Consider the following 72,089-nt stretch of genomic DNA (forward strand, 5'->3'; position numbering starts at 1 on the left):
TTAGTTTATAACAAAAAGAATACTGAGGGCTTTTGTTCAGTCAGACAGCCAAAAATTATTTGCTCTTTCTGTTTTCCCATGGATTTAAGTGGTCAATGCAAAAGCATTACAATTATATATATTATTTGTCAGTTTTAGACGATACACAATTCTTTAAATGCTTTTTCCATAGTGAACCTTATTTAGCAAATCCAAACTTTTTCAGAATCTCCAAGGTACAATGGATAAGTTTAATTCAAAAAGAGCATAAACATTTGTATTTTTCCTCTGGAATGGCAAGCTTATAATTATATCCTACTGTCCCTCCAAGCCTCTTTTTTGATATTTATGAGTGCATACATTTATTATGAAATTGTAAATCTGTAGGAGAGAAACCAGATTATTTTTAAATATATATCTCCTTATCTCCTGTTATAAGCAAGTAAGCTACAGCACTCTGAAATATTTAAAAGGATAATACTTATATTTTCTAAATTTAGTAGTCAGAGGTAGAAAAGCAAAAATAAAAATAAAAAAATCTTTGCATATTATAGCATGCACTTTCATGGCTTTTATTCATATTTTCAAATGTAATTTATTAAGAAAGATAGCTAGCTCTACTACCTCCAGAGCCTTTTGACATGATTAAAAAAATAATAATAAACTGCAGTTGACCAGTGCAAACTGCTCTGCATGTATCTCAAGTCATACATAGTCCTATTACTACAATTCTGAAAACTATATCATACATTGTGTATGGTCTGGTGTTCTTAAGCCTAGGACAAGAAATATTCAGTGTTTCTTCTGATGTAAGGACCATGGATTTGAGAAATACTATTCATAGAATTCTTGCATCTCTAGAATATCAGGTAAACATCAGGTAAGCAGTTATTCATCATTAAAAATAAAAAAATAATAAAAAAATACAGACAAACTGCCAAACCCAGAAAAGCTGTTATTTATCTTACAATGGAGTTCAGGTGCCTAGGACTGTGTTTTTGATAAAAGTTGCACAGTTTGAATAACAATTCATCTCCTCAGACAAATCTTTTCCACTGATTGCAACAGAATTTTACAGACTATTTCTGGAATAATTTACTTTGCTTGCTTTATTTACCTGTTTAAAGATGCTGAGTCTATAAAACTAAAAGTTGATTATATTTTCTTGTCAAGTTTGTGTTCTGCCACACTTTCTTAATTAGATTTGTTGATTTATTGCTAACAAAGATAAAATGTCTTGCTCCAGACACAGTTACTGGTTTTTGCAATCATTTGAAACTGGCACACAAGTAATTTCACATAAGCTTCAAAACTGTCTAGCTCTTATTCTCATCAGAAAAGTGAGTAGGCAAATTATTTGCATCCAAGTTGGCAAGAAAAATATTCAGATCTATTTTTCTTTATGCAAAATTCTAATGACTAATTCTATGGAAGGACTACAATAGTAGTGGTAAAGTTTTGATTACAAATTTCCCAAATGGATTTGAGCAACTTCTTTCACTTTGGAATTCAATAAAATTAGTTGTTTACCTGTGGACATATTACTAATGTTTATTTGTATTCAGGAGGAGAAGAAAATAAAAAAGAAAGAAAGATTTCATATATAAATATATATATAAATTCAGCTACCACTGAAGTCACCCTAAAACATTCCAGATTAATTCCAGTATTAATGCAGAAGGGGACCAGGGAAAATAGACTATTTCTTGTCTAACAGTACTACAATAAGAAACAAAAGAATCATCTTGCAACATATTTTATGTAAATCCCTTGCAGGTCACAATTATGATGCTTTTCTTACACCTAGCAGCATTAAAAACAAGATATGGTTAATAGGCGAACTACTCAAATATTTTTATACTCAATATTTTTTGACAAACTCTTGCAGTACTTTCTGAATAAATTACCTAACAAATCTGATTTTTTTCACCATTTTTCCAGATCTACTTAAGAATAAGGGCCCTCAGCCAACTTCAATATGTGAGTAGCATTTAATTTCAACAATAATTGAGATGAAAATGAGCATTCAAGACCACAGAGTCTGACTGAAAGTCTCATAATTAGGTACTGTAAGGTGGGTCCAACAGTCTGTCCCTCACTTTTCGCTCTTTCTTTTGTGCTTCTGGCCACCAACAGGGACTGGATGTGCAAACAAAATGCAACTCTAATAGCAACATCTGGGAAAATCACATTTTGTCTCACAGTCACAGTGGGAAAAACATTTCCATTTTTCACATTTCTCTCAACAAAAAGATTTGGCTATTTGAGCCAAACGTTATATGCATTCAACCCAAACTTTTCTGAAATAAAACTAAAACCAAGTTTGGCCTGTTCCAGAAGAGAACAAACCTCATGAGCTCTTAGGCTTTGCTCTTACATTAAACACTCCAAAGGTAGACCTTGCCCCTTTCTAAGGACTATGCCTGCACAACCTTCAGTTCCTTCATTTGCATTATACTATAAGTACCCATGAAACTTTAAAATGCATATGCCTGTAATATAATGTTTTCACTGAGATCTGTATATTTGATCATTTAAAGAGGAGTTGTAAGAGAAACATGTAGTGATGATCAATAACAGATTATTGGCATAGCAATCATAAAGGAATATTTATACAACTACCCTAAACAAATTAACTAAAACAAAACAGATTTCCATTCCAAATAGTTGTGAAATAAACAAACTGAAAAAACAAATATGAAATAGAATAAGCATTCAAAAAAATTGGGGATAAAGACATGTTTGTATGAATATTATTGATAATGTACATCTATATATATATTGTTGAAATATTATTTTGAATTCAAATTCAAAATATTATTGATCTATGATTAAACCAAATATAAAAAAAAAAAAAGAGAAAATTTTGACTTTCCAAAAGTGAGTAAATAGCAATGTTTGAAAAGTCATTCCTAAATTAGATAAAGTTAATGACTTAAGCAATTTCAGCAAACTTTCTCTGCAGAATCATGCAATAGCAGTGTGGATTATCTGACAAATTATCAGTTCCGCTTTAGAATAAGCATGACAGGCAGACTAAGACTCAGAGATAAAAACATTCAGTTATAAATACTACAGATATGAAAAGGAAAATGATCTGTTCATTGTTATTAGCAGGAAACATTTCAAAACTCAAAGAGATTGAACTGCAGTATGCAAGGAAGAAGAAATGAAGTCCAAAGTTCCATTATCTAGCAAAATGAAATTAAAAGATGAAATAAAAATCACACAAATTGTAATAGCTTAAGTGGATGAGTCAATCAGTACCCAATTGCTTTCTTTCCTGTACTACATTTCAACATTATGATTTGTACTCTGTTTTTTGTTAATAGCATAGTGGCTAATATTGCTGTTGGTTGTGTCGAACTTCATTGCAAATGTGTGTGTGGAGACCAGAAGTCTAACCAGCTCCTCTTCGCTCAGTATTGAAGAGAAGGAATTAATCATTTTATGGTGTAATTGGTAGATGGCAAAATAGGTTTATCCTCTTTCTTTCTATGCTCCCCAACAGCAAAGCCCATAGCACGCTTTACAAAGTATTTGTAGAGCATGTAGGAGTAGGTGTTTCACTAGAAACTGCTTTTTGAAGACCTGTGGGAAAAAGGGCAATGAAAGAAGCTAAGGCAAAACAACAGGAAAATTCTAGGTACAAATACAAAAAATAAATAAATAAATTTGCCGGTATGGATCATGAGAAAAAGCTTAAAGAATGTATGGAGAAGCATTGGGAAAACAAACAAACAACTATAAATAAAAGAACTTCAACATTACCCTTTGGGCTTTTGACACAAATGCAGCTCTTCAGTTCAATTTTGGATTTCACTTTGTGTAAGTTTTGAAATCCATCTGCACAGATGTTACCTTTTCTGCTTAAAATTGTGTAGAATTCCTTCAGTATAACTTGTGTTATAAAAATAATTAAACAATCTTCTCTTTGGAAAAGGCTGCTTATTTCTGAATATTATTGTATTTTAAATTTTTAGAATTTCTATTAAAATGTCAATTTATTAACATTCTTATTTGTAGGAAAATTATCTTTCTCAATTGAAAATACATTCTTCATCTCATTAAAATGTCCTGTATTAAAATACTATTTTCAGGCCTTTTCTGGTGAGCTTTTTTGGAATGATAATGACAGGGCAATCAGAGGCTTTGAGCATTTGAATGGGGAGTTTGGTCCACTTTGTACTGTCTTTCAGTAATGTTTATATAAGCATATGTAGCCTGTACTTTCTGCATTCTGCTTCCCTCTCTTTGCCAACTCCAAAGAGAATATAAGACTCTGAAAGCGATCCCTGTCTGTTTATTTAGCTAAGATTGATTCGTTAACCTGCACTTGGACTTACTAAAGACCTTGGGAATTTTGCCATATATGTCACAAGATTTTATCTGCAGCGTTTTACTTTCAGATATTTAGCTCTGGCAGCCCAAATTCAGGACTCCAGATGGATGAATTAATAAATCTATCCAAAATGTTAATATTACTGAGGAACTATTGGTTTCTTTAGATCAACAGAGAGAAAAGAGAAGGAAATTATTTCAATAGGCTAGTCTCTGAGCCATCTTTTTGTTTTTATTATTTGAGACTATTTGTTATCCAGACTCATTATCTATTGTTTTTGATACTAGCCTATCATTTCAGTTTGTCAGGTTTCTTAATGCTTAACAACCTGTTTCTTTGTTTTTAAGTCTGCTCTAGCAGACCTAAATAAATTTCTACCTGCTGTTCCTTTGTCAGGCTTCTGACCGTCATAAAATGTATGATTATTGTAATGAGTCATCAGTGTTAAGCAATTTTTAATTAGGAGAAGATGCTCCATGCTAAAGTAAACTTGTCAACCCTTAGAAAAAAATTGTAATGAAGTGCTGAACCATGAACATGCAGTGACTACATTTACTGTAAGTGTATTGTGATGGTTAGGACCTATAACCTCTGTCTACATAATCAATGCAAGAAACTGTGCTTATGATAGACTGAGAAAATGGAAAGGATTAGTTGAGGACAGACTTCATCACTAAATTTAGCAAAGATTGCTCACCCTTAGAAGCATCCTACAGGGTTTTTACTTTTAATTAAGTTTTAACTGCTGTTTATGCAAATTCTCTTCTAAATCAGTATCAAACATGTCCTAAAGCCATTCATACATACAGCTAATTCATTCTGTGCCTGACTATCCTTCTGCTGAAGCAATGTCAGCAAAATAGCTGATTATACTAGATTTGGTTGAGGTTCATTTGCAATTTCTGATTAAACTGCTTTTATTGTACTGGATTGTAATGCTAATCAGAATTAGCTAGGTGCTGAAACATGACCAAAACTGATCACAGAATGAGTTTTAAGAAGATCAGACAGAAAAGTATAAATGGGACTAACCTGCAGTGTGTTTATTAAGATTAGCAGTAGAGCAAAACAAACTACTGTTCACAGAAATTGTAATTTTGATATTTCATTTAATATTACTCAGAGGTAGATAGAACTCACAACAGAGGTTCAAAGGCATGACTTTGTGTTTTAATTAAAATTATACAAGGCTCCAAGGTAAACATTTGTACTTTATGCTTAAACAAAAAGACTTCATTCTGTGTTCAAATATAAAGCAGGATCAGTACCCTGCACTTTTCTTTTCTCCTGTACCAAAGCAATTGCATATGAAGGTGTAAACATTAGCAAACTCACCACTCAGTTCAAACTCTGGGTGGTGGATAATGTTAAGCAAACCAGCTGAACATGCTTTAGGCAACTTTTTGTTATGAGAAATAACACAATACTCTTAGCCATTTTACAAATCAGGATATAAAATAGCCAGCTACTGTCAGGAACAGCACTGTTTAAGTAGATCATTACCTTATTCCTTTTCCAGTACTGACAAGAAAGATGGTTGCAAAGATTTGGAAACAAAGCTTAAGGCTTAGCATCAAACCTTCACGCTTAATATGGGGTAATTTACATGTAAACATCTAAATGTGCATTTGTGTTCCTGGTGCAGAACATGGGAGTTTGCACAACAACCCCGGGCCCCGGGGCTCTGACCAGGCACAGACCCACAAGCAGGAGAGCTGCTTCCCTTTGCTGCTGCCTGAGCATGTCGAGGCATCAGCTCCTCTCATCTCAGGGTTCAGTTTCTCCCCATGTCCCAAGGAGAAGGGGGACATTGAGCTTTTTACCAGCATTACTTCAGCCTCACAGGGTTCTCAGCTCCACAGAGGTGAACAAGTCATCCAAAATTCTTTGAAGTTAGATGGAAATGTGTTATCTCACTGGTTAGGTTCCTTATCCTAGGAGCCTGAAGCAGTTCCTCCCTTCATGAGGGGTTGGAGGGGGGAGGACATCTTTGTAAAGGAAAAAACTTTTCAGAAATCTCTGGTTCTTCTCTCAGGCTGCAATGTAATGCACCACTGGAACCTGAGTAATTGAAAGGCAAAAACCAGTGCATTTTCCTCCCTCTATTTTCTTATAACTTTCCAGTGTTTTTACTCGTAACCTTAGGATGATGAAAGAAAAAGGAATCATCTTTGACTTGGCAACAGTACACACACAGTAAAAATCTGTGCAAGCCCAATACTAATCTTTGACAGAACCCTAATGCTAATTAGGCTATTTAATTAGACTGTCTGTAATTAGAGGTAATCTCTCTGTAAACAAGAATGAAGATGTCAAATGTGTCAAATTATAACGGTTCATTGATTACACATTAAAAGTTATGAAACTGTTTCACTCAGTATGTTCATATAAGTCTGAAATGAAAAATTTTGCAAAAATATATTTTTCAAAGCTATTGCTATTTTGATTTCAGCTGTTGCAATAATTTCATGGAGTTCCCTACAATTCTTTTCTATATATAATTCCTGTAAAACACTGAATCAAGAGATTACGATTCATCAAAAAACAATTGTTTTCCCCTGGTAGGTTCAGGGAAATTCTCAAAGAAATAGTTTTTCTTATTTAGTCCAAAAATATATATATATAAAACCTGAGCCTAAATAAGGTGACCTCCAGAACACCCATCATTTAGAAAGACATCTGTTGCAACTACCTTGATATTCTCTGACAACTCTTTTTGAAGTCCTGACTCAAATATACTCCAAGAGTTAATTTTCAGCGCAAGGACAAACTTTGATAATCTTCTAGTGGTGAAGTAGCACATTATTTATCAGTCAAATATAGGGTTTGACATTCTTTTCCATTAGCTTCTGATTAACTTGAAGTATTACAGTGAAAAATCAGTAGCGAACTTCTGAAAATGCTTCATCTCTTGAGTAAAAGAGATTAATAAAATTTACTTGAACCACCTCATTGTGGCTTTCACTTCAAGTGCCACAGTAAAGTAATCACAACCTCCTAGCCATTGCAAGGTATACCTCAGAAAAAAAAAAAAAAGAAAAAAAAAAAAGAAAAAAAAGGAAAAAAAAAGAGACATTGCCTTTTAGTGCTATGCCAAGTAAGCAATGTGCACCCTGCTTGCTGCACCATGTGGCTGTATATATACTGCCATCACTCCTTACTGCCTTGTCTCCATTTCAGAAATTTGGTTCCCCCCCAGTGCTTTCAAATGTAAAATGTAAGTATACAACAAACTATCTTACCAATATTAGACACAGACAGAAAGATTTGCCAGTAACTTGTGATCACAAAAAGTTAAGGACCCAATAGGCTCCCAAGACTGAAATCCACATTGCAAGGAGAAAACCTGTACTGTGTGTTAATGGAAACAACTGTTCTGAATTTTTTTTCTGCTCATAACTTCTGTCTTAACATGTAGTAGGATGTCATGAAATGTCATCATAGGATGATGAAAATAGGATGTCTAATCTTAAAGGCTCAACATGGTTACGAGATTTCTTTTATTTGGCAAGTATTTCAAACTTTCTTATTCCTACAAAAGTGAGGATTTGCAGCATTCTGTGCATGATGCCCCGGAGGCCCCTCAAACCATTGTAAGTGGCCTTGGAGCAGAAGCAATTGGTCTGACACATCAGAAGCTTTCTGAAGAAAGGTTGAATTAAATGGATAAGAACACTAAGGAAAAAGATGTAATTTTCTAACACAAATAGCAAGCTCATCAACAGCTATGCCTCACAATCAGTGGATTGAAAAGAGGTAGCAGATATAGTGAATTTCCAAAGCTAATGCTGTTTTTAGTAATAATATAGCCATGCCTAATATAGATTAACAGAGGAGAAATACACCTCAAGATTATGCAAAGGCCATTTTTGAACTGATGCATCAATTTAATGGCCCACAGCATTATTTTCAGGATAGTTATAACAAACAGTTCAACTCATAATAGAAGTAGATAATGGAAACTTTAGCAGTCTTCACTTCAAGCAAGACATGGGTAGATAGAGGGCTGTCTCTTGGAGTTGCTGGGTTGACATGAGAAAAAGAAAAAAAAATAATGGAAGTCAAAGAGCAAAAATGTGTACAAGTGCCTGTAGAACAAGTACTGGCTAGAGAATATTTGGAAGGGAAGTTAGTGGAACTATCTTTTCTGTTTGTTCCTCTGGGGAATTTTTTGGGTAAAATTAACATTAGAAATGTATCAAAGATAGAAGCACCAATTTCTATTCCAGCCCCTAAAGAATTCAGTGTGCCCAAATCTCTGACAGCCAGCTCATTCTATAGAAGTACGAGTTCCTGAACACACCTTTTTCATTTTTTCTTTGTCTGAAGGGGAAAAAAAAACATTTGGGAAAAACACAGTATTGTTTCTGTTCACATATCATATGTTCCTCATACTAGCTGAAGTCAGCCATTCAATTAATTATTTCCCTCCTACCTTTTCACTTTTCTCTTTATTTATTTATTTTTTCAGAAAGTAAGAATTGCTCCTGTAGGACAGACAGTACACTTCCCTGGCTATATCTGAAAATATTGCTAGGGGTAGAATAAAATTTACATTCAAAGTATGAAGTTATGAGAAACAATATACAGTTGTTTGTTGTTGTTGTTTGTTTGTTTCTAAAGGCCTGGATGAACAGAGAGTCATGGCTCGAGCTTAGGAGAAAAAAGAGGGTTTATAATCTTTGGAAAAGAGGGCGGGCCACTCAGGAGGACCATAAGGATGTTGCGAGGCTGTGCAGGGACAAAATTAGAAAGGCCAAAGCTCATCTGGAGCTCAATCTGGCTACCATTGTTAAAGATAACAAAAAGTGTTTTTACAAATACATCAACACAAAAAGGAGGACTAAGGAGAATCTCCATCCTTTACTGGATGCGGGGGGAAAATTAGTTACAAAAGATGAGGAAAAGGCTGAGGTGCTTAATGACTTCTTTGCCTCAGTCTTTAGCGGCAAAACCAGTTCTCTGGATACCCAGTACCCTGAACTGGTGGAAGGGGATGGGGAGCAGGATGGCCCTCACCATCCACAAGGAAATGGTTGGAGACCTGCTACACCACTTGGATGTACGCAAGTCGATGGGGCCAGATGGGATCCACCCGAGGGTACTGAGACAACTCGCGGAGGAGCTGGCCAAGCCGCTTTCCATCATTTATCGGCAGTCCTGGCTATCAGGGGAGGTCCCAGTCGACTGGCGGATAGCAAACATGACGCCCATCTACGAGAAGGGATGGAGGGTAGACCCAGGGAACTATAGGCCTGTTAGTTTGACCTCGGTGCCAGGGAAGCTCATGGAGCAGATTGTCTTGAGGGTCATCACGCGGCACTTACAGGTAACCAGGCGATCAGGCCCAGTCAGCATGGGTTTATGAAAGGCAGGTCCTGCTTGACGAACCTGATCTCCTTCTATGACAAAGTGACGCGCTTAGTGGGTGAGGGAAAGGCTGTGGATGCGGTCTACCTTGACTTCAGTAAGGCTTTTGACACCATTTCCCACAACATTCTCCTCAAGAAACTGGCTGCTCGTGGCTTGGACTGGCATACGCTTCGTTGGGTTAGAAACTGGCTGGATAGCCGGGCCCAAAGAGTTGTGGTGAATGGAGTTAAATCCAGTTGGAGGCCGGTCACTAGTGGAGTCCCCCAGGGCTCAGTACTAGGGCCAGTCCTCTTTAATATCTTTATTGATGATCTGGATGAGGGGATTGAGGGCACCCTCAGTAAGTTCGCAGATGACACCAAGTTAGGTGCGTGTGTCGATCTGCTCGAGGGTAGGAAGGCTCTGCAGGAGGATCTGGATAGGCCGGACCGATGGGCTGAGGTCAACTGCATGAAGTTCAACAAGGCCAAGTGCCGGGTCCTGCACCTGGGGTGCAACAACCCCAAGCAGCGCTACAGGCTGGGAGATGAGTGCTTGGAAAGCTGCCTGGCAGAGAAGGACCTGGGAGTACTGGTTGATAGTTGGCTGAATATGAGCCAGCAGTGTGCTCAGATGGCCAAGAAGGCCAACAGCATCCTGGCCTGTATAAGAAGCAGCGTGGCCAGCAGGTCTAGGGAAGTGATTGTCCCCCTGTACTCGGCTCTGGTGAGGCCACACCTCGAGTACCGTGTTCAGTTTTGGGCCCCTCGCTACAAGGACGTCGAGGTGCTTGAGAGAGTCCAGAGAAGGGCGACGAAGCTGGTGAGGAGTCTGGAGAACAAGTCTTACGAGGAGCAGCTGAGGGAGCTGGGATTGTTCAGCCTGGAGAAGAGGAAGCTCAGGGGCGACCTTATCGCTCTCTACAGTTACCTTAAAGGAGGCTGTAGCGATGTGGGGGTTGGTCTATTCTCCCACGTGCCTGGTGACAGGACAAGGGGGAATGGGCTAAAGTTGTGCCAGGGGAGGTTTAGGTTGTATGTTAGGAAGAACTTCTTTACTGAAAGGGTTGTTAGGCATTGGAATGGACTGCCCAGGGAAGTGGTTGAGTCACCATCCCTGGAGGTCTTTAAGAGGCGTTTAGATGTTGAGCTTAGTGATATGGTTTAGTGGAGGACTTGTTAGTGTTAGGTCAGAGGTTGGACTAGGCGATCTTGGAGGTCTCTTCCAACCTAGACGGTTCTGTGATTCTGTAAAGCCCACAGTCTGTTTCCACACAAGATAGTGCTTTTGCACATAGACAAGCATGTGGGATCTGCCAGTATCAAAACACATATTTGTACTGTCCTCACTGAAAGAACAACACAAGCCAATTAATATCTTTAATAACATTATTCTTACCCTGCATTTCAGCTCTTTTAGCTAATCTTTGGAGGAGGCTATCATTATGTCAGACCCTCTGCTAAGGATATATCAACATATCAACAATTTTTCCACTTTTCTATCTCACATACTTCTCCCTCACAATTCAAGCAATGCCTATAATGTCTGTCTCTTGTTTAGCACCATGAGTACATTGCATTCTGTTCATCTGAATTTGAAACATCTTGTGACTAAACATGTAATTTGAATTATACAGCATCTAGTCTGTATAAGATTATTATTGCATACCAAATACCCTTTGGACAAAATGTCTTTCCATTGTCCTTTTTGATAAACTGATTTACACAATCTAAAAAGGACATAGATAATCTGATACAGAAATAACATCACATGGAATAGAAGTTCAGGCATTGAACAGAATTCAACTCAACTGTTTACACACTTCACTGCAGAAAAATTAGTTGTCTGAAGCATCAGGCTGCACAGAAGTGTCAGACTGCAGATGGCAAAAGAAGTATCCTTTAATTTACTGTAGGAGTTTTTGTCTTACCTAGGATGCAAAATATCATTGTAATTCCTCCCCCATTTAAATGAAATTTCAGAATTTGTGAGTCATTTGCAATAGCAAAGCAGTAAACTGAAGAAAGGCTGATTTTTCCAGAGGGACTGAAAACGATGACTAATTTGAAATTTAGTAGCAGGAGTGTTGGTTGGTTTGTCTGTTATAGGAAAAAAAAAAATTTAGATAGAAAAAAAAAATCAGCTATCAAAATCTTACACCACCCTGCATGCACCCTCAACATACCTTGTGTTTAGGAACAATATTGCTCACACAGTGCCAAACCAGCTGGTCCTAAAGGGAGACTGGAATCTGAAAGTATGCAAGGAAATGTGATGGTGTTCCTTGTGACAGGTGGTTTTTTTTCCATCATTGTGTATTCTTTGTATGATATTTCTTCCCCTTCATCTTTCTGGACTCTTACTGAGCATGTTCCCGTGCCCTGTCATTGTCACTTACAGTAACCTGAAAATGGGCAGCGCAAGGGATTGGCGGGCAACAATGCAATGTGGTCTCTCGATGTATTTAGTAAAGTTCCAGCTTATCCTAATTTCCCTGATTATTGCAACAGGGTATAGATTCCACAAATACATTCACACACATTACACTGCCAAATCTCAAGCTGACGTGGTACTTACTTTAGAAGCAGGTTACAGTCCATGCCAGAGGCCTGTTTTCCATTCTTGGAGACTTGTGTAAATTAGCTTAGATACTTCAGTTGCTTTGAGTCCTGGAGAATGAATGAATAAATAAATAAATACATACATACATAAATATGGTTAAAAACCACCTTTCTCCTTTCCCATGCCAGCTCAGTTGTACAGATTTCTGGTAAAACAGGAGTTTTTTTCTCATTATAAGTATTTTGTGTTCTTTCTCATGCAGTTGGTTGTTGCAGATCTAGGTGAATATTAGTATCTGATCATTACAATGCTTACAAAAATATCATGCTTCTAGACTGATCGAGACATAAGCATAAAATTAAGAAATACTCAAATTAACTACAGTAAATATGCATTGGAGGATGAAGCACAAGTGCTTATTCCTTTAAAGCTATCTCTGTGGGAACAGTCTTTATGTTATAAGCCAAGACACTCTCAGTGCCACATTCACAAATGCGATGTTCTGCAAGGCAGAGGCACAAAGCCAGGATTTGCCTGAGCTTCCCCAATATTTCAGGGATGTTCTTAATGTTCTAAAACGTGCACAGGACCATCAGGATCATTAAGGAGCTTTCTTAGTTCTCCTGCACTTAAATGAGGGCACTGTTTGGCTGGGAACACTTTCAATGATATTAATATAGAAGAGCTTCTATTAATATAGAAGAGTACTCTGAACATTATAGGAAAAATATTGGCATGCAATTTTTTGGTCAGAAAGTAACAAGTGAAGCTATTCTGGATTTAGATCACACAGCCAAGAGCAGAAATTAGCTGCAAAATCAAATCAAATCATCAAATGATTAATATACTCAGTTCTAATATGTTGAACAAAACCTCTAGAAACATGTACAATAATAAAAATTACGGAACACACAACCCATTTAAAAATAAACCTGGTACAATGCAATTTGATGCAACAGTGACATGATAATCAAGAGAATAGTGTAAAGTATTATAATGTCTGCTTTATAGGCACTTCAATAGCTCTTTTACAAGACAACATATTACAATGAATGCAGAAAAAGCTACTGTAACTATCCCAACTTTGCAAAATCTTTGTGGTAAAAGTGGAAAATAATAAAGTAGAATAAAGCTAAATTTCATACAGGTCAGAACCAAATTTTGGGCAGTTCAAAAATTACCTTATATTTTGTGCATATATATGTTCTTCCAAATTACACAAAGTAGACAAATGTGGAGATTACATAAAGTAACTCTTTCACAGATTAATTCTATTATTTGTGGTTTTTTTCTGTTTGTTGTTTTTCACTTAAATCATGATATATGAAATCCAGTTCAAGACATAGGCAAAACTGGCCTGCCTTCTGGCCTGCAATAGTCTCAAGAATAATAATAAGTAGCTTTGGTTCTCCGGTAGGATTTCAACTAGTTTGTTTTTCAAGCATGCTCCAGAAATATAAAAATTTCGACAGAAAATATTGCTGGCTCTCTGCTTCACGGTAGTGAAGGGGCTTATTCCCACCAACAGTCATATAGCTCTGGATACAGTGATATAATAGTTTTCCACTTTAATTTTTCCAGGTTCAAGGTTATGTTGCTTAAAAACAAAAGCAATTTCAGTAACTATTTCACAAAAACAACAGTAATTGCAGTAGCTATTCCACTGCAAAAGTCAAGCAGAGGAGTAATTTTTCTGCCATTGCCAGCTGAATCATGAGAAATAGGAATCTGGAAATTGCCTAGAACTTGTCTGAAAATAAACTATTCACATAGCTGTGGTCACAGCTGCCAGTTCTTGTTTCCCACACTACAATCAGAATTGTTAATATCTGTGGTCTCTTCTATCAGCCTCTATTTTTGTAGCTTATAGAAGGGACTTTGTTTCCATAATTATCTTAAGACCATTTCATACCCCAAAATATTAAAGGAATAGCAATATGCTGTGTTTCTGCCCATGATGCTTTTTTCCTTCCAGCTGGTAAATCCTCAGCTGGACTCCGCTGTGCACATTAACTCATCTTTTCTCCCCAGTGATTGATTTGTTTTTGAGATCAGCCACTGACTGCTTTCAGAGGCTCACTGCATGACTTCGGTAATCATTTTTAACTTGGTCCTGCTCCCATTGAAGCGGAAGTCAAAGCACCCATTGATTTTAATAGTTCAGTATTAGATACTTTATGTGTAAGGGATTTGTGAAACAGGGGGAGTACTGTATCTGAGGGGGCCATATGAAGGAATGGAAGGATGATTTTGCATGGCATCTTCAACAGTAACCTATATCCACCTCTTATGTTTCTCTTTCCCTGTTGGAGTAGGACAGCAGGACCTGGTGTTTCATTTTTGTGTTCCTTAACATCTCCCAGTTTGAGTTGAAAACATGTACCATTACAGAGTTTTGTGCCTTTGTCCTTGGACCTTGACCACAGGTGTCACTAGAGCAAAAAATTCACCTCATCTGTCCCAGCTTGGTAAAATGTATTAGAAGATAGCATGATTTATTTTAGCTAAAAATTTTAACTAATTCATCCTGAAGAGCTTTTGACTTAGTTTGGAAGGCTGTTATGAGAAGTTGCAGTTTTGCATAATTCTTAACTGTCATGAGTGCCTTCACTGTACCCTACTTGATGAAATTTGTTAAACAAGTCTCAGAAAACAGGATTTCCAGGCAAGAAAAATATGTCATTTCTTGGGATTCTAAGATCAATTTTGTTAAACAGTTTTCTGAGTATATCTAATTTTACACTGCATTTTCCAAGTGTCTCGAAACAACTGGATGAAAGAGTATAATGTCAGATGACTCACTATGTTTTCCATTTGGTTTTTGTGTAAGAATACATGAAATGTTAAGTGATTAATTTCTTAAATACAATAATAGCATTGGCCAATGATGTTGATACAGTTCATTTATATCTTTAGGTTTGTTTTTCACATAGCATTGCCACTTTAATAGGACATACTAAGAATCACAACATGATCAGAAATTTGTTTTTTAATCTACTGCTCACCAACTTTATCTTTTTGTCTGTGAGATGATTTTCTGTATACATTACTGTGGCAAAAAACAGTTTGCTCTCACATGTTTTACCATCACTTTGCAATAAAATCAGTTTTGTTCACCATCTGAGAATGAGATCTAAAATAAGTTGTACATTTGCATTATAAAAACTTGGTATGTTTTCATATTATTTTGTATTCAGTACATGACAGGAGTTACAGAAGTTCTCAAAATCCATTTATAAACTTCTAAAGAGTTCTTTGAGTACTTTAAGAAGTATTTTTAAATACATTTGCTTTTGAAAATTATTCATATTCTAAAGAATAACATATTAGCTTTGATTAGTTATTCAAATCAGTTTACACAGATTTACAATTGATGTTGGCATAACAGCTAAAATTACCAACAAAATAATAAGTTCTTCATATTCCTACTATTTATCTCATTCTGGATAAGACATTCTATATATTCACAACCGTATTTGCAATTCATAACCTGGTGACAAATCTCAGTAGTAACATCAAGTGAAACCTGTGTAGTCAGATAGTATGAACTGAACCAAAATCCAGGTAATCTATGAGCCTTAAAAGAGCTGATTTTTTGCCAACTTTCAGTATTGCATTGCTTTGTTATTCAAGTGCCCCAAGCCTATTCACTTATGATTTCTAATATGCTTTCACATCAGGATGATTTTCCATTACTTCATTTCTGTAATAATACATGTTCATAGCTCTGGGTTAGTATTAAAGAAAGAAATTGACCTGAGGACATTTAAGTATTCTGCCCAGTAGCCTTATAGAAATCACGAACAAGGGATAGTTTCATGTCCTGAATAAAGTCATTTCTTTCTAATGGATTTTATACTGAATGATTTTCTCACTAGATGCAAAAGTTTATATAATCACTATATGACCTACATCTTTATAACTGAAAGATTAAGAATGAAGCCATCGTTCAGACAATAGAACCTGTTTTAGGCTGATATCAAGAAACTATTTCTTAAATTAAAAAAAATAATTTCTTAAAATAGGAGCAATAATTAATTGTCAGACATAGAGATTTTATTAATCTATAGCCAAATTTCACTGATACTATGTTTGAATGAAGGAGAATGTTTGCCTGACATTTTCCACTTTTTTTTCCTGTTTGTGTAGTTCACTGCATTTATTCAGTTTTTAAAGAGAATATATAAAACTCTTAACCAGTATTTTAATATATATTGTGATATCTTTAAAATTCCTGAATTTTTGAAAGAGAATCAATATTTAAATCTCTGACTAAGTGCTGAAAATGTATAGGGAACAAAGGAGCTGAAAAAACACTCTATCATTGAAATTCCTTCTGGGAAAATTTGAAGCATGTAGGGAGAAAAATATGTCACTACATGCTTTTATTTTATTGTGCACAGTTCAGGCTTATCTACTGAACATGACAGTTCCTAACATCTGAACACTCATTAATTGCACTTATTTTTCCTGTAATTTTTTTAAATAAGAGGCTGTTAAATGCTTTTTCACCTTATTCCTTTTCATTTGAATCATGTACTTTACTTTGAAATAACTTATAGGCTTTGAAATAATTTATTTCTACTGTTCTAAGTTAAATGCACAAAAGGTTTGCAGGTACTTGACTGTATCACATCTTCTTTCAATTCAACTGTACCAAAGCCTTCTGTACCTGTATTAACTTATTTATATGATGCATTTTCATTATCACTTTAACTATACAGTACCTACTAGTAAACTCTCACATTCCAGTAGGTGGTAGTTGCAGTTTTAAAATGGACAGTGAGAGTGAACATACCTCAACACTTCATCATAAACCAAACCAGATGGTTTTAGATGTAAATAATCATGGCAAACAAGCAGCTGTCATCTGCACACATGAAATACTACTTCAACCTGGAAATACAATATTTTTTCTATTGTCCAGATGTTTTTCCAGCCACCGGCTCACAACAATTACTATTCTTCTATTGATTTAAAATCCTTAGAAAGTCTGTATTCCTTCTGTGCCTTGAGTTCCTGGTTACCAGCTAACTCATTTCCTGCCCTTGGGATGTTTGTGTATTAACAAGATTTGCTCATATGGTCTGTGCACCACATCTAGTACCACCAAGTAAAGGTTTTGGGAGGAACTGCTGGCATGCTCCAGAGTTATCTTTGCATGTTAGTGCAGAGCTAATAACACATCTTTCATTCTGGTTAAATATAATGATACCCTTCACCCTGATAATTTTTCTCTAATGAATAAATAAAGTTGAGTCAGTATTCAGGAAGTGTTTTTTCCTCATTCAAAGGCTGAGGCAAGCAAAACTATATAAGCAGCATTATTTAGTCTATATTTTAAGGTAAAAAAACAAACAAACAAAAAAAAAACATGATCAACAAGAAGAACAAACATAAAAGGAGACAGAATATAGTGAAAAGAAATTAGAGAAGGTTGCTGGGTGTTCATTCGTAAATAATAAGAAATTTTAACTTGCATTTAAGATGCATTGGAATCCAAGGTAAATCTCTGTTTCTAGTAAGAGAGGAGTGCTATAGAGTTTTAGTTTTGTTTTTTAAAACTTCTGAGTTTTAGAGAAAATTTTTGAGTTTTCACATATTCTACACTTTGGATTTTACACTTCAAAATACAAAAAAAACAAAAACAAACAAAAACCACCATGGAAATAATTAAAATAAACTAAAGATAAAGAACAGGAAAGTATATCAAAAGAAGGAGTAGCCAATAAGATAAAACATCTATTGCAAAATGTTTTTTAAAATGTTTATTAGGTAATAAAAAGAATGCAATTTTTCCTTGTAGTGGATTGCATTTTCTGAGCAAAGAGCATTTAATGCATTTAATGATCCATGATACTACAGTACAAATGGTCTGAAAAATATCAGGAGGAAATACCTAAAAACAGAATCTGAAACTACTGAGTATTTGAACAGTGAGAAGGTGAATAATAAACCAGAAGAATAATGCATTGTGAAAAAGAGCAGATGATACAAAGGAAAGAACTTACTTTTTAAATGAGACTGAAATGTTCCTTGTGATAAATGCTGTTCTTGACAGCAATCTTGCTTTACAGTGATGTCATGCCAAGCTTTAGGCTGAAATATGTTTTATATTGATTATAACAGTAATACAAAGAAATTCATTAAGAGCAATTATTTGCTCCTGCCATCTGCTTTCAGTGTTTAGAAACCAATTTTATAAATTACTCAGCAGCACATAGTTCATGTAAAAGTGTGACAGAGCTAAACTCAAATTGTTCAAAAAAAAACCAAACAAACACTAAACTTACATAGAAATATATATATATATATATACATAAAGTAAATGGTAAATAGTAAAGTTAGGAACAATAATGTGTACCAAATTATACTTATGTCAAACAGTGTGAACTATTCTTAACTTTATGAATATTTTGTCTTCAAGGCTGACTTTTTTCTTATAAAAATGTACTTATATTTGGTTTATTCCATTTTTTTTCTTAAGTTGACGAGTCTCTGGATTTTGAACAAGGAAAATATGATTGTTTTTAAATATCAAAGATTGTTTTCTTTATCACCATTAAAGTCAATTCAGATGAGACTTAAAAAAAAATAAAGAAAAATAAAGAATCTAAAATATGATACAAAATGTAAAAACTCTTACAAATTCATGACAGTCTTTTTAAAAAGTGGACATCTGATCTTTGGTGTTTGCTGTAAACAAGTAAGACAGTCAACAAAAAATAAAATAAAATAAATAAAATAAAATATAAAATAAAGTAAAATAAAATAAAAACATTTTTTCTATAGTCCTTTGCTTTTTTGGACAGGATGTAAATAAAAGATCTGTTAAACATCTGTTGTTACACATATACTATAATATTGTTTTAAAATGAATGTTTTCTTGGCAAAATGTTAAGTCATCAATTCCTATAGAAATAAGTTTCTGTGCATGGCTCTTCTGACATTTAGAGCACTACTTTAGAGGTCAGTACATGAAACTCAAGAAAGTGCAAGTGCTAGTTATTTTGCATTAGTGAATGAGCTCTTGCTTTATTTTACACTTTTAGAAAGTAACTTACCACAGGCTACAGCCCTTTCTTGTGAAGTTCTTTACAGTCTACAGAGAAGCAACCTCCTGGAAGGCTCAATGCTAAGCCCTGGGAAAGGTAAAGACATTCCCTTAAGTCAGTACACTTAGGATCAATAATATAATTTTGTAATAATAATAGTATCTACTTGTCTCCTTGTAGTAGTTTCGTACCTGTGGTTTTCTTTTAAACAAATCAAGTCTTTTTTTCTGCAGGAAGAAATTTCAGTAATTATAATAGAATGATAATCATCTCTTCCCTGAAGAAAAAAAAAAAAAAAAAGAAACAATTCATAGGAACAACTTCCACTTTAACTTACCAAATAAGCTTTGCCTGAAATAGTAACTCAATAGACTATAATACAAAGGAGGAAAATATACCTAAGAAGCCACTGAGCGTGCCCAGACTACCACTGAAAAAGTCATTGACAAGATAAATAACTGAATGGATTTTAAAAAGCACAAGAGGGAGAGGGACATTTAGAAGCTACAGCTGAAAGATGATAGATTACAACAGCAGAGTTTATATTTGCAGGAATTCAGGAACAGTTCTGAATTTGACAATGAAGTTACAAAAAGAAAAAAAAAAAATACACGTTGTTCCATTTCAGAAAATTACAGTGGTATAACGTATGATCTACCAGATGTCTGAAATTTGAAATTCAATTTTGCTTACAAAAAAAAAATAAAAAAAACTTTTTTCTCTCCCTCTTTGTATCCACGCAGAAATGTGCTTAATAAATGTCATTAGTAACTTCTGCTTTGATAACAGTACAGCTAACTACAGGATGGCAGACTGTAGTACAAAAAAAAAAGTATTTTACACATATTTTTTCTTAGTTAATTAGATTAAAAAAAAAAAAACCTTTTGCATCCTTTTGTGAGATGTAAAGAAAACGGAAACAAATATCAGAATATCAGTAATCAGAATATCAGTAAACTGTTGTGTTCCTACAGAAGACCTATTCCTAAAAAGAAATACATTGTCTTCTACTACATTGTCTTCTCCTAAACTCATAAAAGTCAATAAAAGTCAGTTACGAACAAATTAGTTAAACCTTAGAATAAAAACTAAATTCAGAACCTCTCTTCTCCTTTGCTGTAAAATGAAATTCACATTCTACCAGACTGTAGCTAGGAAAGAAAGACAATTTCAACTAAAATGAAATACAGCTTACTGGTTTTGTTTGTTTTTTTTTTTTTTTAACAGAAATCACTTCTATTACAACTAAGAAAATAGTCTTTATTGGAAAAAAAAAAAAAAAAAAGAAGAAGAAGAAAAATAAGCATAAAAGGTTAAATGTCCTCAATCAATTTGCTGCAGTTTTTGTCAGCTGTTAATTTCTTTTTCCCTCTCTCCTATTTTTCAAAGTGGCCTGAATTATATAAAGGGCTCTGTATCCCCAGAAGTATTCAGTAATATCACATTACCTAGCAGCCAGGTTTAACACGCTAATTTTATTTTTTTTTCCTTAAGATTTCCTTTGGAGTGCTGAGTGATCCCTGTTCTAACTTCTGCAATGGTTATTAATTTAGAGCATTTGAAAGGATCACAAACTGTGCCTGAAAAGCAATTAGAAATTGGGTGGGTCAGGGAGTTTCAAACTCTAACTCTGTCTCCTTTCTTTCTCCTCCACCCCAACTGCCATTTTATTTTTAGCCCTGTATGAAGCCTCATCATCACTTTGCAAAACCATTGAGATAATTAAGATTACTTTATTTCATTAAAAATATCCATCGTCTGAAGCTTCTTTCATAGATTTTTTCCTGAAATAATGTTTGTGGAAAGTTCTCCTTCTAAAGAATCAAGCAAAGAAATCCCAGTGGGAAGATTTTAATCCATCAATGTTGTTCTGCAACTTGCATATTTTTCAGGTGAATAAAGCAACTGGAAGATTACAGAAGTTGTGCTACTAATAGTAAGTGCTGATGACCAGACACACCAAAGAAGATTGAATCAGGCTACAGTGCTTTCCTTTGCTATCAGTTGTAAGAACTGCTTTACATCCTAGTGTTTTGATTCCCTTTCCAGTTCACTTTTCCAGAGTTCATCTCATTACTAGAAACAGAAAAGATCATTTATTTTTTTTATTTTCTCTTTCTAAGAATTCCAAACAGCTTTAACTGTTCGCACACATGCGGCGACATTAGCAGGAAAAGAAGCAGAAAATGGAGGTAGCAGATTATAGCATGAGTTCCTTGCAGATAAACTTTTATGTGTATACTGGAAGCCATCATAAAACCCAGCATAGAGAATACTGGTAGGAGGGATATATTTAAAAAATAATAATAATTTGCCCAAAATTGGCATGTACATGAGCCAGTTCTGCCATGAAATCAACAGGCTTATCACTGTATCACTAGTGCAATTCAATAAATAGTTTGTCTTCAGCACTAGCTTGATGAGTCTTCAACTGCAGTTGTTAAAAGCCAAAGTTTGTTGAAGTTTCTTGAAATTTGAAATGTCATCAGAAAGGCCATTCTGAACTCAGTTTTGGATAATCAGTAACCCTAGCCATGTTTTACACTGCAGCAGATACTGAAAAGGGCATTGCCAGACAGTAGATGAAGTGCAAACAGAGTAAATTTGAAAGAGAGAATGGCACTGGAAATAAATTTTTCTTTTAGAAACTGAATACACCTGCCTTGCAGCTCTAGCAAGGCAGAACATAAAGAATAAAGATACATTATAATAGACTGCACTTAATTTACACATCCTAATCAAGAAGGGTAAATCCACTTCCTTATGGTGTTCTGTTCTGTCAGCTGGATGCTGAGAAGGATCTGACTGAGAAGGATCTCCTACGTACAGGATGAATGTGCATCAACATTTGCATAACAAACCTTGATTACAAAAATACGGTATTTGTCCTGGGGTGCCTCAGGCACAGCATTGCCAGCCAGTCGAGGGCAAGGATTTTCCTGCTTTACTTTGCGCTCATGTGGCCTCACCTTGAGTGCTGCATGCAGTTTGGGGCAACACAATATAAGGATATAAACTATTACAGAGTGTCCAAAGGAGGGCTACAAAGATGGGTCTAGAAGGGAAGACATATGAGGAGCAGCTGAGGTCCCTCGGTTTGTTCAGCCCAGAGCAGAGCAGGCTGAGGGGAAGCCTCATGGCGGCCTGCAGTTCCCTCACGAGGGGAGCGGAGGGGCAAGCGCTGAGCTCTGCTTTCTGGGGACAGCGACAGGACCCAAAGGAACAGCACGGAGCTGGGACAGGGGAGGGTCAGGCTGGTTGTTAGGGAAAGGTTCTGCACCCAGGGGGTGGTCGGGCACTGGGACAGGCTCCCTAGGGAAGTGGTCATGGCACCGAGCCAGCCAGAGTTCAAGAAGTGTTTGGACACTACTGACAGACACAAGGCCTGATTTTTAGGTGGTCCTGTGGGAAGCCAGGAGTTGGACTCAATGATCCCTGCAGGTCCCTTTCAAATCAGGATATTCTGTGATTCCGTGTTTTCAAAGAGAGTCCTTATGAATCCTATTCATTCACTTATTGTTGATAGGAAAATAAAGATACAAACATGGCAGAGGTGTTCTTGTTTCCTAAGAAAATACACACATTTAAGCATAGTTGCTGATATATTACACAGCCATACCATTGACGAAAGTCCATGGTGATATGAATGTACGCATATATCAGGAACACATACTGGTCTACACATCCTCATTAGGAGAGGATTTCTACAACTGTGTAGTTTAATGGACTGGAATTTCCTTGTGAGTATTGAATTGTCTTCAGTTGAGTAATATTGGGAGAACAGGCCAGCAGAAACTGTATTATTTTAACGACTATGCTACCAAGGAGTATATTATGTCCATTTAATTAACACAGATGTTAGTCACTTGGTATAAATTTAACAGGATTTAGAGATTTCTCATGTCTTTTTAAATGTTAAAGATCTCAAAGTTATACTATAAGTACTATAAGTGGATAGAATATCTTGTCATAAGTGATATTTGGAAGTATTTTTTCTTCGGTTTTATGAATTAGTTAATGTTGCAAACAAATCTCATTAATTTGATCGCTTGTGCATAACATTTGCAACAGAAGAAGAAGGAGGGGATACATGCCTCCTCATCAGCCTTTTGCCAAAAACAACAAGCTTTTCCAATTATTAGGAAAAAAATGGCAAGGGCTGTTGAAAGTACCCTGGCTGCCCGTTGAGGATGACTGATTGATGAAAAATCCTGCCAAATGGGATTGATAATGTTGAGTAGGAATGACAGGGACAACTAAAAACTAATAAAACTGTGGATGACTGCAATAATAAAGTTACAAGCATTTTCATATATAAGTTTAGATACTAGGATTGTTTCTGTTGTCTTTCAAATGCAATCTCTGACAATACATAGTATATTAGAAGGACCGACATGATGTTTCCAACAAGGATTTTTGATGAGATGATAACACTGCAGCAAAAAAGTATGTGTTGCCATATTCACAAATGTGACCACATATTGCAATTTCCAGAATTCCAAATATATGCCTTGATGTAGTTATATACATTAATGTAATCTTATAAAGCAATTACTATAATAGTGTTCACAAAGTAAAAGCAGAAGCCTATGTTTTATTCTATATCAATTGTTGCACCTTATAATCATTTAAGTGTTTGCATAGTTTTTAAAAGATTTTTTTTTCCATTCTAAATTTAATGCATCATTTTTCTCCTCTGGCTCCAATTCTGCAGCAATTTGACATACAAGATTGCTATGCATGGTTCACCTGTTGCATAAGGCTTTAACATATAAGGTGGAGCATGAAGACAAGCTATGCAAATGGGTTCAAATAACAAAATCTGCCCTTCAAAAGTTATTTTGTCATCCACAAAGCCTGTGATTAATTGTCAATATAAATTTTCCTTTGCCCAGAACAAAAACGTTCTGTACTTCTCTGAAGCAAATAGAGCCTCAGTGAATAATGAGCAGACACACAGGACTAAATAAAATTATCAGGCAAGCAGGAGTTTTGCAGCAGTGGGCGTTCAGTGGCAGGTAATAGGAGGCAGATGGCAACTAGATAGGCAACTATCAGGCCGAAAGAATATCAGGAAGAGAGTAAACAGGTCCACTAGAGATGAAAGACAACTGAGAAATGCTCTTTTGTCTATTCAAAGAAGGAGCAAAGAACATAGGATGAAACATGCAGGTTATTTTATCAAGTACAACTGATGGCTACCTCATCCAGGAAAAGGATATACATGCATGAATGAGTGGTACAGTCTCCACAGGACCCCTTGAGACAGAATTTTGGTCCCACTTGTTTTGGAAAAACTCAGGCAGACAAAGGGGGTCATAGAAACACCTTCAGCCTCAGCCTGGCCAGTGTCCAGGCAACAGAGCTGATCACACCCAACTGGCAGACCCCGTCCTGCTCAGGATGGGAATGGAGAAATTAGGAGGTTCAGAAAAGAGTTCAGTAACATGAATGGCTAGCAAATGGGAAATGAGCACAGTGTGTGGTGCATTGGCTAACATTCAGCATTGAGAACACCTTTCTAGAAGTGCAAAAAGAGTTTGTGATGGTGGAAGGCTCCTTTCTCAGGCAGATAGACTTCTGGGTTTCTGAGGCCATAGAGGGCAATATACCTACCAGGAAAGACACGTAAACCTCAAAAGGAATCAGCTTGAAAATACTTGGGAAGAGTCCTGTAATCCTTTTTTCCATGTATATTACTGTTTTGTTATTATTCAGTTTATCAAAAACCAAGTGCACTTCTGGACTACAGGAAGGGGCCTGATCTCAACTGTAAAGAACCAAGGTGTTTACAACTAAAATGAACAAGGCTGGCATTGAACTTTACACTGAGTGAGGGAAAGCTGACAGGCAGAGAAGTACATGGGGCTTGAGGTAATATTTGTAAAGATGAAGACACAAAAATTTTGTATTCTCAAGAGAAGCACAGGTCAGAGGATAGAAATAATCAAATATGGAAATAGGAAATAAGCAGATTGCCATTCTAAAAGAGTGCCAAGAAATGAAAGTAATCAATACTATGCTGCCACTTTGTAAATGCTGGAAGCCTAAGAAATGAGATGGAGAAATTGGAAGGTGTGATCTACATTAAGATATTAATATACCAGACATGTTGGGATCCCATGGAAGTCAGACAATCAATGTAGCAGTATGATAGCAGAATACAAAATATACAGGAAAGACAGAGTAACCTGAACAATAGGAAGAGTAAACCTCTGTCTTAAAGTTTATTGTCAAATCAAATTATCCAGCTAGTCAATTAGCATAAAATTTGCATGGGGTAAAATTCCAAGTCTAAATTTGAAAAATATGATTTGGGGTTTATCAACCAACCAGCCATGCCACCCACATTATATGCGACTTGCTTAGAGAAATCAGTGAGGCAAAAAGGGAGGCAAATAGATTCTTTTGGGTAACTTTCACTGTTCTTAAATCTGAGCAAATGTCACATTAGGACACCATCATGCAGAGATAAAATTTGTAAATGTTACTGATGTGAGTGAATCTTGAATTTAGATCTGTGTAATGTGTGCGATCTATTTAAAAAAACTCAGCACAATCATATATTCAGCAAATTCTAGGAGGAAAGACCAATTGCGCTAACCTTCAAAACCAGAAAACATGGAATAGAGGGGAGGGGAGGGAAGGGAAGGGGAGAGGAGGAGAGGCACCCCCCTGCTGCCCATGGCCTCCACTGGAAACAGATCTTGTCTCTAAAGATTTTGTTTTGAACCATTTTGTCCAGTCCTTATGTTCACTCTTCAACCTGAGTGAGGAACACTAAATATACTGCAAGAACTGAGTGTAACAGTATCCTGCCCACAAACTGTACATTTCAGGAAAAGTCCAGATAGAAAATTAACTCCTGAGGAGTGAATATTTGCCATTTTCCTTATTTAGACATAGTGAACCTATTACATTTTCAAGTATTATCATCCTTACTCACCTAGACAATGAAGAAATTGTCACGAATTGTCACTCTCAATATTTTTGCCTTTGCAATACTGACATCAAGCAGTATAATTATTTTTTTTCCCGTCTTAGAGTTCAAGGTTAAAACTGAACAGCTCTCAGAAGCTATATGTGATACCTTGACTATTTTCCATGTGATTTAATTAGTTACCATTAAATATGATCTAAATAGCTCACTGGCTTTCAGATAACTGTTTCACAATATGACCTTTATTGTAGCAGTACTTGAGCTTGATGTTTTTACATTGTCCATTAACTATCTTTAATTTTCCAGCAAGTAGAACTCAGAAACACTACTAAGTTGTATAGATGAATAAATACATCTATTGTTTCAAATAATAATAATAATACTCATATTTGAGAGATGAAATATGGGAAAGACATTGACATTATTGAAAAGAGTGGATTCAGATAATTAAATGACTAACGTGGATTTTAAAGAAAAATAGGGGAATTAATAGATAATACATGCTCTGTTGGATGCATTTAACTATTTAAAAGTGATAAAGTATTTATGATAAATCAGATGTTGTAATTACTGAAGACCCACTGGAGCACAGCTTATTTTGGTTACACAGAAGATGGTGTATGACAGAAGAGAGTATATACAATTTTAAAGAGACAAGGATGAAGCCAAACAAATGCTCTAAGATCTCATTAGGAAAGTAAAGTCATCAGTGAGTTTGTTCTGGAAGTGACTGGAAACAACAGAATATTATTTAAATACACAGAGTGGAAGGGATCAGTGAGGAAAGCTAGCTGAACCATAAAGAGATGATGATAGAAATATGTACATAAGTACAAGGCATAGAAGAAAAATTAAATTAAATTAATTCTTGTACTCCACATTGACCAGGAAATTTAAAAGTGAAATACAAGAAATGTAACATGATCTTCAGAGAGCAAAAAACAAAGTAAGCTGATAAACACCACAACAGGAATCCATTTCCCCTTCTCTTCCTGTTAAGGTACGTAGGTTGCGGAAAATTGTTCTGATGCCATGCAATACAGTAATTCCAATAAAGATCTAACATCTTCAGGTATTAGAGACCAAGTTTAATTGGATACAAGTCACAATCTAAGTTACTGAGTGAAGGGATGAGGAATGCAGGTGTAAGACTTTCCGCAAGTAAAATAAGGGTTCTAACTCAAATGAGTTTAATGCCAATTAAAAGTACTATAGGTGCTACTATTGTCTGACCCTCTCTATCTTTTTATTTCTCTCTTTTTTTTTCTTTTTTTCATGTAAACAGATAAAAAAAAAAAAAGTGTCTTTCCATAATTCATTTAATGATCATTTTACATAGATCACCAATGACTCACAGTGAGGTTTTGGGGACTGGCAGCATGTGGTAAGGATCCTTGATAATTTTAATCCTGTTAATACTTTAAACTCCTTGGTAAAACAATTTGTACATCATTTCAAATGCCCTTAAATTAAGAGCTCCTTTAGATCTCGTAGAAATAGTCTGAATTCAAGCTAGTTATTTCAGATATAAATTCAGAAGGGAAAAAAATGCCTTAAAAGCACGATGAAATTAAATATGCTGTTTCATAAATAACAGTAAATACTATTTCACAAATCTGAAACAAAGCAAGAGAGTCATCATCCCAGTTAGAAAAAATTATCAAGAGAATCTTGGTTCACAAAGAATATTGTCTTGCATAAACACTAAACAGGGAACATCGCTGTGTTTCTATGTGCAAGCCAGAGCACAAGCTAGAATTTTATGTTTGATTACTTCCACATACAGATTTCTACTTATGTTATAGAGGGTGTTCCAATCAACATCAATTTGACTTTGATTTATTAATAAGAAGTACTATTAGGCTGCAGCACACTGAATATTAAATCCAAAATCAATAAGTCATGCAACTTAAGCCTACCCTTTCTTATATTAACATATTCTTAAAATACTAATCTTGGAAGCAGAACTTGAAGGTATACTAAGTTTGCATCTGATACTAAATTAGGAGGAGCAGTTGACTCCCTCAAGGGTAGAGAGGCCTTGTAGAGAGATCTTGACAAGTTAGAGTGCTGGGCGATCACCAACAATTTGAAGTTCAACAAGAGCAAATGCCAGATTCTGCACCTGGAAAGGGGCAACCTTGGCTATACGTATGGACTGGGGAATGAGAGGCTGGAGAGCAGCCCTGCAGAAAGGGATATGGGGATTTTGTTTGACAGCAGTTGAACGTGAGCCAGCAGTGTGCCCTGTCAGCCAGGAGGGCCGACCGTACCCTGGAGTGCATCAGGCATGGATGGCACTGCCAGCTGGTTGAGGGAAGGGATTGTCCTGTTGTGCTCTGTGCTGGTGCAGCCTTACCTTGAGTACTGTGTCAAGTTCTGGGTGCCACAGTATAAGGACATAAAACTATTAGAAATGGAGGGCTACAAAGATGGATCTAGAGTGCAAGACGTATGAGAAGCAACTGAGGTCCCTTGGTTCAGTGCTCTCAGACACATGGTATGATTTTTGGGTGGTCCTGTGTGGAGCCAGAAGTTGGTCTCGATGATCCTTGTGGTCTCCTTCCAAGTTGTGAAGCTCCTTCAATTCTGTGATTCTAGTACCTCATTTGTTCTGTTTCAGATTCCCCATGGAAACAGGTCAGCAGAAGTATGCTAACACAGACCCAGTAGAAACACTGCCAGAAAATATCTTCTCAACTGTTATTTCTACTGATAGACTTCAGACTGAAAAGTTTGGCAGTACAGAAGGAGAAAATGTCTAATTCAGTAACCTCTAAACAGTTTAAGAGCTTTACAAAATCCAGACCTGAGTTTCTGACAGAAATTCAGAGGTGGGTTCAGGGTTCTTTCTCTCCTCTTCTTACTTTTCCTCATACACAGGTATGATGGTTGTGTTTGCTTGTTTTATTATTATTATTATTTTATTTTTTCATTTTTTTCATAAAATTTTATTTTTTCAGAAAGCATGCTGTGATGATAGATGGCTTTAGCAAGTGTGTGTTTTAAGTTCTTTACCCGATCATACATCTTCACTTTTTTTCTTTCACTACATAGCAACATATAGCCAGCTACTCATTATAAGCTTGTTGTAATCCTGTTTTCCTCTACTACCCCACTGGAACACTGGTGTCCAGAAAAAGAATATATGGACCATTGTCTTTTAACACTTCTCAATTCTTCTCATTTTAGCAACTGATTACAGAAAAACATTGGTCAAACAGCTCATCAAGGAAAGCAAGATTATGCATATTCATACTACATCTTAGTGAAGACAATAAATGAAGCATAATTACAGAATCACTCAACAGATTTGATGTGATTACATCTCTTGAAACACTAAGTCTAAGGAGCAGCAATTACCCAGTTATGATTCTCATAAGAACACAGGAGAACGTATAAAAGATAAAATACATTCACCTTAAGGTAAGCACAACCTTCTCACTAGCATACAGAACAGAAAATGCAGGATCTGAAAAAAGGCAGATTGGTATAGCCCAGAGCAGTGCATCTAGGCCACCTCTGTCGCAAACAATTTAATAGAAACCTGCTGTGTTAAAAAAGGAGTAGGAGTAGGCATTGCAATCATCATGCCAATCTAGTTTGAATAGTGCATTTAAGTAAATTTTAGAAGATATTAACAGTTTGTTCTTCAAATAAAAACTAGATATGCGATAACTGTGTGTCATCTACATTTGCAGGCAGTTCAAAAATAGCAGATGTATACACCTCCATTAATGAACACTCATTATTCTTTTGCTCACAAACAAACAAACAAACAAAAACATTCATCGTCATATCACATCATCAAAGTGAGGAAGGCTTTGATGGATGATGCCAGTCTGATGTATTACAGCAGTGCATCACTAAGGAGACAGCACTTGGATGCTCTACATTAAATACATCATCAAAGAACAATCTTTCTCGTGATGGACTGCCAGCTGGAAGAAAGTGTGATTCAGTTCAGGTTTCCTTTTAGAGAGTTTAGGAGTGCTTGCATCCTCAAGAAAGTGAACAAAAGTTAACAGAAGCTAACCAGCTTCATTCTTTTGAAGGAGCTGCTAAATATGAAGTGGTATCTGCTGGGATAACATCAAAGGAAGAAAGGTGAAAAATGTTTCACACCTGATTCTGGAGTCAGAATTACCTGATTACCCAGCATAATTCATGCACAATTTATGCATAATAGAAGTTAACTTCAGAAGAAGTAACAACCAGTCCTCTTCAATATCTTTATTGATGATCTGGATGAGGGGATTGAGGGCACCCTCAGTAAGTTCGCAGATGACACCAAGTTAGGTGCGTGTGTCGATCTGCTCGAGGGTAGGAAGGCTCTGCAGGAGGATCTGGATAGGCCGGACCGATGGGCTGAGGTCAACTGCATGAAGTTCAACAAGGCCAAGTGCCGGGTCCTGCACCTGGGGCGTAACAACCCCAAGCAGCGCTACAGGCTGGGAGATGAGTGCTTGGAAAGCTGCCTGGCAGAGAAGGACCTGGGAGTACTGGTTGATAGGCAGCTGAATATGAGCCAGCAGTGTGCTCAGGTGGCCAAGAAGGCCAACAGCATCCTGGCTTGTATAAGAAGCAGCGTGGCCAGCAGGTCTAGGGAAGTGATTGTCCCCCTGTACTCGGCTCTGGTGAGGCCACACCTCGAGTACCGTGTTCAGTTTTGGGCCCCTCGCTACAAGGACGTCGAGGTGCTTGAGAGAGTCCAGAGAAGAGCGACGAAGCTGGTGAGGAGTCTGGAGAACAAGTCTTACGAGGAGCAGCTGAGGGAGCTGGGATTGTTCAGCCTGGAGAAGAGGATGCTCAGGGGTGACCTTATCATCTCTATAGGTACCTTAAAGGAGGCTGTAGCGATGTGGGGGTTGGTCTATTCTCCCACGTGCCTGGTGACAGGACAAGGGGGAATGGGCTAAAGTTGCACCAGGGGAGGTTTAGGCTGGATATTAGGAAGAACTTCTTTACTGAAAGGGTTGTTAGGCATTGGAGTAGGCTGCCCAGGGAAGTGGTTGAGTCACCATCCCTGGAGGTCTTTAAGAGACGTTTAGATGTTGAGTTTAGTGATATACTTTAGTGGAGGACTTGTTAGTATTAGGTCAGAGGTTGGACTAGGCGATCTTGGAGGTCTCTTCCAACCTAGACGATTCTGTGATTCTGTGATTCTGTGAACCTAGCAGCTCTCTCAAGTTGTAGATTGGAGGACAACAGTAGTCCGTTTCTTCTCACCATACACAGGTAACCTTCCAGGGTCTGTGCCATAACTTTACATATGAATCTGATCAGAAATGCACACAACTCACATACTGGGGAATTTCCATTTAAATTTTTCTGTATGTACAACCTATCCTTGCTCTCTAGACTCTTAAGGTATATGTATCCTCCACTTTTCTTAAGGGATTGAGGATTTTTTTTATTTTTTTTTAATAATGAAGTAAAGTTTACCTAGGAAAATTAATATCATTACAAAATTTCAGGAATGATTAAAAAATTTAAAATTACAATTAAAATTAGTAGTTAGCAACCAAATTACTTAAACCTATCACAAAGCACATCTAAATTAATAAAAAATAAACAAATCATGATAAAAAGTGTAATTACAACCTTTATCTCCTCCAGAATCACACTTCTAAGATGGTGAGCTTGGATTACACAGAATATTTAGAAGGTTCACAAATCGCGCTTCTAAAAGGTTACGGGAAACAGTCACAAACTGTTTCAAAGGAGAATGACCTTTCAAAAACACACTCTGGTTCACAAAGAGGAAATTTTGGTTTGAGTATCTCTTGAGGTCATAGCTATGACACTAATGAATGTTATGGCAGCAATAGTACAAAATAATTCAGCATACCAAAACATACCAATTGTGTTCATTCAATTCAAAAACAGTTTACATCATTCAAAAGCATGCTGGCTGTTTTCTAAAGGTGTCAGAGTCAATAGGAATATCTTATTACAGTCTCAGAAAAGCTAGCTGGCAACCAAAATAAAATCTAGAAACACTTCTGTCATTTTTGAACGAAGAAAATGTTACCCCTCTGCTAATCTTGACAGGAAGGTACCTCCAACCACGTTATTGGGATTAACTAGAAAAATGCAAATATGGACTAGTACCCTTGCATACATCTGCTACCTCTCCAGTCTTGTCTTTCAAGTGCAATGAACTTATCAAGAGAAGGTGTAGACCAATCAGAGTAGCAAAAACCTCAGTCACAAATGAGATTTACACATAAACAAGATCAAGGTTTACAATATCAAACAAGCAACGTATAAACTGTGCATAGTATTTCTATGCCTCAAACTACACTTGTTTGTATTGACATTCAAAACATTTTTCAGCTGTAGAAGCTGGATGACGAGACTAACAATGGACAAAGAAAAAGGAAAAAGAAAAAAAAAAAAAAAGAATAAGTTTCATGGATTTGTAATTAACTTCCTAAATAATATTTGTATATAATGCTTAAACTCAATCCCTGAAAATTATTCTATCAAACCAGAAATAGCATTTGCTATCCAGACCTCACTATTCACTCCTGATTTTTCATACGGAATGAAATGAAGAAATCTGGGTTTGGACTGTGTAAGAGCAACTGGTATTCTTAGAAAACACAAATCCCCTTAGCCCACTTTGTATATAAAGCATACATATAGCCATTTCAGCTATTCTCTTAACTTCAACACTTTTTTTTTATTATTATTATTAAAGTCCCAGATCTTAGAAAACTATCAGACAGAAGAGTAAAACTTGAAGAAACTGAGATTTCATAAGCAATATTAAGATGGTGTCCAAGGGTTGCTAGCCTATGAGATAAAAACTTTGAAAACAGCATGAGCAAGTTCTGGATTTGGTCAAAAGGAGAATAAAACTTACTACATCCTTTAAAGGTAGCCAAGAGATGACAAACACATAAAGGAAAGATTTATTTTCTTACACAGTTTAGCTAAAGCTTGACTGTCAAAAATCATCACATATGTAACAGGTAACATGTAAAAGTCACTCTTATTTCCTCTATCCAGCACTAGTATCCACAGCACTAGTAAAAGGAAGGAAAAAATTGGTGAGAGAATAGGATGAAAACAGACAGGTTGCTATTCCTGCAAGGTATGAAAATCTACTTGGAGTGCTCCCTTCACCTTAATGAGTGAATCAGGAGTTGGCTAATGCATCAAGAAGTATCCTCAAAGACTTTTTTTAAAAAAAAAAAAAAACAACTTTTTGATTTGATGCTGTAAACCATTTAGTTATAAGATTATATCAATTTAAAGCCTCAGAACATCCAGTGCACTTCAGACTACAAGCTCAGCAACCTGTACATATACAATTTTTGTTCTGTTTGTCACAGGTCAGCACCTTGTTTAAATTTATTTGTAAAAAGGCTGTGAACTAAAGACTTTTTACTGTTCAGCTTGAAAATTCAATTTGAATAATAGCAGCATGCAAGTGCATATTTTCTTCTGCATCACTAGATGTTAAACAACATCATTCAGCTTCTATAATTAACTAAAGAGACACTAAGATCTTTGCAACCATAATAGCAGTGAGAGGAATAAATTAGAACAGAAATTTATAGATATCCAGTAACACATGGTTTAGGATGCACTGTAATGATAATCATCTGCTACAATTTCAAACGCTGGCAACACAAAATAAAAAACTCCAACAACGCATGACAGAAAGGGACCAAGATAAATTGCATCCTCAATCCTTATTTATTGCTGATGTGTTCTGCAGCAAGTAAGAGCTTTGGTTCGTGACAGAGCAGAGTTTCAATCCCTCTGTTAGAGATACTTTTTACTGAGCCTTTTACTACATAATATTTCTGTAGCAATACAGCATTTGGGTCTGCAATTCATTGATTTCACTGACATTATTCATGAGAATAAAGGCTCCTCAGATAAGTGAAAATTGAAAGTAGGTCCCTCACTTTGTCAAACTGCAGGAGGACATTGGACTGTTCTCTGAAACCCTAATTGATGAGTTTGTTTGCAATTGTTTGTTTCTTAAACTCATATGAAGGACAAATGATGCATTGTTGGTTAGACAATTTGTTCAGAACTGTAGAATTGAAGGAGTGGGGTGAAGAGAACTATTTGTTTTCCTTTTATTTTATGCTGTGTTAACTTTGGATATCTTCCAAACTGAAAATTTTAAATGCCTCAGGCAATATTGCCTTAGTAGTTATAAATAACAGTCCTTATAAAAATACTGTAGAATCCAGTGTGAAAGCACTAAGTGCAAGGTCTTGTTGAGCTTGATCACTTCTCATGTTATTGCATAGTATTCCATGCTGATCTAAAGCTAATGGAAATAACACAAGTCATATTTCCGTGACCAGTGGGCTTTTGTAGTGCCCTACAGGCAGTATTTGGTCATTTGCATGAGTAAAACAGTATTTTTATTAGCATCTATGACATCAATTGATACCAAATATAGCCACTACAAAAAGTAAGGTTATGGCTCCATATGTACAACTGGAAAACACTTGTGTTAAAATTAGGTACATTAATTAATCTTGAAGTGCTAGTATTAGGAAGGTGTGAAGAAATTGATACATCATGTACTTCCATTGTGCTGCCATATATATAAAATGTAGGAAAATCAACATACCTAAAGTGTGTCACAGAACTCTTGTCTTTTCAGTTGTTTATCTATAACTGCTTTAAAACACCACATTAAAACAGTTGTGCTATGGGGAGAAAAAAAAAAAAGAGAGAGAGAGAGAGATGTGTCAGTAAATCTGTTTAAATCATTTTTAAGATTCTCCTGATACTGGACAAAATATGCAGATTTAATAAGTAACACTTATGAAGATATGCTGAAAACACTGAACCAAGTGTTTTTTCATCCTTCACAGATGTATGATAGCTATGAGAGACAACAAACCTCAACATCTGAAATCTTTTTACATGGTTATCTCAGCTACTAAAATCAGTAATTTAGCTAAAGCATATCTTGTTTTCAGCTGACTGGCATTCTATAAATAAATAAATAAATGATCAGGTTTGATTTAAATACATCAAATGCAAGGGCCAATATTTCCCTTGATAGTTAGCTCTGCTGTTTAATCATTCTTCCATAAACAATATCTAAAATAAATTTCTGTGGTTTACCCTTCCATTCTAATGATGTCCTTCCATGCTGCACTAAACTTTAAAGTTCAGTAGTCACTTCATATCCAAGGAAAGGCATAACCATAGTAATACCTTTCTCGCAGTCTAAACTATGTTCTTTGGAATTTTGAATCATTCAGGAATAACTTTCTATAATTTTTCTGCATATTTGGCTAGAAATTGGGAAAAATTCCACCATCCTTTCATGATAAAAATATTACTACTAGAAAAGCGAAACAGAATACTTGTTAGAGTACTATTATTTTTATGACTATTTTTACATTTAACCATTTACTTCTGATAAGTACCATATACATCTACTGATAAGGCTTTATGTGTTTTGGTTTTTGGTTTGGCTGCTTTGTGTGTTGGTTGTGGGTTTTGTTTGTTTGTTTTTCTTTGTTTTATACTTCATATGCTAAAAGCACCTCTTTTCCTTTCTTTTACTTTTTTTTTTCCTTTTTTATAACCCCATCAACTTTGGTTATCCCTATTCATTTCTTATACTGAGCTTTATTTAAGTGAATTTCCAACTACTGCCACTTTTTGCAATTTTTCTGTAGACCTTTCCATTTAATTTTTACTTTCATTGTTGTAAATTGGAACATCCAATGGACTAGGATGGCCTCGGCCAAATTTTTATTTGGTGAGTACACAATCCTGGCTTTTCAATGGCCAAATACCTCTTCTTAAAGAGTTTTGGAGTTACATTATGTCCAGATTTTTCATTTCCACTTCATATATCTCTGATTGATATGTCATAAAAATATTTGGTATTGATTAATAGATAAAATTTCCCTAGTTTCATTCTATATAAATGGCCATTTGCAATTACTTTAATACAGTAGTATTTTTTGAAAAGTTCACAGCAATATTATGGAAACTGTTGCAGAAATAGTAGTGAATTAGAGATACATGATTACCCTCACCAGTTAATGGCTAATAATACATCTCTAGTTTCCAGGATAATTCAAAAACAGCAACTGAATTCATAATAGTTCTTAGTCAGAATGGACATTACAGGGGAAAATTTCTTGACAGTGCATTCGATTTATTCTACACAATACAAAGAATTTTTGAATGAGAAAAATATTTAGCACAGAACTTCTACCAACTATTATCTTCAGACCAACAGGGAAATACCTTTACTGAGTTATGAAAGAATATTGGCAAACTTTTGTTGTACAAAAAGAGCCCTGACATCATTTACCAGAGGTACCTGCAGATTTACAATGTAGCTTAGAAGAAATAAAAAACTTAAATGCCTCTTGAAGAATTATGATATGGGAATAGTATGTGTACCAAATTAAAAATTTATATTCTGTGAAGGATATATCTAAAAACATATAAAAATAATTCAGCAAACCATCAGATACAAAAGTTAATCTGACAAAATCCAGATAAAGGTAAGCAATGCAAAGGTTTGTACCTGTCTGAGAACAGAATAGCAATCATGTTCAAGCAGAAAAGCTTGACTGTTCTATTCCAAATTGTGAAGTAGAAAGGAGGGAGCGTTTTCTATGTCCGAAAGCTGAAGTTAAAAAAAATAAAAAAATAAAAAAAAAAAACACTCTTACTGAGTAATAAGATCTACCACAATTCCATTTTTAATCACACCTTTGTATAGATATCCAGATATCCAGACAGGGTACACAGATCCTATCCTATGCCCTGAAGAATCTTTGCTTGAAAGAAAGAGAATGAGGGAAAGGTGGAAGACTGCTTGAGTGTCTTCTTTCAGAAGACTGAAGAACAGGTATTCTAGAAACTTTTTCAAAATAAAATAAAAAATAAGCATTCCTTTGATATCTTCAAAATAAACATTTTATCAGACACAATCATTATTTTATTATAAATATAAATCATTTTTAACTATACTGAAGTTAAACTAGATCTTCCAAAACCAGAATGATTACATATATTTAACAGCTGAAGTTCACACACTGACTTTCAAGCAATTTTCCAGTTTAAGGAGCCATCACATTTCTTTTATTTAGGTCATATAAATTGTGTAATTGTCCTTCTGAGTCATACTAGGTCTTGCTTCCACTGGCTATTCAGCGTTATTTCTTGCCATGTCAGCAAAGTACTGATGAAAGATTGACTTCTGCATTCAGCTGATACAGCTTTGTAGTTTTAGTACCATTTCTAAGAAAGCCCCATCAGTAGAAACAGTTTAATAATACTGAAGTTAACTATTATATATGATGTTAGTAGAAATATATTGTCTATATTAAAAAAAAAGAAAAAAAAAAGAATTGAATAATTTATTCATTGCCCAAATACTTTTGCTATTTTTGTTCACAGCTACAGCAGTCTGCTGTTTCACATCAAGATTTTCATTTTAAGAAAGTAGTAAGACATTAAAAAGATATATAACTTATATATATAAATATTTTTAAGTAACCTGAAAACAAGGAAATGAAAACAGTGTAGCCACTTAACTAAATGATGGACTTCTCCATGCAGGCATATACTCTGTATATACAGAAGGTTGATTCCTAAGTGTAAATGTACCCACACAAGAAAAAACAATAAAGATAATTATTTCACACTTCTAGAAAAAAGATTCTATGAAAGCTAACAGTATGGCATGCCCAAAAGAATTGTGGAGATCAGGAAATGGCACGCAGTGATTACCATCCACCACAGAGATCAAATCAATCTCCTGGGATGGAGTGCTGATTCCTACTCTCAGCCGCCTTCAGGAAACCGAAGGAGCACCTATGCCTTTACTGATGTGCAGCATCCTCTAACATGTCTGTTTCCTACACCACTGAGTATCAAACTGGCCACTGTGAAATTTGAAATATTTTGCATTATCGAAATATTTGAGGAAGAAAGCAGTGATTCAAATTTTACTGAAGTTGGTAGGGAATTATTTAGACTGCATCACAGAGATATCAGTTCAGATCTCAACTTTATACCAGACACTGAATATTCTTTGATTTTTTGCTAGCTCACTAATATGTTGTTTACATTGACTGATGCTCATTGATAGGCTATAAATATATTTTACTGCAATATGTTGTCTCCAGGATAACAATATTAAATACCACCTCCTAAGAAAATCAAATGTCTGAATCACCCTTGGAAACCATTTCTTATGGGGATAATATAATGCTATTCATTGTATTCACATTTTCCCAGAAGAATTCATGTTCTGTGAATAGCCTGTCAATGTGGCTCTCAACGATACCTCAAAACAAGCTCACGAAAAAAACTCAGCCTGACTTTATCAGCTGAAATTCACAGCTCAGTTAATAGCTTATGAGCAGGAGTCCAGTTTGAATTAGAAAACAATTCTGTATCACAGAGCTTTTGTATATTCTGATTGTGATTACAGAGTAGGTCATTTCTCAAAATGTCAGGCAGTTTCTTATCAAAATGAGAATGACACAAGATGCACTCAGTCTTGTGCGACTTTGAACCTCAAACTAAGTCACTGAATTCAGTAAATTAAAAGTAAATTGTGGTGTGTACTTTGTACAAGGTTTATTCCTTTGCTAAAATCTGCACTGTGGGTTGTCTAAATCCCTTTCTTTGAAATAGTAAACTACCAAGAGAATTATGATGTACAGAACAAAATGCACCTAAAATTAATCTCTCTCCTCTGCTTTGTCTTTTTAGCACCAACAGTTTGACAGAGCCAATAAAATCATCCACACAGAATGTAGGGAAAATTTTGCACAGCCAGATAAAAGAAATTATTTGATCAAATGGTGAGTTATTATATAATTCAGAGCCAATGCTGATCATTGAAGATGGCTTCATGTACAGTATCATCTGTAAATCTTCCTGGGTTCTTCTTGTCTAATTAATACACTCTCTTTCCAGAAAAGCAAGTCTAGGTGCTACATGTGATTAAAGCACTAATGTAAAATTTTATGTAATCTTATGAAAATGTTTCAAGTAGAGGAGGAACCCTAGATACAAGTTACTGACTGTGACATTCTTATTAAACTCCTGCAGGCTGTGAACATGTCACATTCAAAAATATGCATATCTGTTCAAAACTACAGTAGATGAGTAGATGATAACTTCTAAGGGGCGGCATCCCTGTACATGGCGGGGGGGCGGTGGGAGGGGGGGGTAGAACTAGATGATTGTTAGGTTCCTTCCAAATCATACCATTCTATAGTTCTGTGATAAACTGCAGTTTCACTAATAATGTCTTGCACTGATCATTTGGCTTAAATTAAGCTTCTGATTAATATAAAGCAAATTTACTTTCAAAAGTTGCTAGTAAGTTGAAGCAAATAACTTTAAAGCTCAAAAAAATGGCTCAATGTAACATGGCAAAAGGCCATAAAAGAATTTTTAATATGTTTAAAAATATTAGAATATACTAACATCCATTATTGCTCTCAGTACATCCCTAGGAACCACTATTTTCAATACCAACAACAAAAACTTTGTGATAATAAAATTCAAGATGGAGATTTGTTGGTTCCTGTCATTTTAACTAAAAGCATAGCTTTTAGTTAAATACTACTCTGATAAATACACAAATACTACTCTGAAAATTTAACTCGCTTACCAGCTTCACCTCCTATGTCCACAGGCCTTGGACTTCCAAATGTAATCACGCACACAAATATGCATGCATATTTAATGAGTCTCCAAGAGGACTGTAATTCAAAGCCTATTAAAGCAACTAATTTCACATTTCATACATGCATTCTCCTTGGGAGCAAGATAGAACAGAAGAAATACTAGATTAAAAATAAGTAAAATATCAAAGACAGAATTATAAAGATACCCTTATAACATGTTTCACCTTAGCAATATTCTTCATGCATTCAGACACATACCTAACCGAGATGTTAAGCACTGCATGTTTCCGTTGATCAGTCTCCAAAACTAACAGGCCCACAATAATGAAACAGATTCAATCTTAAGATTATTTTTGTTACTAGAAATAATTACACAATAGATATTTCAATGTACCATGTCTAGTAAAAGGAAATAAATTTCCTCCAATTTTGTACCTTTTGGCTACATACAACTGTTGTTACCTGTGCAAAGGCAGTAAAAATTACCTGTGTTAGGCACTCCTAGCAAACCAAATTCAAACTATTATCTTATCAGGTAACAGATGTTCAAACTAATTTAACTGAATGTCAAAGTGCAAAAAAACTTTGAAAAACAAAAGTTGTTACACATATGTTGCTTCCTTTTACCTGTTAAAGAAGTCCTAATTATTCCCAGCAGTAGCGAAGCCTCAGAGAACTGCCACTTGACCAAATCAATTAATAAATATATCAGTAAAATAAATAAATGAATAAGTTATGTCTATTCTGCTGCATTAAGAATTGCAATTGTTCCTTAGATTCCTGAAAGCCAATTTTGACAGACAAAAAAAAACAAACAAACAAAAAAAAAAACAACACTGTCTGAGGAATGGGGAAATGGAATCAATGAGTCAGAAATATTGTTGGCTCAGTTAAGTACTATTTAAAATCATTATTTTTTATATCTCTTGTATTCTATACTACAAATAAGAATGCAATAGGTATATAAAATTTGGAGGGTAACATCAAACTTCCAGAGTCTAAAAAGAGATTTTAAATTTCAAATTTATTACATTTATTTGGCTATAGTTTTCTCTACCTTTTATTTTTATTTTTTTATATTTCATATCAGTGTTCATTCCTCTCCTTGGAGACATTCATTCATAAATATAATCTTTCAGAATGGAAAAAATTACTTTGTCCACCAAATCCGTTGCTTTTTTTTCCCTTAGCTCTCCTGCTTTCATAGTACAGTCATTTATCACTTCTTTGTTTGAAACTCATTTAGCATTTGGTTTAACTTTCTTCTTTCACCACACCAAGTTGGTATTTCATTAAAAAAAAAAAAAAGTGTTTTGTTCATTGTGTAACATAGTTTAGATTAAACTCCCTATGCTTATGCTTCCAAGAATCATGTATTTTGTATTACAACTTACTATGACCTTGTCTTTGTGAAGAATTTACCTGGTGTGGTTCTATTTCTTTTGTCAAGTAAGTAAAATTTGTTTGAAAGAAGTAGACAAGACAACTGGTTCTCATTGGAGAGAACTAAAGGATAATAGGGTCATCACAGTTCAAAATGACAATACCTATGTTTTTGAACACAAGGCTGAAAAGCCACCTAGCCAAGGCCCTTCCAACTGCAGGCAGCTATGTAAAATATTTCAAATGTGGAAAGGTCAATGAAAATCCAATGCACATACAGTAAATTGTAGAATATTTCTTAGATTTCTAGAACCTTTTTCAAACTCAGTCTAAATCCATGCACTGCCTTAAGGGAGCCTTCCCCAGGAATCTTTAATAGCAGCATGTGCCACAGAAAATGAAGTTGTTTTTATATAATATTATTATTATTCATGTCTATGAGTGGGACTAATGCTATTTTAATATATACAATAGTTTGAATTTCATACAGAACTAGGAAAACGGAGGGACAATACAGCCCTAGGTGTCCTCACTCCCACCATCTCTTCATCCTTGTCTTGCACATCATACAGCACAGCCAGCCTTAACAGTCACTGACAGCAGGACAAGAGAGAAATACATTCTACCATTCAGACTGTCAAAATCTGGATCCAGAGCATCAAGTAAGAAAACTGTCTTTAATATCCAATAATACCATTCAACAGGCCTGTTAGAGAAATCCTGTAAGTCAAGATCTCAGAGTACCTTGTCATCGCATGCAATGACATGGATGTAATTCATGCAATCCTCAACCAAACCAGTTTAGAACTTCTCAACATACTTAATGTGATGTATTAAGTATGTAACACATTACCACTTGGTTCCTAGCCCAAGTCATTAAAGATTTATTTTTATAAAAGAAAAAAAATATACACAAAGACACTTAACAAAGAAAAAATATACAGAAGTCTTAATATGAAGGTTATTCTACATTAAACATTTTATATATCTGTAGTATTTTCTTCTCTGCTTGCTGTGAATGACTATGCTACTATTACTTCATTATCCTCAAACTTGTTGAACAGGAAAATATTTTTGAAAAATTGATAAATGATTCTGCATTACTCTCCTGTAAATTTCTCTTTATCTCCTTAGTTAATGTGAATTAACATGAAATTTAATTGGACTTCTGTAATCACTCTATACAATATCTTTGTGATGAGGTACATTTCCTTCAAACGAATTATTTCTCTCATAGAATAGGAAACATTATGAAATCATAATATCAAACCTTTCATGAAATGTATGTAAAGCCATTTGGCAATATTTTTATTTGATTTTGGCCACTCTACATATATTTACAGAAAGAAATAGTGACAGCTAAGTAGAACTTGAGCAGAGAATTGCAAGATTTAATGGAAATATACTGGAATGAAAAACCTCCCTCCTATAATAACATCAAAAATGTCATACAATATAATGAAAACTAACCACTTGCATGCTTCTGAAGGTGGGAAGCATCTTGGTGAACTAAGGTTCTTTAGACATTATCACACTGCTATATTACTCTTTGGATAGAATACAAAAGTTCAAATTATGATGATGTTCACATGCTATTTTCTTGTGGAGGGGAGCAGTCTCTCTGTTCCTACACTGGTAGGGAGCATGGCTGCAGCCCTTCCAGCAGGCCTTCCCCTCCAAGAGATATTGCTGCTGGCTCACAAGCACACAGTCATGTCTGCTGCATTTCTGCACTTCATCAATTTTCATGTAGAAGTATTAATAATGTCTTAATATCACCTGCTATTACCGTATGTTTAAGTAAACCCCTTTACAAGACAGTGTTGCATTTGTGTTTTTTTGATATTTATGAGATGTCATGGGAAGGCAGGCAGACCTTGCAAACGTAACTGTTTCAAAGAAGTTCCTTAAGCTCAGACATGGCACCATTCATGGTAAGGGCGTCCAAATACTCACCTACAACTGGTATTGTGTGTGTGCCCTGTTAATCACATCAAGTGCATACAGGATTCAGACATTATTTAGCATTCAGTATTTACAGAGCTTAAATACATAGCTGAAGGTTTTTTCAAAATGCAAGTTAACTCATTTTTTCCTTTCAAGCTCATACAGTTTCTAAACTCATTTATAAAAATTCAACCAAGCTGCAATTCTGACTTAAAAAGCACATAACAATGAAGCTGGTTTAGTTGAGGTTTTGCACATGACAGCTATATAGTCACGGACACCTACATTGTGGATACCCAAATACGGGTTTCAAAACTCATTTATTTGATGAAGGTTGCATGTAAGATAGCCTTCAAAAATTTAATATCTTGTTAATCTTTTATATGTTTATCATTCTGTAATAAAAGATGTCTTTTTGCTACTGTAATTTTTGCCACAAATTGTAGCAATCACTGAAAACTGAGTCATGAGCATCCCACCACCTTAATTAGTACCTCTTTCTTTGAAATACTTCTTAAGTTATTATCTTATTTTCCTCCCAGTTGTACTTTGCGATGGCTGCTTAGCTCAAAATCAAATACAATAAAACAAAGAGGAAACAGAACTTCATGAATGAACTTCACCAAATTCTTCAAAGGATAAATAATTCCTTGTCAGGAACCCATTTATTTTGTTTGTTTCAGAGCCTTATTGACTGCAAGACTCAGAAGCCTAAAAGTTGGCAGAACAAACTGCCTATCGGAATGGCACTTTCAAGAGAAGCAAGGAAGGGTGGAATACACACCTCTTGGTTATCGAGGTAGAAGTATACCTAGCACTAGTGTCTGATGAAAGAAAGAAATTACTCATTCCATTGACCGTACTTGTGTGCCAACCCCAAGAGATGAGAAATCCAATATTAAACCAATATTTACATAATAGTAGCCAAAAGGACAAGAATCCCAATTTTCTTCTATCATGAAAAATTAAGACAATGGTTTGTACCTGAACTCTAAAGTGGGATCCAAAGGAGGAGCCTTTTATTTTTCAGATATACTGAATTATTAATTCCTCTGAGAGACTGCTGATCTAGAAAAGTAAATATACACCATGGATTCATTCTTCCACCCACACCATAACATGACGGCGACATCTACAGACCTAAAATTTCTACAGCAACTATTCCTTGCCTCTCTCACAAACACATCTCCCAGAGATAAAACATATTTGAAGTGTGATTATTAAGCTTGTTTTTATTGTGTGTGTCCCAGCTTTCATTGCTTAAGAAATAATTCATGCAATTCAACTGTAAGAACATTAAACTATACATATATAGATATTTGTAAACTTCAAGAAAAAAATCAAACATAAAAAAAAATCTCTTGGAACAGGTTATCTGAAATAAAGTAATTCTTCATACAATATCCTCTCCAATTTTCTCTTAGTTTTCTAAAATACTGGTAGATTCTTTAGCTGGTATAAATCAAAATATGTAAATTGAATCCAATAACGGTGCACAATTATATCATAACATATCATTTCGCACAATCCATTATTACAGTTTAATCCTCAGATTCTCTGCTCTTGTAACACTCAGCGGGACTGATATTTGTTTCCAAAATTGGTTCGTTAAAAAGATAAGAAATTTTACCATGGAAATTATATTATTTCTTTATTGTTGTGCATGTAACCTTTTCTTATTGTAGTTATGATTGTGTCAGTGAACATGCATAATGAAAAACAGTTTTATCTCATGGATGAATTTTTTTTTCTAATATTGTGGAAAGATTTGGTCACACACAGATACACACTCACTCTCTGAGCTGGAATAAGGTCTTCAGTTCCATAATTCTCATGATCTAATCTGGATATACTTTACAGTATGCACACAACTGTTACCAGTTTATAAAACATACATCTGTGTCCTTTTCTCCATTTTAAACAGGCAATATCTCTGCCCATTTTTATATAGCGACATTATGTGATTAAAAAGCAAGAAAAACATGGAGTACCTAAAAATTAGTTTTCTCACCTTTGGAACTTTTTACCATATCACCCAGTTATATGTGAGCAGAGAGAAGATGTTTGCTTTAAAATATTCAAGTTTGCTTTTAAAACTGATCAATTCTGCACATTGAAAAACTTGGGACTGATGAGAGACAAAAGCAGCATTTCTATAGTGTAGTTAGTGTTATATACTTCTAAGTCAAAGCGTTTAAGTATAAATGTGTACAAGTATAAATATGTGTATAAATACATGTGTACACATATTTAAATACCACATGAGTGAACCCGGCAATGTATCTTTCAAGTAAATTCCAGAAAGCATGAGGTTAATGTCTGAAAAAGTTTTACACAGAAATAAGAACACATTAAATGGGGTCAAAGAAGTCTTGAGTTTAGTTCAGAGCAGATAAAGTAAATGGTTCCCTTTCTCTCATCCATTAGAAAAAATCTAATATCTGTGAACACTCCTTCCTCTTGTGCTCCTGTGTCTGGGGACAATGCTGTTCTCCAGAGCTGTCACAGTTACAGGAGAATATGCACCAGACACAGCTGGAGCTTGCCCCAGAAAATACTTGAATAACCCAAAGTGAGAGCTATCCAGTGGGCAGAGCAGTGCAGCTAAAGATACCCTGGTACAAATGGCTCACTAACCCTGAGCCTGCCAAGCAAAATAGCTGTTCCATTTCAAACCAGCAGAGAATTAATGACCTATGTAGTTTCAGTTTACAAACAGATTTCTGTAATTAAATTAGGACGCCTAATTTGGCAGATATTACCCCAACTACATCTAACATCTAATATGATGCAGCACAGTATAACTGCATTCAGATACATAATACCATCGATACTTACATTCCCACCAAGGTCTACTTGAATTTTTCTGTAAAAGTACGGTACTATATCATTCATCACAAGCTTAAAGTTTATGGAGTGAGACGAGTCTGGGACTAATTTTAAAAGACTTATTTTCCAGGGGAAAACTGAAAGAAGAATGAGAATTAAAGGGCAAAGAAAGGCATGAGAGGAAATGGATCAAGATTACAGAAAGGAAAATACCAGACAATTCCTCCAAAATGCATCCTCACAAAACAGGTGTACAAAATGCTGAACTGGGTTCAGCTATGTAAAGATGAAAGAGGAAGTGTAAAGAAACCACAACAAAAATCCATCTTTAACAGCTCATTTTAGCTGCTTATGTAAAAAAAATAAAAAAAAATAAAATTAAAATAAAATAAAATAAAATAAAATAAAATAAAATAATAAAATACAATACAATAAATAAAATAAAAATAATAAAAAAAAGCTAGTGGCTAGTGTGCTCCATTCAAATTATGTTAAATAGGGAAGAACATTTAAAGTGCAAATTACTTGTAAAAGATACAGACAGTAAGGAAGACAAAGATCAGAACTGACTGGCTGCTGACCAGAAACAGAGCATCTGCTGCTGCTATTATCCATGTTCATTTGCAGATTGCATTTTTAATGCTTACCAAATTTTTAATCTATCTTTTTATTTTCTTTCTGCTGCAGTAAGCTTCATAAAAGATAGAAGAGCCAGAGAGGATTAATTTTTTTAGAATTACATTCATCTGAGAAGTCACAGCAGTGTCGGTTTCTCACATCTTCCAAGATACTTACCTTCCTGGTTTGGGGGTTCTTTTCTTCCCCTCCCTTTTGTCTTCGGAACTCATTATGCTGAGTATTAAGGCAGAAAGCTTTTTTGATAACTTAACCACCATTATGCTTTTATCATTTGTGCTCTGCATGATATTTGAGTTATTTTTCTGATTTTACTCTTTTCCTAGGATTCTTGAGTTGTCTTGAAGTGAAGCTTTTCCTGCCATGCATGAAGAGCCTGAAGAAGCTCTTTTTTATCCATGCATGAAGATGGTTGCATCAGGTACTTCAGTCTATTTCCAAATGGAGAAGACTTAAGCTTCAATAGTTTTACAAAATTGTTCTGTGATAGACTAACAGGGAATTGGCATATCAGCCAAAATATTTTTTGTACTTCATTTACTTCCTACAACTATTTGTCCTAGTTTAAAATAAAGTGCAAGGCCACAGCCATCACATTTAAGAACTGACTTGTCTTTTGGAGCAACTCAGCAACCAGCTTGAGACTACCCCAGTGGATGACCTTGACAGGCTCAAGAGATGTCCCTGTGCAAAAAACATGCAGCTCAACAAGGCCAAGAGCAAGGTGCTGCACCTGTGTCAGGGCAATCACAAACATGAGCATAGGCTGGGCAACAAGTGGATAGAGAGCAGCCCTATGGAGAAGGATTTGGGGGTACTGGAAGATGAAAAGCTCGACAGGAGTTGAAAATGTGCATTTGCAACTCAGAACACCAACCATACGCTGGGCTGCATCAAAAGAAGCGTGGCCAGCAGGTTGAGGGAGGGGATTCTCCCTCTCTACTCTGCTCTTGTGAGACCCCTCCTAGATTACTGTGTTCAGCTCTGGGGCCCTCAGCACAAGAAAAATGTGAATCTGTTAGAGCAGGTCCACAGAAGAGCCACAAGGATGATCAAAGGGCTGGAGCACCTTCCCTATAAAGAAAGGCTGAGAGAGTTGGGCTGCTTAGCCTAGAGAAGAGAAGGCTCTGGGGAGACCTTGTAGCAGCATTCTAGTATTTAAGGGGGCACGCAGAAAAGATGGGAACACCCTTTATCGAGAAATGACAGGGCAAGGGGTAATGGTTTTAAGATAACAAAGGATAGGTTTAGGCTAGATATAAAGAAGAAATTATTCACCATAAGGGTGATGAGACACTGGAACAGGTTGCCCAGAGAAGCTGTGGATGCCCCATCCCTGGAAGTGTTGTGGTGGTTTTACTGTGCTAGGCAGCTGAACACCACAACGGCCCTCTCACTCCCCCTCCTTAGATCAGGAGGGGAAGAAGTAAAGGAAAGAACAACTCACGGGTTGAGATAAGGATAATTTAATTAAAGAGAAAAAAATAATTATTAAGGAAAGATTATTATTACTCAAACAATTTAACTAAAGGGAAAAAAGGGAAAGGGGAAGGGAGGGGGAAAGGGAAAAAAAAAAGAAAAAAAAAAAGTAAAGGCTATGTGGAAGTGCAGAGGAAAGAAATTACTCTCTACTTCCCACAAATGAGCGATGCTTGACCACATCCTTGAAGCAGGGCCTCAACGCACATAGCCGGTGTTCGGGAGGACAGACTTTTTCTCAACGAGAGCCCACCCCTCCCCTCTTCTTCCTTTTTCCTTCCTTTTATTGCTGAGTGTGACATCATATGATATGGAATATCCCTTTGGTTGGTTTAGGTAAGCTGCCCTGGTGATGTTTCTTTCTCACCTTTTTGCCCACCCCTAGGGGGGTTAGAGAGAGTCCTGATGCTGTGCCAGCACTGCTCAGCAGCAGACACAACACTGGTGTGATACCATTGCTTTTCTATCTACAAGTGGAGAGCACGGCACTGTATGGGCTGCTGCAGGGAAAGTTAACATCCCAGCCAGACCCTGTACAAGTGTTCAAGGCCTCTGAGTAACCTGGTCTCAAGGGAGGTGTCCCTGCCCATGGAAGGGGGGATGGAACTAAATGGTCTTTAAGGTCCCTTCCAACCCAAACCATTCTGTGATTCTGTGGTCTCACTTTCAGAGAATGCTGAGCAGGCACTCTGGTCAAACCTGGCTCTACAAGGGCTTTCAAGCTGGACAACCAAAAGAAGAAAGTGTCAGATAATTATGCCACTTTCAAAAAGCCAGAAATCAAAGCTTGTTTGAATATGCTAAAAAGCTATGACCAAGTGACGCACTTGGTGGATGAGGGGAAGGCTGTGGATGTAGTCTACCTTGACTTCAGTAAGGCTTTTGACACCGTTTCCCACAACATTCTCCTCAAGAAACTGGCTGCTCGTGGCTTGGACTGGCGTACGCTTTGCTGGGTTAAAAACTGGTTGGATGGCCGGGCCCAAAGAGTTGTGGTGAATGGAGCCAAATCCAGTTGGAGGCCGGTTACTAGTGGAGTTCCCCAGGGCTCAGTGCTGGGGCCAGTCCTCTTTAATATCTTTATGTTGTGGTTTAACCCGGCTGGCAGCTAAACACCACACAGCCGTTCGCTCACCCTTCCCCCTCCCTCTCTGGGATGGGGGAGAGAAACGGGAAAGTGAAGCCTGTGAGTTGAGATAAAGACAGTTTATTAAGACAGGAATATAATAATAACAATAATAATAATAGTGATAATGATAATAGTATTAATAATAATAATGTGTAAGAAACAAGTGATGCACAATGCAATTGCTCACCACCCGCTGACCAATGCCCAGCCTATCCCCGAGCAGCCAGCCCCCGACCCCGGCCAGCCACCCCTACCAGCTACTATGAGGAAAATTAACTCTGTCCTAACTGAAACCAGGACACTTTATCGATGACCTGGATGAGGGGATCGAGTGCACCCTCAGTAAGTTCGCAGATGACACCAAGTTAGGTGCGTGTGTCGATCTGCTCGAGGGTAGAAAGGCTCTGCAGGAGGATCTGGATAGGCTGGACCGATGGGCTGAGGTCAACTGCATGAAGTTCAACAAGGCCAAGTGCCGGGTCCTGCACCTGGGGCGTAACAACCCCAAGCAGCGCTACAGGCTGGGAGATGAGTGCTTGGAAAGCTGCCTGGCAGAGAAGGACCTGGGAGTACTGGTTGATAGGCAGCTGAATATGAGCCAGCAGTGTGCTCAGGTGGCCAAGAAGGCCAACAGCATCCTGGCTTGCATAAGAAGCAGTGTGGCCAGCAGGTCTAGGGAGGTGATTGTCCCCCTGTACTCAGCTCCGGTGAGGCCGCACCTCGAGTACTGTGTTCAGTTTTGGGCCCCTCGCTACAAGAAGGACATGGAGGTGCTCGAGAGAGTCCAGAGAAGGGCAACGAAGCTGGGGAGGGGTCTGGAGAACAAGTCTTACAAGGAGCGGCTGAGGGAGCTGGGCTTGTTCAGCCTGGAGAAGAGGAGGCTCAGGGGCGACCTTATCGCTCTCTACAGGTACCTTAAAGGAGGCTGTAGCGAGGTGGGGGTTGGTCTATTCTCCCACGTGCCTGGTGACAGGACGAGGGGGAATGGGCGAAAGTTGCGCCAGGGGAGGTTTAGGTTGGATGTTAGGAAGAATTTCTTTACTGAAAGGGTTGTTAGGCACTGGAATGGACTGCCCAGGGAGGTGGTTGAGTCACCATCCCTGGAGGTCTTTAAAAGACGTTTAGATGTAGCCCTTAGTGATATGGTTTAGTGCAGGTCTTCTTAGTGTTAGGACAGAGGTTGGACTAGATGATCTTGGAGGTCTCTTCCAACATAGACGATTCTGTGATTCTGTGATTCTGTGAATAATTCTTATGCCTTTTGGGGAGGTTGGGGGAGAAAACACAAACTGACACTGTTGTCATAACAAATATACTTAAAATTAAGCATAGTTGATATGCAGAGTTTTTGTGTACTTTACAACTACATATTTCCTTAGCATGTGGTAACTTTTCTTTTTTTCGTTTATAAAACCTGTAGTTGTGAAATACATCTTCATAAACAGGATAAATAAAACACTTCTTTCACTTTAAGTTTTCTACTGTCTTCATCGCATACAATCACAAAACTGCATCAAATAAACCAGACTTTATTCTTATTTATGCTATATATGCTAAATATTTCCTCACATCAGCAAAGGAGGAAAGCAAGAAAAAAACACATAATGTATTCTGCATTTGCTACCAATTTCACTCTCAGCAGGGACAATTTCTATTGGCATTCTGAATGCGTTAACTACACTACAGATCTACAGAAAGGAGAGATCCAGAATTAACTGCATTCCAGTTCACTCCAATGGTTTGTCACCTTCACCCTGCTCCTCCTTTAAGCACCCACTCAGGCAATCCGAAATGCAAGAATAAGAATAATCAGGAATGAGAATAAGATGCAGTCTGAAATGCAAGAATAAGAATAACCATCAATGCAAATAAAATATGCAGTTTATTGAATCATTTGCATAAGAGGTACCCCATATTTTCTCAAGTGTCACTGCATCATTATTGCATGAGCCAACATATAAAATGCTATAAAATCTTTTTTTTTTTTTTCCATAGAACATATTCTCAAACTATTCACTATTCATGCTACAACAGTATCCATCAATCAATAACGAGGTTCCATTGTACTGGGTTCTGTATGCACAGTAAGAGTCTCTACTTGAAAACAGAGCAATCCCCATCCAGATAGTGAGTGGGTGGTTGTGACACTCATTAAAGATAAGGACAAAAATTAAAATCTTAAGACTGTGTTCCTCATGTAAACCAAATCTATAATAAAGTTTTAGATCTCTAATTGAGGTTGGGGGAAGCATATCTAAGTTCAGAAACTGTCTAAGCTTCCTGTTTGTTAATTTATTTTTCACATTACCATGGAAACAACCTTTCTTTGTATTTCTACAGGGAAAAGAGAGGGGGACTGAGGGAAGGCTGAATGAGAACAAATGTGTTCTTTCTTAATAGAGACACCTGAATAAGCCATCCGTGATTTCTGAGACATATGGCTATTCCTATGTCAAAATAACATTTTTCTGCTTTTTACTAAAAATGTTTTTAAATACTACTTTATGTGGATGAATATGCATTAACACTATGTTAAATAATTTTAAAAACCTATTTCAAATGAAGCGCTGAAATGCTGAACACACCAAAGAGAGACCATGCCTCCTCACAGAAGTTAAAGATACCTATTGGCTTATTTCAAAGTCTATTCCCAGCAACATCTGGGATTTCAATGTCGAGTTGAAAACAGTTATAAGATAACAGATAAGACAAAATTGCTCTCTCTCAGCCCAATGGCTACAGCAATTGACTTATAAGGCAAAGCAGATAAGTAATTGATCTCTTGATATATGTGATAGTCATATTAGTCCTCTAATGTCATCAGGCCTTTTCTCACAACTCGCCTTTGCTCATGGTTTTGGTTTTTAGCTTGCAGATACAGATTTTGTCACACTGGGAATTTGTCCCGAATACCTCTGCTACAGAGAGCCATTGTGGACTGTACCCTGATTACAGAGATATCTGCTCACAACTAACAAAACATACATATAAATCTTAGCAGTTTGGTAGCCAAACTGAAAAATAATAATTAGTAAGATAAATCCAAAATGAAAATATCTTATTTTTTTCAAAACCAGTTTTTGTCTTCATTTGAGAAATACTTTAAAAGCAAAAGAATAGTACTTTACTGACATTATTAAGATCTATAAGTTAAAGACACTTTTAGCCCCAGACCAGCTTAGCAATTGGGAAATCTTGCAAAATATGCAAGATCCAGTTTCAAATTTCCCCCTTCTCTCCACAAGAACTTCGAAGTATAACTCATTTAGACTGTCCTGCAGTAAAGTACTTTTCAAAAATCTATCAAAGTTGCAGAGAAATCTATAAATATTCTTCTGAATAGAATAAAGAATCTGCTTATCTTACCACCCTGCTGAGTGATAGAACCATATCAAGATTGTCATTCTCACATGCTTTCCCTCTGTTCTAAAAGAAATTTTTGTTCAAGTGAAACAGCACCAATGGGAGAGAGAAGCACAATGCCACAATGCCTTTATCCTGCCCTATTGCAGGATGAAATGAGCATCTGCAGTATTCCTTAGAAAAGTAAACTCAAAGAAAAGACATATAGGAGATTACTCCAGAGCCTAAAACTTTTAAAGATTATGAATTTTCTACAAAATTCCATCTAAATAGCAGATTTGCATTGTGCAAGACCATGATATCAATTCTCAGAGCTATCAGTTTGAGTTGATTTTTTTTATTATTTTCTTGTAGTTCGTAATTAGTGATATCAATATTTGTGCCAATGTCAGCAGCAAGAGCATTAAATATAATCAGTCCTGGGTCATATTCTTAAGACTTCCCTCTAATCTTTAATTAAAGTCTACTGTTCATCTTACCTGGAGCTGCATTCCTACACACCTTCCGTTAAACTGCATCTCTATCATAATTAAAAAAAAAAAAAATTAAACTTCTCCATCAATATTGTATGAAATAAAAAATTGAAAGGATGAAGATGAAAGCATTGATATACCCTTCTTCGGTTTCACGTATTCAGCACAAAATTCTACTCTTCATCTGGTTTGGATTGTTTTCCCAGGCAGTCTCTCTCAAACCCACAACACACATAGACTGTTAATTACTCAAGTAGTGAAACTGGGTTAGAGTGTGACCATCACAGCTCAGGTAGCAAGCAATTCCAACTGTATTAGCAGCACAGCACATACTAAAGATTGTAATTAAACAACAAACTACAGTCATGTCATTTCTGCGAAGGAAAATGCAAAACAGATTCTAGTTTAGATTCTAAAAAAGCAATGGTGTTACTGTATACTCTGCAGAACTGAACATAAGTAACAAATATAATGTGTAGTTTATTAAAAATAATAATAAAAATGGAACTATATCAATGTTTGCATTACTTTAATGGAATTAGTGGATTCTATTAATGTCTTTTCTAAAATCCTAATTCTCTGGATGACTAAAAAGCACAAGGAATACTACTAATTAATAACACATTTTTCATGTTAATATGAACATTTCCAGATACTTTTAGCCTGGGACTCTATGATAGCTTCTTGTTTTTGACCAGGGGAAATAACAGCATAGGAAACTTTTAAGTCATGGCTGGAAGGGGAGATCAGCATCAATATAAACTACCTTTTGGTATCAAATACAAATTTAAAGGGAAAAGGACCGTATCCTGGCACAGAAGTCCCTCAGAAGTAAATGTAAATGGTAAGAAAATCTCCAGTTTTCAAGCAGAATTAATCTCTTGGATTTCTCCCAAAAAGCCAAAACCCTACAGGAACCACTGTCAATTAAGAGCCTACCATCTCACTATGAACACTGCCCATAATGTAGATTCTTGTTTTAGGCCAGTGGAAACTGATCAATAATAGCAATCATTCCAAGTACATTGGCAGAAATTAAACCATGACACAAGCAGTAACAGTACAGCACTGGAGAATATCTGGATTACACCTGTTACATAAAGCCTTGGTCCTGCTAGCTAATGAAAGAACAGTTCCTGGGTATGGAAAACCACTGACAAAGATTCAAGCCACTCTGTAGCATATTCAGGATGCTCCCAGTAAAGAGTTACCAGAAGACAGTGATTGTGTCATCTGCCATGGTGACTTCAGCTTTACTCTTCCTTGTTCTATTGTTGAGACAGCTGTGCTAGCAAACCCCCACAAGACCTTTTTTATACTGGTTTAGATATTCCTCATAATCAGTGTCAGAGTGACAGATAAAGCTCGGCACCAGCTAGCATCTGAATGGTGAAAATACCTCAAAGTTGTATAATGAATGTTTATTTTATACTTAAAGAATGTTTTATACTTTCATGAATATATGTTTTATACCTCAGCTACTATTTTACATTGCTGGTTTTAAAAATATTTTTTTGTTTGTTTGTTTTAATTATCTACTATAGAGTTGCTTTCCTCATTACTTTGTAACATATGATTGAAAAGCCTGACAACTGATATCTCAGAAAATTCCGAATAACCATGAGTAAACTTACATTATTTCCAAAGAAGCTTGACTAAAACCTTCAGAGGAAATTTGTCATTCTCACTGTATTACCATTCAAATGAGCATTTTTTATATGTAGCAATTTCTGCTTCTGAGTTTGACTGGTCTGAAGATTTATATAGAGCTCACCAGCTCAAAGAAAACACAGTAGAAGACATCCAGTTCCCCACTGCTTTGCTGTCAGAAATACGTAAATGAACAATTGCTCAGGATTTCAATACAATCTGTAAAATCAGTGCAGATCATTCACTTCTGAACACATTGTAAGAAAGGTTAATAAATTTAATTCCTGCTTTACTGTCAGACTAATGAGCTGAAACTTGAGAACAAAATATCAAGATTAGAAATAGGTATATCTGTTTTAATTTACTGACTGGAATTCCCAAGAATCATATTTCATAAGATACCAAATAAAACACCACTCTTCAGTCTATATATCCTGGGCTGGTGAAAAATACTCTTATTCTTTGTCTGTAATCAGAACATTTATCTAACTAGCTCCACAGGACGTTATGCTTTCAATAAGCATTTTGCTTTTTTTATTATTTGTACACATCTTTATTGAGATCAAACACCATGTCACTTTTAGTTTCGCTTAGAAAATCAATTAAGTGGCAAGAGTTCAGTCATGCATTCCCATCACCCCCACTCAACAGCCATATAATGAGTGAAATATTTACTGAAAAGCTCTTCTTGTTTCTCTTTGAGCCTACATTCTATCAATCAGACACTGCATTGACTAGTCTACAAAGAATCCTTAATTATCAAGTAACAAGAAATTTCAGGTGTTCAATTAGGCACCAGATGGAGCCCACATAGACTCAAAACGCAGTAGGAACATATGGCCATTAACCATGAAAAATGAGTACAAATTTTGTAAAACAGCTACAGAATACATGTAAAATCAAACCTGTAAATCAAGCCAGGCTCCAGATGTCGATAAGACTTCCACAGGATTTGAACTACACTCTCCATATGCTTTTAAGAGTGTTTTTCAAACAAACAAACAAACAACTCTGTGGTTTCATCTGTATTATTCTCTACCAATAAAACACCTGCTGACATTTTTTTTCAACATAAGATTTTGTAGAAAACACATGGAATAATTAAAATGCCACCTCACCAAAGCTGAAACAGATAATTTTCCTATGTATTAAATGCAGTCCTCCCCAGTAAATGACCAACACTTTATTTATTTGGTAGGTGTCATTTTAAAAGAAAATTATTTAGACACTTAGACAATATCTAAGTTCCATTGTTTCCATAAGGTATATGAAATACTCTGCACATTTAACAGACCCACAGCAAGGTGAGTGCAGGTAGTCAGTTATCTCACACAGTAGGGAAACTGAAACGGGATACAGATTTTCTTAGCACACCTCGCAAGTCTGTTAAAAACTTGGGATTATGGTTCAGGAAACCTTGAGCCAGCAGCAAGATTTATTTGCAGTGTAATAGTGCTACCCCAGGAATGAGAGGCTGAAGCTAAGAGGAAGAGGAGGAAAGCCAAGTGTTAGGGAGTTGGGCTTGCTGCTGCTGTGACCACTAGAGAGGGATACGAAGGACTGGGAATGACAGCAGCTTGAACATGGGACTAAAATTTCCCTGAGAAATGATTCTTTAGCCAGTAAGAATGAGGGCAAAGGTTAAACAGTACCAAGTATCGCCTGATTTAACATCTCCTGCTTTAAGAACCCAAGCTGAGTAAACACAGCAATGCCTCTCTTGGCTGTAAACGTGAGCAAATTGTAAAACTTCTGCACAGCAGTTTCAATCCCGGTTCATTTACTGGCAATTCATTTCCTCATGCACAGATCTGGCTACAGCACATCCTAGACATGAACTACCACAAGTTTCAGCACATCACATCATTCACTTTCCAAAATGCAGACACTTAGACAGGAAAAAAAAAATAAAAAATCTTATGGCCAGGTTTTTCCATTTGTTTCTCATATATAGTCCTCTGAGAATCAAAGAGATTATACAGAAAGGGCAGAGTTGAATTAATTCTGAATTTATCTTCAGAGAGAGGATTTTTTCTCTATGTTCAAGCTTCAAATATTTCTCCTCCTACTGGCCTCTCTGCAATATTCTTTTTCATGGCAAAAAAAAAAAAATGTTACTGGCATCTGGTTTCTGTACTCATACAGCCAAGTAGTTTGATTCTAAATACAAAATGGGTGGAAAAAGTTATTTTTTCATATTTTTAGCACATATGCAATTATGATTTCATGTTATTTTTATCACTGGCCTCTAATCTCACTGTGAGACTGAATACCGCTGGGTAAACTGTAAGACTAAACTGAGACCCCATCTTGCCAAAAGCCAAGTTTAGCATTTTCCTTGAACTTTGATGGATAGTTTATGGCTTCACTTATAGTGAGTTAGAGAATTGCAGTATTTCCTAGTTATTGTTGTTGTTGTTGTTTTTTTCTTGTTAGATATGTTTAAAAATCCTATGCTGTTACTTTTACTAGAACACTTATGATTTTATCATTTTTATGCCCCTCTAAAGAATGCTGTTAGGATGCAAAGAAGTTGGAGATGGAAGCATATGCTTTAATGATATTTGGTCATAAAGATGGAAAAGATTAAATAATAAAATGCAAACCATCTTACAAAAAAAATCCCCACAGTTATCTGTTACAGCTGGAGGAAAAAATAAATCCAATTTATTAGGCAATTCTTTAGATGTGAATTTCATAACTGATAGAGGTTGTGGGCTACTGGAAAATTCACGCATTACCATCTCTGTCTCTGAACATATAATTCTACATGTTATGCTATGTTTGGACTAGTGGAAACATTTACATGCAAATTTATTTTATGCAATCATTTCTTCTTGTTTTTTTTGTTGTTTTTGATTTTTTCATTTTTGGTGAAAAGATAGCTGAGTAAAACGATACGCATATCTTTCACTTTTCTTCTTAATTCATAGCCATCTCTCTATATACTGTTAACAAGATTGTAACTTTAAACAGATTTTACAGCCAAATAACATTAAAGTGTGGCAATTAGTGTCTTTCAATACACACAGTCTGATTTGTGAAATAGGATTTTAAATAATAAGCCATCTGTTGCTCTTCATTCTAATTGTGGCACTAATTATGTATTTTTAATGGTAATCCTAATTTAGATCACACTTATCACCAAGAGATAAAGGGTACTGTTTGTTTTCATCTCTGTACTGAGAAACTTTGAATATTTTCATCTGTTTTACTGCAGAAACAAAGATCAGTTTCTGCTGAAATGAAAGTGTACTTTCATAATGTGCACATGGCAGTCTGCACATTGCAGAGAGCAAAGCAAAATAGTGTCAATAAACTTAAGTCATCTTTGGGCCTCCATTTCTAGAAAGTGTTTTTCTACTGTTTGTGTCCTTGTTTACAAGCCCTTGTGCTTGTAAAGTCTCAACTAGCCAATAGACCGTACCACATAGCCAAAGTTATCTATAGACATTGCAGACTCCTTGCCATGCCAGAATCTTTACTAAGCCCCCAGATGGCCAGAGATGTTCCTTTGCTGAGAAACCTACGTAAAGGAAGAGAGAGCTTCTCTGTTCCATCTTTGTTTCCTGGAAGTGAGAGCAAGTCAGAGAATACATCTGACCAGAAATGGAAAGATTCTTCATGAAAACTTTGTGCAATCTCTTCTGTTTAGAAAACATCACAGTTTGGCCCATTCAGTGCTGGGAAAAATGACTTTGTCATAAATAGCTATGTATCTACTTACTAAAACCCTCCATTTAGCCACCTTTTCTATACCATTGCTTCAATAATGCTATGACATAAATTGAAGGCATAAGACCACAACACCCTATAAAACCTAAAAATGTTCAACAATTTAAAACTGTCCTGAATGCATGACAGTATCAAGGATGCATACTTTGTGCTTAGATATTTGGATAATGCCCTTAACAATACGCTTTAATTTTGGTTAGCCCTGAAGTGGTCAGGCAGTTACACTAGATGATCTTTGTAGGTAATTCCCAAATGAACTATTGTGTTCTGAACTATTCTAATATTTCAACACTGAAATCTCAAGATAAACTTTACTGAAATGAAGTGTCATTTGACCTTTGCTTCAGGCCACTCTAAAAAGAAATAAAAAAAGGGGGAGGGGGGCAGGGAAATAAAAAAATAAGAGAATGATAGCATAGACCTTACTGCAATCTAAGGCTGTCCCCACCTGAAGTCAGAACAGAGAAATATGAAGCTTTTTCCAGATTTATATTCTTAACCTCTCCCTTCATAAGCAGCATTCTTCAATTCATTCCAGGAGCAGGAAATTCAATTTTCAGTAAAACAAACATTTTCCATCTGAATATCAGGAGATAATGAAAATACTTAAATCTATTAATAAATTAAACATTCCCTTGCGAATTGCAGCAGATAATAAAAGGAGATCATGTTCAAACAGCTGACCAGTTTCAAATAAGTAGAGAGCTGTTCTTTTTTCCCAGCTGGATAAGACAGCTCAGCTGAAATACATCTCATGCCTCTGCAAAACTCTCTGAAAATTATTTCTGCTGAGAAAGATTGTCCTGTTTGATCATGTGAAATAGCCTGAGCCAATCAGACAACACAAAAATTACTAAGCAACTTTCATAAAAATTGCCAGCTTCACCTTTCAGGCTGAACTCTAGTTTCACCATTAAAAGTGATAATTTCCTCATGCTGAGAGGTATTTGAGATAAGCCTAGGAAAACTCAGAAGGTATCTGAGATACCACTCTGTGGTAACCATTCGTAAATGCTAAGTTTGAACAGCAGCTTTGCAGACTCGGGCTTAAAATGGAGCCTGAACAGCAACATTACAGATCATGGGCAGTGGGGGGAGAAGGAATCAGGCTCCATGAGGGGCTGGGCTGAGGATTTTTCCCCTCTCTTGTTCTTCTTAACAAAGCTAAATTTCATCAAAGTTCAAACATGAAGCAAGAGTGATTTATAAACTTTGCTTATTTGAACATTTGGAATAACTAAAATCATTGTTAACTTTCTTGACTTTAGTTATATTTACAGACAAAATAAACACTTTTTTTTTTCTCTTCCCTTCTAGGGATGAAGCAGGAGGAAGTGACAATCATTTTTAGTTCCTCACTTTTTAAGTTCTTGTTACAGAATTCAAAGAATTACAATGGTAGAGTGTGTGTGTAGAAGTATAGAATATAACACACTTGTTCTGCTTTGCGTTCGGGTTCCAACTGAAATTTCTCTACCACATAGTCTTTGTGACTCTCTTTTAGCATTTCTTTTACCTTCTTCTTTTCAATTGGTTATATGTGTACAAATTCAGGAAAAAGAAAAAGATCTGGGCTCTTGTCAGGCCTGACATCACTTACAAAAAATAAAAATACAATAAAAGCCAAATTCTACTAACAGTATGTCCCCAGTTTTGAGAAGAACTAAAAATAGGAGTGGAATAAAACAGTAAAGTTGATCCAGACAAAAATAAATAAAAAAAAAAAAGGAAAAACAAGTATTAAAAGTGCACTGCTGAATATTTCATGTCTTCACCACTTATTTTATAATGTCTTTTTCACACAAACACACTGGCATACCCCAGCTAGCAGGCTAATACATCCATTCTTTATACTGCCCAGGAGTTCCAGAGAGAGGAAAGCAGGTGGCAATGACTGTCAATTTTGCATTTGATTTGATCAAAATCACATGGTTCTGCTGCAATTACTGAAGCCAAACAGATTAAGATGCTCTGTGTTGATACTTAGGAAATATTCTGATGATGGAGGCCATGGAAGCCACTAGACAGAAACACATTTATTTTACAAAGCAACTTTGAAATGATTTGATAAAAATCAGTGAAGAATTTCATCTCTTTACAGTATAACACTTTATTAAGGACCAAATCCTTTCTGCTTTATCAACATGACTCAAGCTACAGAGTAAATATTTATTTTTTACTTATTTCAAATCTTAAACAGAAATACTGATCACTTTGTCTGTATACCTCTGCAAAGAAAGGAGTGCTTCTGGCAAAGTAACAGGGACAATGATGGTGACACAACGCTGAAAACATTCATGTGATTTCTATCCCATGTCCACTGGCACTGGAGTGGCGAGGAGTAACCACTCATTGGTCCACCGTGCACCTGTCTGCTGAAAGTAGCACTGAGAGGTAGTTTTAAGACTTGCCTTCAAAGAGAGGTTGCAACTTGGGCTTGCACAGAAGTCTCCACAGGATGTGTGACAAAAGTAAAGGTACAAGTCAATGATTTCACTACCAACAAAACCAGAGTGAGGCCCCCCCAAGGGACACCTCCATGGGGTGATTTAAACAGTTGCTGCCCAAAGTTGTCACTGCTCTGCCCATTTCTTCTGCAAGCAAACATTATCACCATGATCTCTTTTTTTCTTGTGTCTAATGTTTAAGTTGATATCCTCTGATGTGAAGGAATGCTCGTTTCCAAGACTATATATTTAGAAAGTCTTGTCAAATAAACACTGAATTTTCTAAGGGTCCTCAAAGCAAATCCTTCTCTCTTGAGGAGGATGTTATATTGGTTGAAGTACTGGAAGAAGTCAGGAATATATCAGCTTGGATGACAGATGAAATGTGAAAAATACTGCAGTACTAGGTAATGTCACAAACAATGCAGCTTTCAACAGTACAAAAAACAAGTGGTAGTCACAGACACGTCAGATTTTATCATTTTTCTTCTCCCATTACCTCAGCTTCCACAATAAACAGATCATCTTTGACCAATTTTGCATTCTGAGAATACATAAAGACTAAAACTTCCCAGCTTCAGGGATCATAAATTTTCAAGAATAATATAACAAGTGAAGATTATATGCTGAGGATTTCATACTGCTGAATTTCAAAGGACCAAGCTTTTTCTTTCACTATGCACTTTTTTTCTGACTACATTTTTATGCAGTTGAGTGTTAAGATATTTCTATATTTATTCAGTGATAAAGCGGGTGTTGTGTTTATTAAATATATTTTATTTAATGTAAAAAATGTATCTCAGTGTTGAAATCATAAGCATTTACTCATATTGATGAAGCAAACTATTCACAATTTTATGCTAAGATTTCTAAATCATAAATTAGTGGGAATAAAGCTACAGATTGCAGCTAATTCAAAGCCACTGAATAGAATCAATAGAGTTGACAAATATCTTCCAGAGAGGTCATAAAAGATATCATTTTTGCATCCCTTTTTTAGAAATGATTTCTCATACAGTTTCACACATACTAATGGACCTGCTCAGAATTATCTGAAGCACCATAGATTTGGAATATAGAAAGCACCTTAATAGTATCTGGCATGCATTGAAGAGTTACTGTTTATTACTGAATGATTACCTGGGGAACATCAATAGATGAAGGCTTCTAAATAACTAGACATAAATAGATTCAGTGGGATCAATTAAATGCAAGAATTCATCTTTCTCAGTGTGTTTATTTTCTTACTTCATTTTCTCTCTTACTGTTTTTCTGTGTGTATAGAAAACAGGCACTGAGGTACTTTTTTCTGCTCCCCTGCAGCCAGCTAAGCCCCAATGGGACTCAATTGCACTGAAAGGGTGAATGCCAAGATACCATGCCCTCTGGTGAGACTACCAGCTTCTCCAGCTGCTGCAATGACACCTCATCAGGAATCCTGCACCACGCAACAAGAGGATTCTATAGGCTGAACACAGACTAGAAGAGAAGTACAAATCTCTGAATAAAGCTTGCTCTCTACTGTAAGAGAACAGATGCCACAAGCTATTACACGAAACCAGCTACAAAATGCAAGAGACACAAAGGGTAACAGGAAAAATATTTCACAAACACCTGAGGAGCAAGCAGGAAAATAAATGAAAAGGGAATGTAAATGACAGATGGCACCAAGAACGTGAAAACTTCACTTATTAATCAATTTCAGCTTCAAGGAAATATCTGTTAAAAATCGGATTTACTAACAAGTAACATCAGTAGTGGTCAAGAACTGGCTTATAAAAGGGTCAGAATTTGTAATCAACTAAGAATTCTTAGCCAAGGCTGATGAAATTCAGCCTACATGAATTAGAGAAGTCAACCTCAGTTTTACTTTTGAGAACTAGTAAAAGGCCATATAGGTCCAGAGAGCTTTTGGACCTCTATATGGCTTTTCCAGAGAAAGGGAAAAGGACTCAGGCCACGCCTTAAGAAGCTTCAAAGATGGGTAGAAGCAAGAGAATTATAGATTAGTTAAATATCAGTTCTTGGAAAAATACTGTAAAAATATATTAAATAATAGTTTGTAAGCGTATAGAAGGAAAAGATTGGTGGACAATAACTAAGATGAAACCTGTTCAGCTGATCTTATTTCTTTCTAGGGGAGAACTAGAGGATTTGGAAGAGGGAGAAATGCAGTAGGAAGGAAGTATTTTGGCTTCATCCAGGTTTCTGACATTTACTTAATGTAACATTCTCATAGAACAAGACAGAGTAAAATAGTTAGAATAAAAGCATTCTCCAGAAAGAGTCATTACTATTGTCACATTGAAGGAACTAGCACATTGTCATATTGAAGGAACACATGAAGCAAGGTTTTACAAGAGTCTGTCCTGCTTCTGGTATTACTCAACATGTATGTTACTTACTGACTTAGATGGAAGAGTACATGCATTAAATTTACAAGCTGAAAGAAGCAGCAAGCATACCAGACAACAGCATTAGTATTCAAACCAGTCAGTACACAAGGAGAAGGTACCTAGAGGATGCAATTTACAAAGGAAAAATGCAAGATTCCACACCCCATGTAAACAAGGGAAATACAGTGAATCACAATGTGATCACAAATAAGGAACACCAAGCTGTTGTAAAAATACATACGTACTAAATAGAAGCATTATTTTGAAGCATTAAATAACTCTTTTACTATCCAGCTGAAAGCTTACAAGCATAGCCTAGCACAATTGCAGTCTGCCCACAGCAAAAACGAACAAAGTGAAGGTAGAACAGATAAGTGGGAAGAATGATCAGTGGCACAGAATATGTAACCTATAAGAACAGACTGAAAGAATTGGGGAATTTAAGTTACAAAAGACTAAGAAATAGTCTTAGAAATAAAACCTTGATACTGGTTTTCAAATAGGTAAAAATGAGGAAGAGCACAGGAACTCTTCCATTAAGCTGTAGAGGGGAAGGTTTAGTTGGATATCTAAAGCTTTTCAGTAGTAAAATAAAATAAAATAAAATAAAATAAAATAAAATAAAATAAAATAAAATAAAATAAAATAAAATAAAATAAAATAAAATAAAATAAAATAAATATAAAAATAAAAATAAAAATAAATAAAAAAGAAAGCCTTAGAGTAGTAAGGATAATTACTTCTCAACAAGTAAACTCAACAGGTTTGCAAAAGGGCCTTTTTTCATCTCCCTGGGAGAAAGATGGAAGCTGCAGAAATGGTTTATGTTACCCACACGTAAATTATCTACAAGCTGGACACTGAATCCCAATTCAGGAAGGTTCCAGTCATAAGAGGAAGATTCCAGTTATGAGAAACTAACAAAGAAGTTACAAAGAAAAAAAAAATCTAGAAGACTGTTACTAAGAAAGGGAAAATTATTTAAAATATCATAAAGACAGAGCTTTGCTATGATTATAGTTCATGTTTTTGGAAGCCAGTGAGTTCTCTGGATTGTATGACCAAGATACTGTACTGTTCCTCTTATCAATGTAATTGACACTACTACCTAATACTTGTAAGGCTCATCTCCTCTCACAAATCAATGCCAGCAGACAGTTTAGACTCAATACAATAGCCTTTGTGGTGGTTCATTGATTCTTCTAGTAATACCATGTCATTGTTTTACTTCAGATGAAGTAGACATTTAGTCTCTTGATGCGTTGGAAAACAAAACCAAAAATAAGTCACTTTCTCAACTATAAGCCAAAACAATTATGCTCACTTTTCAAGTTGGAGATAATTTATTTTATAGGTGCTATTTACTTGAGAAAATTTTGAAAAAAAAAAAAAAAAAACATGAAAGAAACCTTCTTATAGGCTTGCAAAACTGCTTGCAAAATATCAGCTAAAAATGTTTCTAGTTCTTTTGTTCAACTCTTGTTGTCTCAAAATCATCACAAATGTTTCTGAATCTTATGATTTTCCACTATGGATATTGCTTATGGAGTTAGAAAATTTACTTTGAAAGTGCCTTGGCTGAGAAGCTGATATATTGTTTGCTTGTCAAACAGCTTGAAGAGCTAGACAATACCATTAGACATGGTATTGAAATGATGGATGGATGATCCTTACCTGCTGTGTGTTGTTTGCTAAAGGCATTTTAGTAATACTTCCTGTTCCTTTCAGGTCTAACAAATTGCCTCCAAAATGTGCACTCATCTAACAAAAACAAGACCCCTAAAACAGGAAAAAAATAACAGTAGTAAATGCAAATACAAAGGTAAACTGCAAATACAAGGTAAACTGCAGATTGTTCTGCTAGGAAATGTTTTTACTTGACTTTAGTTCAAAGTCATCTCTAGAATATGAAGCATATTCCTTTTTAAGGACCTGATGATAAACCTTTAAATACTTAAACCTTTTATGACAGCTATTTCTAGCCTTATCAGTTTCTTCTTCCTGCTTCTTCTTTCCCATTCATTTCTTTTCTTAGAAGTCAGCAATTAACACTTCACAGTTTTCATTCCATCTTGGAGTGTGATATATTTTATTGTACTAATTTATTAACTTTTGATATCATTTTCTCTCTTACAAACTGTATTTTAATACGTGAATGTCTTTGCATGTGGGATTGTACTTCTACTGCATTTAGGTTTTTTCAACACTGCTATATTTGGTAGAGCAGAGAATAAGGGCTAACACGCAAATTAAAAATAAAAATACTACAGAAAAAGACTGCACTATTATTTTTAACTGGGATGTAGCAAATCTCAGTATCAACAGCTATGAAGAACTAAATAACAAAATCATTAAAAACACACAGAGAAAAGCATTACTAACTCAGTATACTCGTTTACAAATCCCACTTTTCAGGGGTCCTGTATAACTTTATAATTATTTTAAGCTTTACCATATGATGGTAGATTATGGTTCTTAGAGATTTTTGGTGAAGTTTCTTACAAGCCTCTATATTTGAATCAGTTTATACTCATCTATTAGTTGAATCAGTTTATACACATCACCTTCCCAATGTTAACAACATCTTTCAGGAATCGCCTTCTCATACATGAAAATCATCCAGTTGGATTAATCTTCATGACTGGTTTTCTATGTCTACCATGGTCTGAAGTTTTGGAAAGATATAAAGAAGAAGCAAAGCTCATACAAGAAGTAAAGCTCATCATACCAGTTTCTCTCTTGTTATGTTGCTTTAAAGTATACTTTAAAGTGAGAGCAATGTACTGCTAATTATCTGAGAGCCAAATAATATCAGAAACTAAAAATTACAGAGAGAGCCTGGTATACTGTACCAACTTTGGAATGGAAATTCTGGAGTGATCACCTTTTATTGCAGCCCTATAAAACTATATTTAATTTAAGTAATTAAAAAAAAAAAAAAAAGAAAAAAAGTCCATCAGGATACCATGTTTCTGATTTAGGTCGACGTTCCAATGAGACTATTGGTAACTGCTTCATCATTAAACGCAGCAAATACAGTAAATACAGCCCTCTCTGTAATAATTACAACCCAAGATCATTGAAGGTGGAAAGGATACTGAAACTAAAGGAGGAGTAGATTTTAATATTCCCACCAGAGACACACATCTGAGCAGTTTTGACAGTAAAGTCAGGCATTACTCAAAGTTTGATTCGGAAACTGACAGAAGACATGAGTCAATCTCCCTTTTGTCTAATTCGCTCATCTCTGCCATTACCACTGTAATGTTTCTTTTACTAAGGACTGAGTGGTCTACTGAGTTGCAGTCGACTAATAAAATTATTCATATCTACTTCATTAGCCCACAAACCTATAATGGGTCTTTTGCAATCGTTATACACGTAATGAAAGTTTGCCTCCTAAGTAACATCAGATCCTTATTTAAACTACCTGGTTGCCTTGGCATAGTAATAATATTTTTCGATCTGATAAATCATTTTCTCTGTTATCCTTCGGTTACCTAAGGGCTGCAGTATATGTTATGAAGAATCCAATAAGACATTGAGTTAAAAATACTGAGTTAACGGTATAATAGAAGAGAAAAAACACTTTCACTCTGCTGAAATAATAGCAGGTCAAATTTATTCTGCCTTTAGCACAACACACATCTAAAGCCTTAGACCCTCTCCATCCCAAATCAAAAGTTCGCTGCAAGTTCACTGGCAACATTAAGCATTTTTGAGTCTTGTCTTAGGCTGTTTCCCATTATACTGACCTAGAGACTTCACTTTCCCCACAGAAAGGAGAATTTGGCAATATGGACACAATCCTCAGGTGCAATATAACTTCATTTAGAAGTGTGCCTAGATCACTGTAATATTCCTTTGTTTTTGTGCAAGTTGCAGTATACTTGTACTTGTGTAATCAAAAATACATGTTGACTTTGTGCAATTAATCAGAAAATATTTAGAGAAAAAAGTTTCATGTACTAATTCTAAGCATTCTATTTGGCACTTACTGTAGACAACAGAAACCCAACAGATAAAAATGTTTATATCCTACTTGTCTTAACATATTACACCTCATCAGGCCAATAGTTAGCACCAGCATCCATCAAGCTGATCAAGGGTAGCTCATTGATTTCCCCATGTTTCCCTCTCTGCCTACTTGTTTCTGTGCAATCTAATGACAGCAGGCATTTCAAAGCCAGAGTTCTGTTCTTTCTCTTTTTTAATATATATTTTATTGCTTCTGATGGTACTGACTGGCACATGCTTCTTCCACATTTCATGCTGACTATATTTATACAGAACAGAAGTAAATAACAGAAGACTTAGAGCTCTGTCTTGATTTTATTCTGAGATCATATAGGAAAACTATAATCACTCTATTTCACAGTACCCCTTTCCCATCTTATCTTCTTTGGATCAAGACTAAATTCCAATTTGTAACAAGGGAATAAGGAGAAAATATTTTCTTAAGGGTCTGATTAAATATTTAATTGGACTATACACACTTCTAATTCCCTGGACAGAGCTCAAGAGACTGTGAACTCCACTGAGAGAGCTCAGTACATCAGGAACAAGATCAATGTTAATTAGAGCAAGATATATAAACTTCTTCCAAAGCATAAGACATATGATAAGGAATTCAATGCATAATTTTAAGAGACTGGTTTAGATAACTTGAGTTAGGGGAATTGAGTCCACTTTTATAAGCATTTCCATTAGTAGCAGAAACATTTATTCTGAGGTACAACAATACCAGACAGTAACTAAAGTGCACAAGAAGAAATTAAGAAACACTTCCATCTTCTAACAGGCTGCCATTAGAAACTGAGTAGTTGTGCTCTTGTGACTGGTGATTAGTATAAGAAACTATTCATTGTAACGAAAGTGTTGCTTCTCACACAGTAAATAATAAGACATCACAGCAGTGCAACAGTTACTTTAAAGTCTTTTCACTTGATCAAAATTCTTTTGGATATAAAATGGCCCCTAAAAGGTCTCCTTAGGAAATGAAGGACCAATAGAATTAAAAATTAAAATGGTTCTTTGGTTTAAGGCCAAGTGTTCACACCCACCCCTCACCGCCCCCCCCCCCAAAAAAAAAGAAAAAAAAAAAAAAACTTAAATGTATATTTAATTTCATGAACATTGTCAGTTTCTTGACATAAAATCCATTACAGTATTATATTACAGAAATTCCTCAGTCAAGATTAAAACTCAAGCCATATGTGACAGACCATGAAAGCAGCTAATCCTCTTCAAAAGTTTGGAGTAAAGTAGAAAAAAAAATAAGTAAGCATTTGCACAGAGTTGTGAGAATTTACACCTGGTGGATGCAGAGTGGCATTGGTATGCAGGACCATCTCCTTTTACACCTATTTTCTATACCTCGTTATCTAAATACAATTTTTTCTTTACTGCACTGGGGCCCATGAGCTAAGTGTACTTAGCTGGTGACAACTCTAACTTGACGCTGATTTTCAGCAATTGTTACGTTGGTGAGACACCAAGGAATTACAGAAAAATTGCAGTAGTTGATGATCTTTCTTGTAACGATCTATCTTACCTTGTAAAGTTTACATGCTAAAAGATTTCAGAGAGTAAGGCTTTTCTGTTTAGGCTATGTCTAAACAAACAGAAACGCTGTTGTAGGCAGCAAAAAGCAAATTAGATTTAGAGGCACATGATGGAAGGAACATTACTGAAGTTGATTTTTTAAATCTTCTGCCTGGATTCACCATCATTCAACAGCATAAAAAGTCATCTTCTGAGCTGATATATTCTGTGAGGGTTTGTATTTTTTGGTTTGGGGTTTTTTATGACCCATCCAAGCATTAGTTCAGTTACAAGGAGATAAGCATTTTCATTCAGTGTTTGAAAAATGCTGTCAAAGAGAGGAGGCGATTAGTTGGAATATAACTTATCCTGAACAAAGTCACAACTTGAAGTACAAATTCAAGCATTTAAGCTGCAACCCCATCAGTGTGATATATCGTTAGTAGTGTTGATAACAGGATTTATAAGAGCACTGCAGATCGCCTCTCTGGTATAAATACATAGATTCAGAAAGGATATGTAATTCTTGTGCTTGGTAGTTTTAACACTATTGACTCTGCTTCAGAACCATATTGGCTTTAGGATCACTTTTAAAAGTCTCCTGAGGAAAAGATAGTCCTCATTTTTATCCACTGCTATTTGGTATGGTCTGGAGCACTTAAGTACTGATTACCAAAGCAAGAATGCATTTATTTCAACTGTAAAGTCCTTATAGTATTTGTATATGACATTACAGATTAAAAAATAATAATAGTAAAAAACTTAGTTATTGAAATTTTAAATTACTATTCTGGCTTTATGTTCACAATGTGATTTCATGCAAATGTTAATTTAAATTATTATTTATATGTAAATTAAATTACATTATATTACTTGCACTTTTATTTAATACATAAAAAAATACTAAGAGTATTTTATAATGTTTTTATTTAATAAATCTATAAAATATTTTCCTATGTGCAATATATCAGTTCATCAGCTTTCACACTTGCTGTAATCTAACCTCTGAGGGCTTATGTTTATCATTACCAGAACTGACAAGTCAAAATGACTTCATCAGAAAGACTTCTTGTAAGTTTTCTGATGGCAACCTTTTGGAGAAAAGGCCAAAGATTTGGACAAGAAAATTGACTTTAAATTAGAGCTGAAATATCACGAACAGAGTCTTCATTACCTAGCAGTTACAATCCTATTCCAAAACAGATTGCTCAACAGATAGCCAGAGGACTTCTTAATTAAAATCTTATTGAAGTACTGTATCTGTAGAGATAATTAAATACAACATCAAGTTTTGCATACAAAAACATATTTATCTTCCCAAAGAAATAATTGAGAAAAATTACTTGATAGCTAAGACTTGATGCAGATATTTTTGTCAATTGGCTTCTGTTATCTGCATTACACATCAATGAGCTGCAGTGCCTCCCGGTTTTTTGTCTTTTGGTGGTGGTGGTTTTTTGTTTGTTTTGTTTTGTTTTAACTGAACAAGCAACAAAATACAGAATAGTAAAATAAATGTACTTCTCTCAATAAATTAGTTCAAGAAAGGTAAATTCAGCTGGACTGTGAAATGGTCTAGATTACTGACATTTTATTCACTACCCATATTCATCAGCAGAAGCTGTAATATGTTTCCCTACCTATTTTAAGCAATTAATGAACTGCTAAATGTACTTTTCTATTTTTAACACACAAACCTACCATTGCTGGAATATACATAAGCTTGACAAAAGAGCAACCCACCATTTATAATCATTGAGCACGGGCAAAAATTTGTTCAAATATTTTAGATTTCATTTTCACTTCTAGCCAGCAAAATAAAAGGGAAAAAAATCCTGTAGAATTTTTCCATCTTTCAATGGTTACTTTAAAGAACTAGTTCCAGAAAAATACAATATTAGGAAACACTGAAAACACTCTCAGCCTACATAGTATTCAGGACTTAGAAGGAAACACAAGTTTAGCAGAAAATATAATTTAATTACTGCCTGCTGATAGCAGGAGTATCTCATTTTAATTAACACCACATGGGAACATCTCAATACTGGTTTTACCATATTTTACTCTGATGACAGATATACTCCAAGTTCAAATACTGGAGAATATTTCCTACAACAAAGCTCTGATAAGACAGCCCTTTTACAATACCTAAGGTGCAGAAAATATAACTAAACAAATGCAGACTGGAAGAAAAGTATATTCTTCTATTTAGAATAGGTAAGAATTCAGCGGATACTACATAAAAAAGTCTTTAAAGGACTGACAATAATATCCAATAATGCCTCAATGCAGAAAAAAAAAAAAAAAAAAAAAAGTATTTCAGCCTGGAGATAATCTTACTGTGAAGTTTACTGTGCTGTTTCAAATATAATCAAGGAGAAATCAAATATATTTCTTCTTCCACCTTAGGACTCCATAAGCCTACACTGATTATTATTACTTTTACAATTTAACAGTTACGCCTTATTTAAAAAAAAAAATGATTTATAGATGCAGTTATACACTCATTTAAATTTACGGCTGCTAAATTCACTACAAAATAATTTTCAAGGTTTAAAAATAAAATCTCTCTTAAGATCTGATTAGTGACACCAGAAAAAATAATTTTCTTAGGATTTTTTCTGTTTAGCAGTGTATTCTGAATGTCCATTATATCCAGAATAAAGAAACATACAATATGATAGATGAGATGTCTAGCCAGAGGTATCTTTCCCTGCAGACTTTGTCTTGGCTACATCCTCAATCATCACAAACACAGCAAAATTACACTTTATGATATTACCTATTCAAATGCTGTACGAGCAACCTAATTACAATCACTTTCCCACATCTACTCATGAAATGAATGATAAAAGTTATATGAAATCCTTAAATATCTGTTGGAGCAGTGGCTGGCATTCAGAAGACATTTGTAAATGTATACTCCATGTCTTTGAAGTAAACAGTCACCTCCTTAGTCCATTATATATTTAAGTGTTCAATGCAAAGTGGAAAATCATCAACAGAAGCACTAAAGCCAGCTTCTTCTTCCAAATACTTTATTTTCCAATTATTAGAACGGTTGCATAGATGGAAACAAAAGGAAACAGAATATTCTACCTCAGCATCATGAAAAGTCTTTTATTCTGCTATTCTTTACAACAAAATAAAGATATTACTGACATTGACAGAACAACCATTT

At 35.7% G+C, this 72,089-nt stretch overlaps 1 long non-coding RNA gene across 5 annotated transcripts; it reads right to left on the reverse strand.

Annotated features, from left to right (window-relative positions):
- Nucleotides 1-10,438: 10,438 nt before the first annotated feature.
- Nucleotides 10,439-35,285, reverse strand: LOC310898578. 5 transcript variants are annotated; one of them, XR_014583443.1, is made up of 6 exons: nt 19,628-19,648; nt 19,482-19,517; nt 19,300-19,377; nt 12,251-12,342; nt 11,859-11,924; nt 10,439-11,772 (listed from the first exon to the last, which is right to left on the reverse strand). It is a non-coding gene; the product is annotated as an uncharacterized lncRNA (long non-coding RNA). The 5 variants fall into 5 exon arrangements; XR_014583440.1 differs by lacking the exons at nt 19,482-19,517; nt 19,628-19,648 and adding an exon at nt 34,839-35,285; XR_014583441.1 differs by lacking the exons at nt 19,482-19,517; nt 19,628-19,648 and adding an exon at nt 20,739-21,283.
- Between the last annotated feature and the right edge of the window lie 36,804 nt (nt 35,286-72,089).

The sequence above is a fragment of the Anser anser genome (assembly GCF_964211835.1).
Source record: "Anser anser genome assembly, chromosome: 4".
Lineage (NCBI taxonomy): Eukaryota > Metazoa > Chordata > Aves > Anseriformes > Anatidae > Anser > Anser anser.